General features: G+C 55.1%; 3 protein-coding genes and 1 pseudogene across 13 annotated transcripts in view; 2 read left to right on the top strand and 2 right to left on the bottom strand.

Annotated features, from left to right (window-relative positions):
• Nucleotides 1-1,046: 1,046 nt before the first annotated feature.
• Nucleotides 1,047-30,560, bottom strand: LRCOL1 (leucine rich colipase like 1). 4 transcript variants are annotated; one of them, XM_046025888.1, is made up of 10 exons: nucleotides 30,310-30,560; nucleotides 28,826-28,951; nucleotides 28,599-28,724; nucleotides 28,403-28,525; nucleotides 26,908-27,128; nucleotides 26,270-26,312; nucleotides 24,202-24,430; nucleotides 23,354-23,597; nucleotides 5,379-5,444; nucleotides 1,047-1,698 (listed from the first exon to the last, which is right to left on the bottom strand). In XM_046025888.1, exons 1-5 carry the CDS (start codon nucleotides 30,397-30,399, stop codon nucleotides 27,126-27,128), a joined length of 468 nt encoding a protein of 155 aa, XP_045881844.1. In that variant the 5' UTR covers nucleotides 30,400-30,560; the 3' UTR covers nucleotides 1,047-1,698; nucleotides 5,379-5,444; nucleotides 23,354-23,597; nucleotides 24,202-24,430; nucleotides 26,270-26,312; nucleotides 26,908-27,125. The 4 variants fall into 4 exon arrangements, 3 of the variants coding, with proteins under 3 accessions (XP_045881844.1, XP_045881845.1, XP_045881843.1); XM_046025889.1 differs by lacking the exons at nucleotides 5,379-5,444; nucleotides 26,270-26,312; nucleotides 26,908-27,128; nucleotides 28,403-28,525; XM_046025887.1 differs by lacking the exons at nucleotides 1,047-1,698; nucleotides 5,379-5,444; nucleotides 23,354-23,597; ... (1 more) ...; nucleotides 26,270-26,312; nucleotides 26,908-27,128 and having other exon boundaries at nucleotides 27,893-28,525.
• LOC123954592 lies at nucleotides 18,126-19,353 on the top strand (annotated as a pseudogene).
• An 11,958-nt stretch (nucleotides 30,561-42,518) lies between the features above and the next one.
• Nucleotides 42,519-45,711, top strand: P2RX2 (purinergic receptor P2X 2). Of its 7 annotated transcripts, none has more exons than XM_046025286.1 (12): nucleotides 42,519-42,694; nucleotides 42,802-42,937; nucleotides 43,039-43,110; nucleotides 43,211-43,286; nucleotides 43,357-43,453; nucleotides 43,608-43,688; nucleotides 43,798-43,936; nucleotides 44,327-44,457; nucleotides 44,634-44,724; nucleotides 44,862-44,927; nucleotides 45,017-45,094; nucleotides 45,263-45,711. In XM_046025286.1, the coding sequence occupies exons 1-12, from the start codon at nucleotides 42,519-42,521 to the stop codon at nucleotides 45,365-45,367; spliced, it is 1,248 nt and encodes a 415-aa protein (XP_045881242.1). In that variant the 3' UTR covers nucleotides 45,368-45,711. The 7 variants fall into 7 exon arrangements, with proteins under 7 accessions (XP_045881242.1, XP_045881243.1, XP_045881244.1 ...); XM_046025287.1 differs by having other exon boundaries at nucleotides 45,281-45,711; XM_046025288.1 differs by having other exon boundaries at nucleotides 45,284-45,711.
• Nucleotides 45,712-47,257: 1,546 nt separating this feature from the next.
• Nucleotides 47,258-68,336, bottom strand: part of POLE (DNA polymerase epsilon, catalytic subunit) — a 53,633-nt gene continuing 32,554 nt past the window's right edge. Inside the window, exons 30-49 of one of the 2 annotated variants that reach the window (XM_046025674.1) lie at nucleotides 64,871-65,083; nucleotides 64,372-64,581; nucleotides 64,056-64,199; nucleotides 62,726-62,866; nucleotides 62,386-62,539; nucleotides 62,202-62,308; nucleotides 61,916-62,092; nucleotides 61,612-61,835; nucleotides 61,295-61,515; nucleotides 60,784-60,988; nucleotides 60,177-60,350; nucleotides 59,257-59,382; nucleotides 57,958-58,090; nucleotides 56,474-56,645; nucleotides 56,020-56,148; nucleotides 55,719-55,912; nucleotides 49,914-50,114; nucleotides 49,528-49,653; nucleotides 48,783-48,872; nucleotides 47,258-48,665 (exon numbers count right to left, since the gene is read on the bottom strand). In XM_046025674.1, coding sequence (XP_045881630.1) covers nucleotides 48,552-48,665; nucleotides 48,783-48,872; nucleotides 49,528-49,653; nucleotides 49,914-50,114; nucleotides 55,719-55,912; nucleotides 56,020-56,148; nucleotides 56,474-56,645; nucleotides 57,958-58,090; nucleotides 59,257-59,382; nucleotides 60,177-60,350; nucleotides 60,784-60,988; nucleotides 61,295-61,515; nucleotides 61,612-61,835; nucleotides 61,916-62,092; nucleotides 62,202-62,308; nucleotides 62,386-62,539; nucleotides 62,726-62,866; nucleotides 64,056-64,199; nucleotides 64,372-64,581; nucleotides 64,871-65,083 — 3,255 coding nt within the window. In that variant the 3' untranslated portion in view covers nucleotides 47,258-48,551. The remainder of the gene's footprint in view (nucleotides 48,666-48,782; nucleotides 48,873-49,527; nucleotides 49,654-49,913; nucleotides 50,115-55,718; nucleotides 55,913-56,019; nucleotides 56,149-56,473; nucleotides 56,646-57,957; nucleotides 58,091-59,256; nucleotides 59,383-60,176; nucleotides 60,351-60,783; nucleotides 60,989-61,294; nucleotides 61,516-61,611; nucleotides 61,836-61,915; nucleotides 62,093-62,201; nucleotides 62,309-62,385; nucleotides 62,540-62,725; nucleotides 62,867-64,055; nucleotides 64,200-64,371; nucleotides 64,582-64,870; nucleotides 65,084-68,336) is intronic. The other variant, XM_046025675.1, reaches the window with a different exon arrangement.

Consider the following 68,336-nt stretch of genomic DNA (forward strand, 5'->3'; position numbering starts at 1 on the left):
GTGGGTGAGGGCCAGGGCACCCCAGGGGCTCCGTGCAGAGGGTGTGCTGCTGGAACAGGCGGATGGAAGGTTGCTATGGCCCAGGAGGTCCCCGGACATTCAATGCAGAGGGCACCTGGCGGGACCCCTAGAGCTGAAGCCGTCACGGGCCACACAGGGACCCAAGGTGCTGCCCGGGGCCTCATGATGGGATGGATGGCATGAGCCATGGGGTGTGATCCAGGCATCCTGGGGCACTCACCTAGACGGTGTCCTGGGAAGTCACGTGCAGCTGACGCAGGTGCAGGGCTGGCCGAGCCCAGGGAGCCTCTGCCCATGGCACCCTGGAGAGAGAGCTGGAGCCGTACTGGGTGCCGTTGGGGAGTGTCTGCTGTGTGCCACACTGGGGTGGCCTTGGGGGGATGGCTGGGGTCAGCTATGGGCCTGGGGCTTACTAAGGCAGCGGGCTGGCGAGGGACCCCAGCCACTTCTTCCATCTGCAGCAGCAAGGCGAAGGGGGAACGGAAACCATGGTGCAGGCTGGCACTTCTGACCCTACATGGCCTTCCAGCAGGTCCCCGCCATTGGACAGGCACTCTGGGGTCACTACCCTTCTACTCTAGCTGCTGCTTTTGCTTGTGGCTTGTCTTCTGTGCCCTGGTCGCGTGAATCTGCTTCTGGTCCCTCCACCCTCTCCGTCCCCACGGCCCGTAGCAGGGTTCCTCTCCGTCTGTCCCCAGAGCAGTGCCCAGGCAGCCCTCTGTCCCCCTGCGGGAGGAGCCACTGCATAGCGGGGCGCAGACCCTGTGTTTCAGGGGGGTGATGAGGTCAGGGTCCTCCCCCTCACTGTCTCTGACCCTCCCCTCCGACGGAACTTCTAACAGCCTCTCAAGGCTAAACATTCATCTGCAATGCCTATAGATTCCTGGGGTCCCCAAAATATCCTGGGTTTTTTTTTTTTAAGATTTGTTATTTATTTATCTAACAGAGATCACAAGCAGGCAGAGAGGCAGGCAGAGAGAGAGGGAGAAGCAGCTTCCCTGCCAAGCAGAGAGCCCGATGCGGGATCATGACCTCAGCCAAAGGCAGAAACTTAACCCACTGAGCCACCCAGGTGCCAGTGGGGCTCTTGCTCCTTTGGGGACGTGACCTTCTTGGGTCCCTGATAAGGCTGCTGGGACCCTGTAAGCGAGCATCAGGCTGACACTTCCAAGAGGCTTCACTGGCTCCGTCAAGTCCAGTTCAGGTCCTAGAAGAGGCTGGTCCGTTCTGAGTCTGGGCAGCTCGTTCCAGTCACAGCCTCGTGCCGGCATCCATGCCGCCCTCGGTGTCCGTCAGCAGCAGAACGGACTCCCCGTGGACTTCCGCAGTTACGTGGCCAAGAAGAACGCCAGGGAGAGCGGCTGGAAGCATCGGTGGGGTCAGATGGAAATTTCTCCTCTGCTGACGAAGGTGTCATTCCCAAACTGCCGTAAATCACAGGTAACGAGGAAGATGGTCTCATGTGGCGGTGAGCAGAGTCATAACGTCCGGTCCATCCCAGGTGAGGCTCGGCGGCCGCTCCTGACCTCCGTTACGCTCCCCCGCTGCCGTCGGGTCCTGTGCACGCGGTCAGTGGCTCCCATCAGCGGGGACCTCGTCCTGCAGCCTGGGTCTGTCTGCCCCAGAGTCCCCGGGAGGAGGGAGCATGTGCGAGGGCTTCGGGATGACACTCCCCACCTGTCGATGAGAAAAGGAGGCAGAGGACGTGAACGGTAAAGAAGGATGGTTACAGTTCCTCAGACACCAGACCAGGAATCCTAGAAAACCTTTGCCTTTTAACAGAAAAAGCAAATTTTAATCTAGCATAAGCTTACTTTTGATGTTCAAACTTGTTTTTAAATTAATCTAAGCCAGTTTGACCACACATTTTTATGTATTCTATCATGTTTGTTTTTCCCAATCAGATTTTTTTAGATTTTTTTTTCTACTCATTTATTTGTCAGAGAAAGCACGAGACAGCCCAAGCAGGGGAGCGGCAGGCAGAGGGAGACGCAGGCTCCCCACTGAGCAGGGAGCCCGATGTGGGGCTCCATCCCAGCACAAATCAGATTTTATCCTATGTTTTTCCTCTTAAAATCACCAGCGTCATGTTAGGACAAAATTACCTTATTTCTCCTCAACACAAAAATAGGTTTTCACCAAAAGCACACCTCCTTTTCTTGCACACGGAGACGCTTCCTGGAGTCTCGGCAGCTGAGACAGTCAGAACACGAAGTAGCATACAGAGCCCCTCGGACCCGCATGTCCCGGGGACACTTGGCGGCCTGGGGACCGCGAGGCCAGCGACGCCCGTCGGGACTGTGAGGACCCGCTTCCTAACCCCCACAGCCCCGTGTTTCTCCAGAGCACGGGCTTCCCCGAGGGGTGACTTGGGTCAGCACACACCCCAACGTTGCTTTAGTTTCTCGGCCAGCAGCAGCCCACAGCAGGTGCCAGGCTGTGACCAAGGCCGTGTCATCTCACCTTATTCAGAGAGATCTGCATGGCCCTGGGCTATCCCAGCTCTAGAAATGTCCCCGAGGCCCCATGGGAGTCCAGGCGCGGCTTCCAGGGGGTGATGCCCGCGCCCCAGGGGCCAGGGACCTCGCACAGGGCACAGTGTCCCCCGGCTGCCTCTTGCCACAGGCTGAGGAAGGGGTGACACCTGAGCACGGGGGGGGGGGGGTGCAGGCAGAGAGAGGAGCCTGGGGGCACCAAGCTCGGACCGTGCTTCTGCCTACACCGGTGCTGTTGGCACGTTCGACCCCTGGGCGTGACTGGCGAGGAGACCTGGGGGGAGGCTGGTTCAGTCCCGTCTTCGCCAGCCTCCCGAGCCCTCCGTCCCCTGCAGGAAGGACCGTCCCAGGGCACAGCATTCTGGCTTCCTGGGGGCCCTGCTGTGCGAGGGACGCTGTGGCCCCCGGATGCCGGGGTTGGGGTTTTGGGCTGGGGCCCGAGTTGAGTCCCTGCCCCGTCTCCTGGGTTTCGACGGATTCCACTCCTCACATAACTCAACATCAAGGTTTCAGGTTACTGAAAAATCTGGGGAAATCATTTTTAAAGGTTCCCTACAAATATCTTGTTTCTACCTCTTCAGGTGACATGGTCTCAATAGCCCTGTGTCAACCACCCGTGGAAACCACCCGAGCAGTCTGTCCGCCAAAGCCCGCCGTTCTCGCCAGCTGTGGTGTTGGTGTTGGGAAACTTTGGAACCTAGGTAACATGAAACTTTGGTTTTTATTGGGTTTACTAAAGTCCAATGAGTTTAGTTCTAAGGCTCCTAACTCGAAAGTTTTAAGACTGAAAATGCTTCTAATTAAACCCACAACCGTAAATATGTCTTACCACCCAATATTTTCCCAGATCATGTGAACTTGAAATTCATCTGGAACTAGTTTGTTTGAGACCTTGGACAGCTGCTAAGTGACGGAAATGCTCCACTTCCTTTACGCCCAGGCCACAAGCCCTACAGAGTCTGGCAAGAACCCCTCATCGGTCCCATACACACCTCCGCCTCCCTACGGACCATGGCGGGGCTTCTGTTTAAAAATAGCTAGCTTCTGTTTAAAAATAATCGTTGGAATCAACAGAAATTACGGGCTCTGACGGCTTCTTGGCATTGGTGGACAAGACAGTGAGGCTCGTGTCTGTCCCCAGACACACTTCTGGGAAGGCCGGGTCTGGGCGGGGGGCGGAGAACCTCTCTGCAGGTTTCGATTTCTAAAAAGGCATCTTTCTGCCTTTGATTTCTACTCTCAGGTGGGGGGCTGTATGCACGTCAGAGACACATAAAACTTATGCTCCACGGGACAGAACGCATGTGCGTTTCATGGTTCTGAGCCTGCGGGTGTAACTGCTTTTCAGACTCTCTGTCCCCACCGATAGGCAATGCTGTCCTGTGTCTATACCAGCCGCAGACCCAGAGAGGATCGGCAGAGCCGTCAGGACTGGCACAGGGAGGCGGGCTTTGACTCGCTGCTGGAGGAGTGTTTCTGAGTTTGCAGGGGTTCGGGAGACGGTGGCATCTCCTCCCCCAAGGACCGGTGACCCCCTGGGTGTCACGGCTCGGCCTCCTGTCTGACCTCGCTCGGTCCATTCACGTCGGGACGGACACCGGCCAAGCTGCGAATCAAAACCTCTGCCCCTTTGCGAGATCCGTGTCAAGTGTTTGTAACCAGAGTTTCCTGAGTTTGGACGTAGCCTGGGCTCTGACCAGCACGGGGCCTCGGCCTTCGGCCGGTCAGCTGTAGGAAAGCCTCAGAGGGACACTGGTCCTAGGCTTCCTCCGTGGGGGGCAGTGTGTGTGCCCACGGACCCTCCTCCTCCTCCTCCCTGCCCACGGCGAGGAGGGCTGGCGGCGGGGCAGACGGGCTTCATAACGGAGTCTCAGCTGCTGTTGGTGTGGTGCGGGAGGGCAGCTCTGGGTCCACCTGCAGGGGATGCCGCATGGGTCTGCCTGAGGCCAGCAGAGCTGGAGTACAGAGTCTGGACTGAAGCAGGAAGCGGCTCTGACACGGACACGACTCCTCTGTCGGCCTCGGGCTGGGAGATGAGCCCCGAGCGCTCTCCGTGCCCATGGAGGGAACAGCAGGTCTACAGGGGCTCATGGGGGCCGGATCCCAGGAGGGGAGCCTGGAAGGAGCAGCACTGTCCTCATTCGGATTCTGTTGTCCTATCCCCGGAGTCCCTGTGGCTAACCTCCCACTCAGACCACAGAGAACACTCTCCAGGGAAGCGGTTCGCTCCCACACAGCCCAGTTACAGAGTCCCTCATGGGGCCAGTGACAAGAAGTATATCATCCACCTCAACAGGGACTCACAGGCCCGAGGCAACGTTTCATCTCCCCGTGGACACAGGAAGCTGCCCTGTGACCCGAACATTCAGGCCCGGAACTGTCTGAGCCAGCCAAGGCCTTCATCCTCGGGGCGTGAGGCCAGGGTGCCGAGCGTGGGGTCTCCGGTCTCCCACGGAGTGCGCGGCCTCCCACCCGCATCCTGCTTGCCCGCGACACGGGGCAGGCTCTCCCAGGACGGACCTTTCCTGTGCTAACCCCCAGCCAGGCCAGAGAGGACAGAGAGCACCTGTGAGCTTCGTGCCACCGCCTGTCACAGGACCCTGGTCCGCGTGTTCTGTGCGCCAGACCATCGAGGACCACCCTCAAGGCAGGGAACACTGTCACCACTCACAAAGACATGCATTCGGGTCACAGAAGAACGTGAAAGCAAAAGCCGCCCCGGGTTCCCACACGGGGACCAGCCCAGTGAGACCGCGCCCGTCCAGGCCGGAACCTGCAGCGAGTCCTCTTTAGGACAAACACACGGAGGACAAGAGGGCGGCCGCCTCTGGGAGGACGGGGTGAGTCAGCCAGAGAACCTACCTGCTCCACCGGAGTTGCTCAGGCCACGGAACCGGTTCTGCAGGATTTCCTCCTGCAGATCCGAGTCTGGAAAGTGAGAGAAAAGGGATTCGCACCCTCTTACCCCCATCCGACCCGAGGCCAACATGGAAGGATGCTTGCCCCGGCTGCGTCATGAGTCGGGTTAATTCAAAGTAATCAATACCCAGTGTGGCACGTTTTGGGGGGGCCTGCCCCCCACAGGCACTGGTGTAGCTGAGAGCCTGGAACCATCCGGATTCCTTGGACCCATGATGGCCCTTTCCGGTCCCAGCCTCTCTGGACCCCGGCCCGCGTTGGGTCCCTGACTAAATGAATCAGCGAGGCTCGTGCCACCCCATTGGCAGCCTGGACAGCCCAGCCTGCGGAACCCAGGCCAGTCCCCGCCAACGGCATAGCCTGCACGGAGGGCGGGGGGGGGGGGGCGGGAGATGCCCGGAAAACGACAGCCTCAAGCAGACGTCCATCATTTCCCACGGGGACGGACCGCCTGCGGGGTCCCTGGTTCCCTGGTCTCTCCAGCAGTCACGGTGCCCGGGGGTCTCTGTGGACAGTGGCCTCCAGGACCGTGTCCTCCAGCTCTGCCTCCACGGGGAGCACGGACGTTTGTGCGGTTCGGGCTGGAAATAGGCAAAGGCCTCGTGGGGCCATCAGCCAGCCCCCGTGACCAGGCTCCCAGTGTCGCGGGTCCCCGGCCACCCCGAGGGTCCAAGCAAGCTTCGGCCAACCATGGGCAACTGGGACATGCGTGGCCCCAGGAGAGAGGGAGCACAGCCCCCAAAGCTTTCCAAGGCGTGAGCTCTGAACCGGGAAAAGTCAGCCACCCTTTCAGGTGGCTATTTGACGGGTCCTGGGCATCACACTCATCAGGCTACCGGGTGTCCCTTCAGCCCTCCCAGCCCACTGAGCTTCCGGAAGGGCCATTCACAGTCCATACAGTCCCACAGAACGTGGTCAAGACGGTGCCAGCCGCCCCAGCAGCCTTTCCACATGAATGGGGAACCCGAATTGCACATTTCGGACCCGATACAATGAGGGTATTTCAGGAGAATACTCCTTGAACTGGGGTCTCCCCCACCCCAACTCATCCTCTTCCCAAATGAACGTTTGCCTCGGTCACTCGTCTGCCACTCCTCCCAGCCCCGCTCTCTGGTACCGCATGAGCTGCACAGTGCACGGTAATGGACAGTTTATGAACAAAGTGTAAAAAGAGAAACCCGCAGAAACGCAGTGGCCATTAGATGGATGGACCGGAGGAGGAGCACATCTGGTCTCCAGGAACGGACACGGCGCAGCTCGGGTCCGTGGCTGCTTCAGCTTGGCCAGACCCTCCCAGCACGTGGAGAACATCCTTTTGCCGGACTAGCATCTGTCTGTCTGTCTGTCTGCCTACCCGGCCGCAGCCTGGACGCCCAGAAGGCCCCAAGGCTCACGAGGGCCCCCAGAAGCAGCTCCATGGGCACCAGCAGGGGGCACTAGAACAGCAGGCCCGGCCCTATCCCCTGTCATGAGGACAGACACCCTAGCAGGTCCACGCAGAAGCCACCAACAGTCAGACGGTCATGGCAAAGCCACGCCCCCACGCGCACGGATCAGCATTCCACCCAGGATCCGCAGGTGATGGGACCCCAGAGAGCTGGCTGACGAGCCAAGAGCTGCTGCGGAAAGGCTCCGACGACACTAGCGCAGAAGCCACCACGGGCCGGCACCTGCTGGAAGTGGACCCGATCCCAGCGGAGCCTGGCCCCCCACTGGATGCGGCCGTGCTGCCGCCCGAGCCGTCCAGACCCCCAGCGTGCACACGAAGGTTGACCACGGAATCCGGAGCGGAGCCCCAGAAACTGCTCAGCCTAGCAGAGAAACAGAACCACCCGCCTTCCATACTCCGGGACCTACACAGACCCCACCGAGCCCTTCGCCGAAATGCCGCCCTCTTTGTAGAACACGAGCCCGATGGGCGCCTGGGTGCTCAGTCCTTAAGCATCTGCCTTCTGCTCAGGTCATGATCCTGGGATCCCAGGATCGAGCCCCATATCGGGCTCCCTGCTTGGCAGGAAGCCTGCTTCTCCTCTCCCTTTCCCACTGCTTGTGTTCCCTCTCCCGCTGTGTCCCTGGCAAATAAAATAAAAACTCTAAAAAAAAAAAAAAAAAAAAAAACACACACGATCCCGCGAACAGACACGCCACCAGTCCCCAAGCAGGAGGAAAGCCCACGAGGTCCCCACAGGGATCCACAGTCTCCATCTCCGACCCAAATTGGAGACCATCAGGCTGAGGTCACACAGGTTACATCAATAAAAACCCTTTTGGAAAATAAAAGTACTGCGCAAGCCTGTGTTTTCAGGTACACAGTCCCAGGTGACAGTGACACGCGTGTGTGATTTAGAAAACTAAGTAACTTAGAATTAATTAGTAATTAATTCTTAGTAATTTAGAGAACTAAAAACCTTTAGTAACAACCCCGTCTGGGCTGTTCGGAGGCCAGGCAGGTCCACAGACGGACAGGAGGTAACAGACATGCCCACTGAGCTCACCTAGACTTACAGGAACCTAAACTGATGCTCCCAAAAGTCGAGGTGGTTTTCCTGGAGGCGGCATCATCGTGACACCCACCCCGGCTCAGACCCTCAGTGCACGCTGGCCGCACCACCTGGTGGTTCCCTGCTCGCCCCACGCATGCAGACAGCAGCCACGACCGCATTCGCACGGGAAGGCACAGAGGATCCACTCACCGGAAACCACAGAGACTCCTTAGCGTCCCGGAGCAAGCCCACGGCCTTCTAGCCCGAGATGCCCAGGACTGTCACGGACACACACGCAGCAGCATTCCGTACGCTGATGACACCGTATCTCTGCTGACCACTTGGAGGACAGACTAACGTCCACAGAGAGTTCACGGCATCCCTGCCATTCAGGGGACGGACCCCGACCCACGTAAGGGCCATGCACCGCACACTACAGTCACAGAAGGCCTGACATGCTCTTCTGAAGGCAGGAAACACCACCGGTCTCCCGGACCCCAGAGGAAGAACGTCGGAAACCGGGGGACTGACGCGACACCGCACACACCACACGTGGGATCCCAGGAACATGCGTCTGTGGAACGACCAGGAAGAGTGGGGAAGGGTGGAGCGTAAAGGCGCAGCCCTGACCTGTCGGGAAAACAGCGTCAGAACCTGCCGTCCGTGGGCTCCGGCGACTGCGGGCTCCGAACTCGCACGAAAGTGTCCTCACTCATAAGGGTTTGCAACAGGGTCCACTGGGGACTAAAAACACCGCAGGGCCCACGTTTCGCCTGAGTGGACTTTGGACCGAGACATTCCTGTGTCTGAGAACAGATCTCAGCGGCCCGGAAGGCTCGGGCTGGGTGCTCTGAGGCCCGACAGACAGCGGGGCCATGGGCAGAAAATCAGCTCCAGATCGTGCACTCCAGGGCCCCGTCCGGAGCGAGCAGAGCAGAGCCCTGATAGAGGGGAACGACCTCCCCACAGACGTCCTGCCGGGAAATGGCACATGTCCGAGCAGGACACAGAGATGGGGGGTCAGCCCTCTGCATCTGCGGGGGGAGTCCCTGCTGTGCCGAGAGTGGGGTGTGGAAAATCGCCCACAGGGGCATGTCCATGCTCAAGCATCCGTCACGGGTACTGCCTGCTGGGGGACCACCCATCGCTGGAGACACGGGCCATGTAGGGGTGCATCGGGGACACCTCCCTGTGACCCCCCCACCAGGACCAAGGAAGCCCTGGAACGGTGCTCTCGTCCACACGGGCCTGCGGGAGAAGACTAGCCTGAGCCACAAACAGGCACGTGGGATTCGGACCAGTACACACGCCGAGACAAGCAGGTACTGACCCCTGTACCTCTCCTCAAGCTTATTCAGCCAAGTTCAGTGCGGCCGTGGGCACAGGGCAGAGCCTGCAAGCAGCCCTGGCTTCATCCCTGACCGCACCGTGCCTTAGCATTTTGTCATGGACAGCAGCTGCCGAATCCACTAACGGACACTCAGACATTTCAACAGAAATGGGAAAATCATCAGTTATTACACTCCAGCTTGCCATATTTAAACCAACAATCACCAATTACAACCCTCGTAATAGATCCATGGACACAAAGTCCGACTTAAAAGAACAGGGACACCTTGTCAGGTGCAGAGAGGACACATGGAAACGTAGCCTACAGCACCCATCACCACTCCTGTCGGGGTGCCTCAGGCTTCAGTCTCACACCCCAGATTTCTACCCCAAGAACAAGGGATCCTATGTTAATAAAGCCCCATAGACATACTGGAACCTACAACACAGGCCGTGCCTCGGAGTTTAACACACAGAATTTCAGCCCTGATCTAGGTCCCCAGGTGGTGGTCAGTGTGACCATCTTTCTCTGTGCCTAACTTAAGACCTGTATCAAAAATGGGTCTGGAGGGGCACTTGGGTCATTCAGGCAGTGAAGCGTCTGCCCAGGGTCCTGGATTCCAGCCCCGCATCGGGCTCCCTGCTCAATGGGGAACAGGCTTCTCCCCCTCCCTCTCCCTGCCACTCCCCCTGCTTGTGCTCTCTCTCTGTCAAATAAATAAATACATCTTTAAAAAAAAATCCCGGGGAGCCTGGGTGGCTCAGTGGGTTAAGCCTCTGCATTTGGCTCAGGTCATGGTCTCAGGGTCCTGGGATTGAGTCCCATGTCAGGCTCTCTGCTCGGCGGGGAGCCTGCTTCCTTTCCTCTCTCTCTGCCTGCCTCTCTGCCTACTTGTGATCTCTGTCTGTCAAATAAATAAATAAAATCTTTTTTTAAAAATCCTTATGAAAATACCAATAGTATTTTTCACAGAACTAGAACCAGTAATAATCCTAAAACGTGTGTGGAACCACGGAGACCCCCCAGAGCCAAAGCGATCTGGAGAAGGAAGAACGAAGCCGGAGGCATCGCTAACCCAGATCTCAACACACACCACAAAGCTGTCGTGATCATCGCAGCATGGGGCTGGCACGGAAGCAGACCCAGATCAGTGGACCAGGACAGACAATCCCAGAAATACACCCGTGCCTTTATGTCAGTTTATCTACGACAAAGGAGGCAAGAATACGCAGTGGGGCACTGCGTGTCTTTAATACATGGTGCTGGGAGATGTGCACAGTCATGTGCAAAAGACTGAAAGTGCAAAACTGTCTTACGACGTCTGCCGGAATAGGTCTTCAGTCCACTGGAGTCTGAGTGTGAGCCTGACACCATCCAACTCTCAGAGAAAACATGGGCAGTAATTTCCCAGCACTATTTCTCAGAGACATATCTTCAAACAAGGAAAACTAACTTATCGGGACCCCACCAGGTAACAAGCTTCTGCCGAGGAAAGGAAACCGTCGACAAAATGAAAGGAGAACCTGAGAAGGTATTTGCAAATGACAGATCCAATAGAGGGCCAGTATCCAAAATACATATGGAACTTATGAAACTCAACACCCAAAAACCAAATAGTCCAATTTAAAAATGGGCAGACGCCAGGAACAGACCTTTCCAGAGAAGACACCCAGACGGCCAACAACACGTGAGAAGACGCTCAGCATCACTCAGCATCAGGAAATGCAGATCCAAACCGCAGTGAGGGTCCCCGCACACCTGTCAGAGGGGCTGGTATCAGAAAGACAAGAAACAACCAACGCTGGAGAGGATGTGGAGAGAGGGGAAGCCTCGTGCCCTGTTAGCAGGAACGTAAACCAGTGCACCCACCGTGGAGACAGTATGGAGGTTCCTCCAAAACACAAAACACAATTCCTGTGCAATCCAGTAGCTGCGCTGCCAGTACTTCCCGAAGAAAATGAAAACAGGAATTTGAGGAGATCCAAACCCGTTGTGTTTATTACATTATCTATAATAGACCAGTCATTGAAGCAGCCCACGTGTCCCCTGACAGAGCTGAAGAAGATGTGGGGCGTGTACACACACACACACACACACACATACATGTGTGCACACATACACACATGCACACAATGGAGTATTACACAGTCATAATGATGAATGAAAGCTTTTCATTTGTAACAAGGTTGGAACTGGAAGGTGTCAACTGAAGTCAGTCAGAGAGGGAAAGACAAATGTCACATAATTTCACCTATTCTGGAATCAAACAAAAAACTAGAAACAAACTCATGAATACAGACAGGAAACTTGTGGCAGCCAAAGGAGGGGGAATTGGAGGGAAGGGAAAACTAGGGGGAAAGGATAAGAGGTACAAACGACCAGTCACAAACAAGTCACAAGGATGAAAAGGACAGCAGAGGGAATGTAGCTAATGATACTGTAGCGTCACTTTTGGAGGCAGATGAGAACTACAGACTACAGCTGTCATGGTGGGCACCAAGGAAGGTACAGAACTTCGAGTTGCTACATTGTACACCTAAATGTAAGATAACATTGTAGGTCAACTACAACAAATAATTTTTAAAAGTTAAAACTTATTTTAATTTAAAAATTTAAAAAGAGACTAGGGAAAGTTCTGGCAAAGCAAATTCAACAGTCTATACGATCAATCACTTCTCTTGCTGTGCTGACATAAATAATGAAGCAAAGTTTACTGAAACTTGATCCAATTTGCAAACAAATTAGTCTGACTGTGGTTCATAGAAATGGGGGTAGTTGTTGAGAGAAAAGTTACATTTCCACTGTAACCGTAATACAGAATTTTGGGTGTCAGATTCTAGTTCCATTCATTGTTTTGAGGTTGATGCTATCTGTGAGCGGCTCTGGATCCTGAATCTTTCCAGGTTCCTCCAACATCAGACTCCAACTCTCCAAACTAACGTTTCCCGTTTTCTTCCATCTTTTAGACTTGAAATCATAGAACACTGAACTGCAAGGTCCTGAAGTCTCGCCAACTGGATACGAACGGCTCGATGGAAACTTCAGAAAACCCACTTCATAGCTCACACGCGGACCATCTCCGAGCCTGTTGCCGTGTGGGCCGCTCGCAGGGATCACCGGAGACGTTCCAGCTGCAAACCCAGAAAACCCTCCAACTGCCGCCGCCTGCCTCCCCTCCACCTGCAGACGCTCCGACCCCTACGGCTAGAAATCCTCTCCACCGCTGTCCTCAGAGCTCAGAAGCTAGTGTATCATTTCCTCATCTCATTCACCACTGTTTTTCTTTGTTTCCATAGAAATACCTCATATTTAATGCCTGGTCACATGATGAATTGTGCTGCAAATTCCTCACAGATTTATGCTTGTCTAATATGTACAGGACACAATAAGCTGGGACACCTGGGTGGCTCAGTGGGTTAAAGCCTCTGCCTTCCGCTCAGGTCATGATCCCAGGGTCCTGGGATCGAGTCCCACATCGACCTCCTTGCTCAGCAGGGACCCTTCTTCTCTCTCTTCCTGCCTCTCTGCCTGCTTGTGTGTGCTCTCTCTGACACCGCCTGCCTCCCCTCCACCTGCAGACGCTCCGACCCGGACGGCCAGAAATCCTCTCCACGGCTGTGCTCAGAACTCAGAAGCGGGTGTATCATTTACTTCACTGTTTTTCCTTGTTTCCATAGAAATACCTCATATTTAATGCCTGGTCACACGAAGAATTGTGCTGCGAATTCCTCACAGATTTATGCCTGTCTAAAATGTACGAAAGCTGGGACACCTGGGTGGCTCAGTGGGTTAAAGCCTCTGCCTTTGGCTCAGGTCATGATCCCAGGGTCCTGGGATGGAGCCCCACATTGGGCTCCTTGCTCAGTGGGGAGCCTGCTTCTCTCTCTGCCTGCCTCTCTGCCTGCTTGTGTGTGCTCTCTCACTCTCTCTCTGGCAAATAAATAAATAAAATCTTAAAACAAATTTTTTAAATGAACAAAAGCTGCCTGCCTTGGTCATTCTTTGTGTCTCAATTTCATCACTGGATCTCTGTGCACATGCAATAAAACTCTGGGTTTTTTCTCCTGTGAATCCTGTCAAGTTAACTCTTCAACCAGCCAGAAGACCCTCGAAAGACAGAGAAAAGGTTTTCCTCCCCTGAACCAGTAGTCAAGGCTCCTAGGCGTCGCCTGACGAAGAGCACCCCCGCACGACCGCAGATCCCGCCAGCTGTGCCTCCAGGAGGAACACGCACGTTTGTGACACTGAGGGCTCACATTTAATGGATGCCATGGACCCCAAAAGCCCAATGAGACACCTGGACTCTAGACACATGCCCTGTCCGAGGTGCCCAGCTTCCCAGCATGCACACACACAGTGCACAGCCTTTCAGCTGGTCTGGAGCATCTGGGACACCCAGGCCTGGAGAACGCCGGCCAGTCCCCAGCCGCTCTGAACCACCCCCCCCGGGAAGAACGGAGCCCACTCACAGTGTCTCACTGAGACAACAGCTTTAAAGTAGTGACATTAGGGGTGCCAGAGTGGCTCAGTCCGTGAAGCATCTGCCTTTGCCTCAGGTCATGATCCTGGGGTCCTGGGATCGAGCCCTGCATTGGGCTCCCTGATCAGTGGGAAATCTGCTTCTCCCTCTCCTTCTGCTCCTGCCCCCACTCATGCTCTCTCTCACTCTCTCAAATAAATTATTTTTTTAAGATTTTATTTATTTACTTGAGACACAGAATGAGAGAGAGAGAGAGAGAGCATGTGAGGGAGGAGGGTCAGAGGGAGAAACAGACTCCCCAGGGCAGACAAGGGTAAGGGGACAGCAGATCGGACACACAGAGAGGTCACCTTGGTGGCTGGATGGGGTGGCCTAGAGCCACAGAGGTAGACGGCCTGGGTACAAGCACAGTGACTGGTCTGGGGCAGTATCACCATGTCCTGTGTGTTCTCAACAGGCCCCAAGGCCAGTGCCAAGGGAATCCGGGCCCCTCCATGAGGTCCCCACCCCTCCCTCTGGGTCACGGCTCTAAGTGTGCCTTGGTTTGCGTGGACCCTACAGCTAGCCCAACCCAAGCGATCCCTGTCACCGTGCAAGCCAGGCAGCCACCGCTAGGGCAGCTGAGGACCACGGATGGGGACCCCCTTCACACACCGTGATCAGGGGTGCACACCCCAAAGATCATCCTGGGCGAGGGTGGGGAGGGACGTGGGTGCGATCAGCATCCAGCTCGCCTAGACCCACCGCAGCAGGGCTGCCGTGGTAGACAATAACAGTGGACACAAGGCAGCAGACCCGATCACGAGCAGGTCCAACCACCTTGGCTGGTTGACCGCAGTTCTGTCCAGGCTTGGATGCATCTGAAAGCTCAGCCCGTGGGGCCCGGGGCTCATAAGCCAGACAGGACCCCCCATAGGCTCCTGGGTCTGTAGTCTACGGAAGTTGCAGGACACAGTTGATGCCCTGACTCCCACCGAGGGTTACCGTGCTCTGCTGCTGAGGACAGCGAGCCCCAGCACACCTGGGACAGGAGAGAGGGACTGGAATTGGTACTGGGGCATCCCACCGGGATACATGAATCATGTCCCAGCCCCAGGTGACGGGAAACTACACAGTCTGCGCTGGGATCCCACCATCCCGCGGCCCTCACACCAGTGAAACACACCACACCTGCACGGAACACACACCGTGGAAAGAGGGGAGCAGGTGAGGGTCCCGACCCACCATCTCCCACCATGGTCCCCTCCTCATGCCTGACAGGGCTGCCTCCCAGGCCAACATGGTTGGTGTGCACAGTGCGGTCAGATTCCTAAAGATGTGGCCACATTTCCATCTAGAGTTCGGGTCTCAAGGGTCATTCCCATAGGAGGGGACGACCTCCCCATGCAAGTTCCTCCTCCTGTCTGTCTGCCTGACCTGAGCCTCTGCCAATCCTGTGGTGTCCAGTCACAGCACGGGCACCCGGAGGTCATACCTTCCCACTAGGGCAGCATCCCGTGCCCGGCGAGGAAACCAGTCTTACTGCTGGGTATGTGGGCAGCTGCCCTCTAGCCGCTCAGGACGGTGATGGAGGGTCTCGCCCCCCAGGGGGAAGGGGGAAGGCATTCAGTGAGGACAGCTCCCTGTTCATCTGATAGGACCAACAGCCTGTCCCTAACACCGGCCATGGGTATTGTTTTTCTGTCAAACACAGTATAAAGGCAGCCCCTCAAATCACTCACTGGAATGTTCTAGAAAGAACGCCATCAGAGTCATGGTGGCTATGCTCAGCATTGGAACGGTTTATGAGGCTTACTCTGGGTTAAGGACATTTGCACACCCAGTCACCCCTATGCTGGGAACAGAAAGGTCACTCTAAACAAAACCAGCCCTGTTAAACCAGCAACCTGGGACGGACACCATGGGGACCATAGCTGTCCTGTCACATGCAGGGAGAGTCACTGGTTGGCAGGGACTGGTCCTTCCACCCGGGTTTTTAGTGGGCAGCCCCCATGGATCTCCATGGTTTTGTGGCACAAACCTTTGGTCATGGCTCCCACCTGGGTGGTTGGGCCGCTGTGCCCTGGGGTTCCCCTGGGCCCCAGGAGAGAACCTGCCCTATGGGAAGGGCAACCGACCAGCTCCCTCTCCTGAAGGCCAAGCAGACACGCTCGGCTGTGACGGCGCGGTCGTCTGGCTGCGGACTCTGCTCCCCCCATCGGTTTGCAGACCTCGCAGCCCTGACTGGACTCACCCCGTGAGCCTTGAGCGATGGCCCAACGGTCTGTCCTACTGAACACCCGTGTGTCTTCAGTGAGAACAGCTGTCCCCCAGACCACGGTGGCCTTGGACACCTGCTCCCTTGCAAGGAGGCGCCTGTGTCATGATCTAGGCAGAGTGTGGTGTGTTCGTCCCTGACGCGCCCGCTGCTGCGTCACGTTTCTCGGGTCTCACGTGGACGCGGAGAGCGCCCTGAGCGATCCGACCCCGGCCTCGGGGACTTCAGAAATCAGTGGTTGGGATCATGGGCCTCCTGGTGGGGAACGTTGCTGCTCATTTGGGGAACGGTTGTCTTAATCTGTGCTTTGTCTCGTCTGCACCTGTGTCGTTGCCGTGGCCTCTGCCTCCAGCACAGCGGGACAGCTGCCACAGGGCCACCTCCGGGCTCGGGAAACCCCTTCCTGACCCCTCAGGACACAGGCAGAACAGAGGTTCACAGGAGGTTGTAAGAGCCGGCACGAGGGGTGGGTGCCGGGAAAGGTCAAGGAGAGGCCGTGACCCGGACCCAGGCAGAGGCTCCCCACCGCTGCCCTGTCCTTGGAATGTGGGTTTCCCCTGCCATCCCCACTCCCAGAGGCTGCTCCCAGGATGTGGCCATGAGACAGCGATGTGGCGTTGAGACTGTCTGGAGAGTCTCGCGAGTGAGCCCAGGTATGACCTTGGTACAAGCCTCTAGGAGGGGGCTGGCGGGTGTGGGGATCTTCTCCTCTCGCTGCCGCCCAGGACAAGCCACGGATGGGAGTTCCTCTGCTTCTCAAACTGCCACCCACCGATGTGCCGTGGCCTGTCCCTTTCCTTGGTCTCTCCCTGTCCTCAGAGCAGCAGCCAGGTTTGCATCCCCTCTGGGAGGTTCGCATCACCTCTGGGAGGCTCCCAAGGAGCTTGCCGCCAACAGCCACTGATTAGATCATTAACCATCGATCATGGACACTATGTCCAGACTTTGACAAAACAGGACACCTTAGACTCCACTAAAATGTAACTAGAACTGACACAGGAGTTCAGAGAAGCTGCAGGATACAATATCAATATGGAGAAACCTGTTGCTTTCCTATAGACCAATAATAAAGGAGCAGAAAATGAAATTAAGAAACAACACCACTTGGGGCACCTGGGTGGCTTAGTGGGTTAAGCTTCTGACTTAGCCTCGGGTCATGATCTCACGGTCCTGGGATCAAGCCCCAAGTTGGGCTCTCTGCTCAAGCAGGGAGCTTGCTTCCCCCTCTCTCTCTGCCTGTCTCTCTGCCTACTTGTGATCTCTATCAAATAATAAATTTCAAAAATCTTAAAAAAAAAAAACCACCACTTTCAATCACACAAAAAACTATATAAAACATCCAAGAATAAGTTAAACCAAAGAGATGAAAGACCTGTACCGTGAAAACCATAAAACACTGATGAAAGAAACTGAAGGCAGCACAATCAAGTAGAAAGACCTTCCATGCTCTTGAGCTGGAATATCAAGAAAGGTTGAAACGTCTCTACTACCCAAGGCTGTCTACACTTTCCTGCAATTCCTATCCAAATACCAGCATGTTCCACAGAGCTAGAACCATCAATCCTAGTATTTGCATGGAACTACAAAAGACCTTGAGTGGGTAAAGCAATCTTGGAAAAAAAAATAAAATAAAATAAAACACAGCTGGTGGCATCAGAATTGCAGACTTCAAGCTCGGTTACAACGCTGTCACCGTCACGACAACATGGTACTGGCCCAGAAACACAGAGATCGATGGAACAGAACAGAGAGCCTAGAGATGGGCCCTCCACTCTACCATCGATCTCCAACAAGGCAGGGATGACTATCCAATGGGAAAAGTCTCCTCAACAAATGGCACGGGTGGGGGGAGCTGGACAGCCACATGCAAAAGAATGAAATTGACCCACTTCCTTCCACCACGTACAAAAATAAATTCACGTTGGATGAAAAACCAAAATGTAAGACAGGAAACCGTGACAACCCCAGGGGAGAACACAGGCAGTCGCCTCTCTCTTACTGGCCGCAGCAACTTCTTTCTAGGCACGTCTCCTGAGGGGAGGGAACAAAACCAAAAATGAACTAGTGGGATTCCATGAGAATAAAAAGCTTCTAGACAGGAAAAGAAGTAATCACCAAAACTGGAAGGCAGCCCTCTCCTCTCCCCGCGATGGCATGTGCTCGCCCATTGATATCTGTGTACTCTGAAAAGGGGGAATCATCTGGCAAAAGTGTTACTCTGCCTGCTGTGTTCAAGGCTCCCATTCGACCGGATATTGTGAACTTTGTTCACATCAACTTGCGCAAGAACAACAGACAGCCATATGCTGTCAGTGAATCAGCAGGTCATCAAATCAGGGCTGAGTCTTGGGTTGCTGGCAGAGCTTTGGCTCAAATTCCCAGAGTTCGAGGCGGTGGGACTCACCGTTCTGGCCAGGGTGCTTTTGGAAACAGGTGTCGTGGGGGCCGCATGTTTGCACCCACCAAAACCTGGCACCGCCGGCATCGCAGAGTGAACACGACACAGAAGCGATACGCCATCGGCTCTGCCCTGGCTGCCTCGGCCTGCTAGTGCTGGTCATGTCTAAAGGTCTTCGTATTGAGGAAGTTCCTGAACTTCCTTTGGTGGCTGAAGATAAAGTTGAAGGCTACAAGAAGACCAGGGAGGCTGTCTCACTTCTTAAAAAACTTAAAGCCTGGAATGATATCAAAAAGGTCTATGCCTCTCCGCGAATGAGCTGGCAAGGGCAAAATGAGAAACTGTCGTCGTATCCAGCGCAGGGGACCTGCATCATCTACTGTGAAGACAGCAAAATCTCAAGGCCTTCAGAAACATCCCTGCAATTATTTTACTTAATGTAAGCAAACTGAACATTTTTTTGAACGAAGTTTTGAAACTTGCTCCTGGTGGGCATGTGGGACATTTCTGCATTTGGACCGAAAGTGCTTTCCGCAGGTTAGACGATCTGTATGGCACTTGGTGTAAGGCTGCCTCCCTCAAGAGTCACTACAACCTTCCTGTGCATGAGATGCTTAATCCAGACCTTAGCAGAATCTTGAAAAGTCCAGAGATCCAAAGAGCCCTCTGAGCACCACACAAGAAGAGTCATCGCCGTGTCCTGAAGAAGAACCCAGGGGAGAACCGGAGAATCAGGTTGAAGCTGAACCCCTATGCGAAGACCATGTGCCAGAACACCATTCTTCGCCAGGCCAAGAATCGCAAACTCCGGATGGATGAGGCGGCAGCAGCCTTAGAAGCCAAATCAGATGAGAAGCGAGTTCCAGGCCAGAAGCCTGTGGTGGGGAGAAAGGCTGCAGTTGCCAAGAAACCAGCTGCTGACAAGAAGCCTGCAGAAAAGAAACCCTCTGCAGAGAAGCCAGCTGCCTAAGTACTTAACGTTTGCTCATAAAAGTCAAATAATTTTGGACACCTAATTTTGAATAAAGACGTGATCAAAGCCAAAAACAACAACTAGAAGGCAGCCCACAGAACAGGAGGAGACATCTGCACGTGACGTATGCAGTGAACAGAAGAGCTACTAACCAAAACAGATGAAGAACTTATAAAATTCAACACCCCAAAGTAGGAATAATCCTATTAAAAGTGGGCAGAAGACATGAACAGACACGTCTCCACAGAAAACCTACAGATGGCCAGCGGACACACGGAAAGATGCTCAAAATCACTCATCATCCAGGAAGTACCGATCAAAACCAGCCCGAGACACCAGCGCACACCGGTCAGAATGGCTGAAATCAATGAGTCAGGAAACAGTGAAGGTTGTGGGGATGTGGAGAAAGGGGAACTCTCGCGCACTGTGGGTGGGAAGACAAACTGGTGCAGCCAGTCGGGACAACAGCATGGAGGGTCAGCAGTTAGGAATGGAGCTACCCCACAACCCAGCAACTGCACTCCTGGTGGTTTACCCCACAAACACAAAACTACTAATTCACAGGGACACGTGCACCCCCGTGTTTAGAACAGCAGTGTCCACAATGGCCCGATCGTGGAAAGAGCCCAGATGTCCATCGGCTGACAGATGGAGAAGGACGGTGATGGAATATTACTTGGCCATAAAAAGGAATACAATCTTGCCAGTTGCGATCAGAAACTGAAGAAGAGGGTATTATGCCAAGTGACGTCAGTCAGTTAGAGAAACACAAACACCATATGATTTCACTCGTATGTGGAATTTACTAAACAAGACAAATGAACAAAGGGGGAAAAGAGACAAACCAAGAAACAGACTCTGAACTGTAGGGAGCACTGGCGGTGACTGGAAACTGATGCTACCAGAGGGGGAGGGATGGGGACGGGGAAACAGGTGATGGGGGTTGCTGAGTGCACTTGCACCATGATGAAAAAATTAAATGAACAGTTAACATCCAGTCCTAATGAGGCTGTGGGGAAACAGATGTTCAGAGATTTGCTAGTAGGAGCAAAAATTGTTTCTGCCTTTTGCATAGTAATTGGACAGTAGATCCTATTAAAATGAAAAAAAATTCTTTAACACATATTCCGTTTTGGGGAATCTCTCCCCAAGCCACTACTTGTAGTGGCTAAAACCGGAAAACCTCTTTTGAGAGATGGCTTAGCCACACTGTGAAGTTGATGCACTGGCTACGGTTTTGTTGACTTCAGGGATGGCCACGTGTGAACGAAAAAGAAACCCGATGCACCTCGTACACACAAGCAACTACGCTATTTTCCCCCAAAGCGCCGGGAGAGGTAGGTGGTGGGGGAGGGGGACATTATCACTTCATTACATCCGGATATTCATCTACTTATAACTTATAGCAGCTGGGCGATAAACTCAAGTGAGAAAAAAATCTAAGAAAGATAAAGCAAGGGGCCCCTTATACTGCGTACAGAGCACACATAGGATCTTGGTATGTAACACACGTCCTCCTCGGTGGCCCATGTCGACCTTCAGTCTCCCAGCCCAGATTCCCACCCCAGCAATAAGGGATTCACTCCTGATACACCCTCCCTCGACTGTACTGGGAGCGACGATCACAGCCTCTGTCTCGAAACTTAATAGGCAGGACTTTCTAGACAGGTGCCCATCCCCAAACGGGCTGAATCATTTATGCCCACCTTACGCCCTATGCCAGAAGCCAAGTGACAGATGGGAGACCCTTACAGGTCCTTGTGGGACCGGTAGAATGTTCCATGGGAGGAACAATGGCAGCCAATTCTGAAACCGTCAAATCACGCTGGGTTTTCAATATGGAAAGACCAAGCAGTCTTGATCCAACACACACGCCCTGGCGGCTTGGTCATCGTTGGACACAATGGACAAAACTAGCCATGTGGCACAGAACAGAAATGAATTTCCAACAGAAGCAAACAGGGCAATGGAAATTCGACACGAAGCCATTGGAGAAATGACCAGAAATAACAATAGACTGGACAAAAACAACACGGACATTATTCCTCTGACTGTAGACTGACACCTGCTGCGGGAAGACGGGCCGGTTTGGAGAACACTCCTAGAGCAGCTATGATCTCGGGGAAGTCCTGGTTCTGGGAGCCCAGACAGCCTAGCCGGAAGTGAAGGAGACGCCACACACCCTCATGTCGTGATTCCTTGGGAAACTGAAATTAGACAATGGGCGCTTCCATCAGGAAAAAGGACACTGGTCGTCACATTTGTGCGGTTCCCTGATGTCCCCTGATGTGCCAGAGAGAGCCTCCTTATGGCACAAGGGAAACACGTTCCGAAGGAGAAGTTGCTGGAATGGAACCAGAACCCCTACAGCTGTGCTGCAGGAGGAGGGCCCGTGAACACGGCCTCGATGCCACCTCCGCCAACTCCGCACACACAGAAACTGTACTACGCACTGAGCCAAGGCTCAGCCTGACCCACTGGAATCCGGACAGAAAAAAAGACCCAACCTCATGAGCTGCGTACTTCCAGAACATGAAGTGTGTGACATGAGAAATGCTATTTCTTGAGGTCAGAGAGGACGAAGGAACTGTTAAAATAGCCAGACTATTCACACTGGGCTTGCAGAAACTCATCGCATAAACGTCAGTCGTGCACAGACACATAAAGACAGTGGGAACCCCCGGATGTGGAGACCTTGCAGGTCCTGAACGGGGAACAAACACACGCCTTCTCTAACACCGAGAGAGCCCGGATGCTGGCGTCACGGCAGGGGAAGGCGGGCCCGAAGGTGCTGTGCAGGCTAGGGCCCCCGGAGCCTCCTGCCCATGACCTTCCCGAGGAAACACGGCGTCAAGGAAGCCACGAGGGATTTAAGAGGTTGATCTGCGGACTGTTCTGCGACTGGATATGGTACCACGTTAAGGTTTCGTGCTGTGCTCGTTCTGATCACAGCCAGGACCTAGTCCCCTACACTGTCATGAAAGAGTGGTTCAGAGAACGCGCCTCACAGGGAAACCGCTCACAAAGTAAGATTGTTTGTGCTCAAGGCTCCAGGTGACGCGGACTTGCAGGGTAGACAGACACTTCCAAGAACTTCAGTTTGTGCAGGGCCCTAGGTCCCAGTATGCATTCGTGGGTGCGGGCTATGGAACCACAGGCTGGTTGGCTGTGTGTTGCTGGGACAGGATCCTGCATCCACTCCTTGCTGCAAGGAGAAGACTGCTTCCAACAGCAACGTTGTTCTGACACGAGAATGCAGCCCGTGGTGCAGGCGGCTTCCTCCTGTCTGTTCTCTCCCCAAGGAGCTCCCCAGCTCAGCGGCTGCAGGCCCTGCTCAGGGGTCATCAGTGCAGACGTAGGAAGAAGGAATAGGACAAGGGGACACCGGGAACCAGGACTGCCTGGAGCTGGGAGGCTGTGCGACAGTGCTCGGTGCGGGCGAGACTACAGCTTGCTGATCCGGATTCCCCTGCTGGTGGGGCCCCTCACAGGCAGAGGTGAAAACCCTGCAAAGGCCCCTCAGGGAAGGACAACCGGCCTCGCCTGGACACCAGCTTCCCCGGACACCACTCCACGTCACCAAAATCTGACTCTGGCCACTGGAGGTCAGATCTCGGCCGGCGGAGGTCGCTGATTCCGATAAAAGCACCCCTCCCCGACATTTGAGCTTTTTCCTTTCGTCTCCCCACACCCGGACAATAATCTAGCACGAGACTGGGTGTGTTATTTAATGATAAACTAAAAACCATTGTTGGTGGGAAATACCTGCTCAGTGCATCATTAACACTAAAGCCAGGATGACACAAGCCATCGTCGGAGCACTCCTGCCCCGAAACACCACAGACCTCAGGGGGACACCTGTGCGTCTGTGCGGGTTTGGGCTTGGACAGACGCCGAGGCACACAGGTCTGCTCCTTGTCCCGACCTCCCCCGACTGCCCCTGTTCCAGGCCCCGGGCTCCCCTGACCTGGGAGGCTCACGCCTGCCCGGTGCTCACCTCATCACTGTCCCAGGAGTCTGGGCCCATCTCCAGCCCCTCTGCCTTGGGTCCACCGTGGAGGGAGCCCAGCCCTGAAATTTCCCTGGAGGCAGCCCCGGCTACGGGCGAGTCTGGCCACAGGAGCACTCACTGTGCGCAAAGTCCGGGCTTGGGCCAACGAGGCTCCAGGTGCCTCTCATGCAGCCGCCGAGGTTGCCGCCGGAGTCCGGCCTCGCGAGGCTTCCAGATCCGTCCACTCTGCCTGCAGCGGGAGCACACGCGTTTGTGTGCACTCGCGCTGGGGAACAGGCCCATGCCACGGACCCCTCCCCCCAGGCCACTCCCACGAGGCAGCCCCCGGCCCCCTCCAGCACCAGATCCTGGGCTCCAGGCACCCCTGCGGCCGGAGCTCACCCAGGGAGCCCCGCGCCAGCCAGCGGAGGGCCTGGGAGCCTGTGGGGATTCGGGGTCGCCGGGCTCACGCCAGCGGCCTCCGGAATAAAACAGGCTCCCAGCCCTTGGTTAGGGGACAGCTCGCGACGGCGCAGTCCGCGCCCCTGCAACCGGCTGCCTGCCCGGAGGGCTCCAGGGCGACCAGGCGTCCAGGCTCCCAGGTGTCCGCTGCTGGGAAACACCCCGCCAGCCTCCCCCCGACCCCGCACCAGCGACCAAGGCAGACCCCGCTCCTCCAGACTTACCTCCAGGGGACAAGCAGGCACAGGAGTGTCGCCTGGGGCTGGGAATCAGGCGGAGGACAGACCGGCGGCTGCTCGCCTCTCCCAGCCGCCCTGCGCGCTCGCCCTCCTCGGAGTCCAGGGCTTCCCGCACCTGCGCGGCTCACGCATGCGCGCTAGGCACGCGCTCACCTGTGGGGGGAAGCGTGCGTGTGTCCGCGCGTGGACCTAGGCCCTTCCAGACGCAGCCGCAGAGCCTCCCGGGCCCGAGACTGTCCGAGCTGACGGCGGGCAGGCGGTGGCGCCCGTCTCGGCTCGGCCTGTCTGCACGACGGCTCCCCGGGGTCGTTCACGGCGAGGTCACTGGCCCGCCAGCCGCCACCCATCGCTGGAAAGTCAGTGCAGTTGTGTCCAGATGGGCCTTCAGGGGGCACAGATGCCTCTGTGTCATCAGACTTGGATGGGGCCGATTCCAGAATCGCAGACAGCCTCCGCCTGTGATCCGGCCTCTTCCCACAGCTGCGCTGCTCCTCGTCCCCCCGCTGCTCCCCCTGCGTGGCCTGCACTGCTCCCTCTGCACAGCCAGATCCTCGCCAGCCCACCTAGCGACCCCGTGGAGCTCCAGGTCCGCCCCGAAGCACCTGACCGGCCTCAGAGTGGAAGACTCCCACCCTGGGAGGGTCCTTGAGGCGGTACGTTGAACCCCCCCAGCCCCGTGGACGGCCTGCCACCAGGGTCCTGGGCCTCTCCAGCAAAGGAGGCTCCCAGGTGTCCCCCTGGAGGACAGCCCATCCGTCCCCGTGGACCCTCGTTGCCCAGCAGTGCGGATTGTCCAGCCCGGGCTTCAGGGGCCGCATGCGGCTTGGATCTGCTGACGCCAAGCGTCTCTGAGCGCCAGCTCCCAGGCCCCGGTTCCGCACCGGCTGCTCCTTTAGGTCCCGGCCGTCCCCGCCTGAGGCGCCCTGTGCACGCGCACTAGGCCCACAATCTGTGGGTCTCCAACTGTACCTGCGCCAAGATGGCTGCATGGCCACCTTGCCTGTGTTCCCCGGGGTGGAGGGTGTTGGCAGCAGGCCTGCTCCCCTAGAAGCCTGCTCAGAGGCCTGGGCTCTACCTAAGGGCTCCTGTTTCAGGTCCAGGCCTTCCCCTTAGGCCTGAGCTGCCGGCTCCTTCTGAGCTGCAACAGAAATCTTGGGGCACCTGGGTGGCTCAGTCGGTGAAGCATCTGCCTTTGGCTCAGGTCATGATCCTGGGGTCTTGGGATCAAGTCCCACGTGGGGAATCCCTGCTCAGTGGGGAGTCTGCTTCCCCCCCCCTCTGCTCATGCTCTCTCAAATGAAATCTTAAAAAAAAAAAAAAAGGTATTTCCTTTAATTAAAAAAAAAATAGAAATCTCTTCCAAATCTTAAACAGGAACTTGTCTTTTGAATGATACAATTTACGAACTATGTTTAGCTGCTAGAAATACAGGTGTGGGTGTGACTTGGGTCAGGGATGTGAGTGTCCCGTGAATCTGGTGTAAGCAGTGGGGACAGGAGTGTCCCCGCCACTCCACCGTCTGCTCTGACAGCCAACACGTCACATGCTTCTCTGCCATCTCTTGGTCTCCTTGGTGAACCAAGCCTTTCGTCTACTTTCTAACTGGGTTGTTTAGTAACTGTTAAGTTCCAAGAGTTTTTATATATTCTGGATACAAGTCCTTCGTTAGATGTGTTCATTCTCTTAGCAGTGTCTACCCTAGGGGCACCTGGCCGGCTTGGTGGGTAGAGCATGTGATGCTTGACCTTTGGGTTGTGAGTTCGAGTCCCACCTTGGGTGTAGAGATTACATAACAATTAAAAAATAAAATCTTTTTTTAAAAAAGTATCTGTCATAGAACAAAAGTTCTTATGTTAGTGGTTTATCTACTTTTTCTCTTATGAGGGACATGTGGCCACATCAAAGAACTCTGTTGAATCCAAGGTCAAGAAAACAGCTTTTTTTTTTTTTAAGATTTATTTGTTTTAGAGAGAGGAGGAGGGGCAGAAGGAGAGAAAGAATCTCTAGCAGATTCTCTACTGAGTGCAAAGCAACAGAAATCTTGGGGGCTCCTCCCACAATCACGAGATCATGACCTGAGCAGAAACTAAGAGTCAGACACTCAACGGACTGTGCCACCCACGTACCCCTACCCTATTTTTCTTCTAAATGCTTTACATCTTATGTTTTACATTCAGATCGCTCCTTTTGTTTTGTTTTTTAACTATGATTTGTGGCTTACCTGAGCTGTTCTTACTGGGATAGAAGCAAAGCTTTTCCTTTCTCTGCAAGGATCGTCTTAGCTCAAGATAAGGAGGAGAAGGAGGAGGAAGGAGAAAGGGAGAGGAAGAGGAGGGAAGAGGGAGGGGAGGATGAGGAGGAGGAGGAGAGGAAGGAGGAGATTATTTTTAATGAAGCCCAGAAAAGAAGCCTGGTGTCAGCAGGTGTGGGTAATGGAAACCCCGGAAGATCGTCATCGGGGTGACTAAGGTGCTGAGCTCTGGGGACGGCAAGAAGCCGCTGGTGCGGACAGGCTCTAATTAGCTGGGGCATCTGTTCCGAGATGCTACCGGACCTGGGGCCAGAGCAGGAAGGACGGAAGGACAAGTGACCCAAGGAAGCGGGAGCCCCTCCAGGGCATCCTCAGCTCCCACCTGCTCTTGGTGGCCCCTTTTCAGTTTGGAACAACTGACAGATCGTCTCTACTTGCAAGGACAAGAGGGGCTTGTGCATGGGGAAGGGCTCCGCCTCTTAAATGCTCCAGCTCTGGCTTTCCCTTCCTGGTGAGACTTGATCTCTGACTAGACTCGCATCCTCAGGAAGGCAACCTTGTCCTTGACAAGCAGGTGCCACTATACCACTCCTCCACATTGTTTTTACCTTTGTTGTCTGAAAACAAAAATGGATGCGACAAAACACATTGGGTGAGTCAGCAGATGTTTATTGATGGGAAGGTTCTGGGAGCCGCAGTTTGTCCGTGGACCTGCGCATCATCAGCCTCGGGAGCTCACCAGTGGGAGAAGGGACAGACACGTCTGACGCCTCCAGGTTCTCACAGCCTGGAGAGAGCAGCGTGGACCCGCGAGCCAAGCTCCCTGTCACTGAAGGACCAAGTGAGAGAAAGTGCCACATGCACGGGGGAGACAGGTGCCTCACAGCTCTCCGCCCCCCTCGGATGGAGTCAGCTCGCCTTCGGCCAGGGCAGCCGTGGGAGCCCAGCAGGGCACACGTTTCTGTGAGCACCTGCTGGGCCCAGGGCTCCTCAAGGAGCCGATGGCACCGCACCTAGCGAGATGGGGTTGTGTGCTCAAGAATGTGGTCCTTAGGGGCGCCCAGGTGGCTCAGGGGGTTAAGCCTCTGCCTTCGGCTCAGGTCATGATCTCAGGGTCCTGGAATCGAGCCCCACATCGAGCCCTGCATCGGGCTCTCTGCTCAGCAGGGAGCCTGCTTCCCCCTCTCTCTCTGCCTGGCTCTCTACCTACTTGTGATCTCTTTCTGTCAAATAAATAAATAAAATATTAAAAAAAAAAAAAAAGAATGTGGTCCTTACCTGGGGGACAGAGACCGCTTTGTGATCAGAAAGAAGTTACCGATCCCAGCCTCAAGCCAGGTGCCTGAACACCCACACAACACGGCAGCCTCGTGTTCTCTCCACGACCCCCGAGCCTGTCCCCAGTTGCCGTGGCCCCCACCCTTCTCTAAGCTCCCACTCCCTTGTCTCTGGTACCCGCCCTTCATGCCTTCACTGCCTCTGACACCCCCGTCTCCATGCCCCCATGTCTGTCCCCCATCTCTGCCCACATCACCGTCTCCCATCTCCATCCCCATCTCCGTCCCCCCATCTTCATTTCCACGACCACCGCTATGTCTGCCACTCCCACCCTGGTCTCCATCTGCCCAGGTCCCCACATGTGCACCCCCACCACGATCCATCTGCAGGGCACGGGCGCAGGTCTTGTGCTAGGAGGCTGACCTCTGTCCTTCTGGTTTTAGGGTTACTGTTCCGCTATCACAAGGGTGCAAAAGGAGCGGAGGAAAGGAGAGCGCGGCTCTGGAGTCCTCCTCCCTTGGGCGGCCCTTCCTCAGTCCCAGGGTTGCGAATCCTGATGCTGCCCCTGCTCGGGGCTCACCGCGCAGCCCCGCATCTAACGGCCCTTCACCAGGCGCGCGGCACCTGCTTCCCACTGGGACCCTGGCCGCTGGGCCCGTTCTCCCCAGGGCCTCTTTCCTTTCCGGTTAAGGAAAACAGACCCGGAGGCCGCCGGCGTCAGCCCCTCCCGGAAGGGGGCGCCCCGCGGGTGTGGAGACCAGGCCCCGCTCGCGGGCCGCCGGCCTCGGGCGCCGCGGGAAGCCCCTCCCGGGGGCGGGCGCTCACCAAGGGCAGGCACTGCGCCAGGAGACCGCTCCGGCGGACGCAGCGGGGACGGCTGACCTCGCTGAGCGCGATGCAGCACTGGCTCCGGCACTCCCGGTGGTGGCCGCAGCGGGCGCCGTCGGGCTGCGGACGCAGAGGGGGCTCGGCTCCGGCCCCTGCCGCGCCCCGCCCCGCCGCGCCCCGCCGCGCCCCTCACCCTGCGCCAAGGCGTGCACTGCCGGAAGATGTCCCTGGGCCTGCAGAACTTCTCCGAGCTGGCGCTGTTGGTGACGCAGCAGCGGCTGCGGCACTCGGCGTGGTCGGAGCAAGCGTCCCAGTTGGGCTGCGGGGACACCGAGCGCCGCGGCTCCCCACCGGCCCCTCCCCCACCGCGGGCGGCCCTGCCCGCCCCGCCCCCCGCCCCGCCCCCTTGCCCGCTAGCACCTTCCGCCAGGGCAGGCACTTGAGGAAGATAGTCTTGGACACGCAGAAGGCTTGCGGGTTCAGGCTGCTGGGGACGCAGCAGCGGCTCTGGCACTCGGAGTGGTCGTCGCACGCTTCTCCCGTCCTCTGCAAAGCCGGGCACCGTCTTGCGGCTGCCCGCCAGGGCTTCCCCGTCTCCGAACACCCACCCCTTCTTTCTGCGTCCCTTCAGGTTTCCTGGAATATTCCAGACCTGGCGGGTTCGGTGGCCGGTGGGGTGAGAGGGAGCCAGAGGACAGGGAGAGAAAGGGAACTGACGTCGTCTGTACCTGTCGTGAGCCACGTGGACAGGAGGGTAAACTGAGGCACAGGCTCAGAGATGGCAGGTGCCTCCCGAGGGGTCACAGAGTCAACCCAGAGCTGTGGCCGGGATCCCATCCCACCCCCTGAAGGCCACCTGCTCCCCAGGCCTTTGATCCAAGTTTTCAAACTTCAGGTCTCAAAATTCCTCTGCAAACTCAAAAACTTACTAAGGCGCCCAAAGCTGGCATCAGTGTGAGTTCTTGCTAACGACTTTAGAAGTTTTACATGTTTATGCCAAAACCTATTTAAAAATAGGCTCCCTGTCCCATGTTAACATAAATAGCAACTTTTTAATGAAAAATAGGTATATTTTCCAAACTAAAGGAAACACGCTGACTCCCACCTGGCTTCCCGAGGCTGGGGGCTGTTGGGGGTGAGGTTCCCCCCTCAACCCTTGTCTCCGTGGTAGACCCCAGCCTCACCCCCTAGGGAAGGGAGGGGCAGGGCAGAGCCTCACACACAGCTAGTCTGGCGGACCCGGGTCCGGAGCACAGGGCGGCTGATGCCTCCACACTGGAGACTCACTCGCAGGCATTCACACACCGAGAACTTCTGTTTGGTTTGGTTTTGAAGATCTTAATAAAACTGAAGCTGGGAAGGCACTTGGGGACCAGGGCCTGGAGCCCAGCAAGGCGGCTTTTCAGGTGAGAAGCGGCCAGACTGGGAAGCTCACTCCTGGCCTGAGGCACCGAGGACGCTTCTGGGCCATGGCCCAGCACCAGGCTCCCCAACCCCAGCTCCCCTGCCTCACATGGGGCCCCGAGGCCCCGGCCTCCAGCGGGCTGCCCGCTGTGCAGTGGGTGCTGTGGACGTGGAGGGACTGGTGCCTTAGGGGGGTGAAGAGGCAGTGCAGGCACTCTCACGCTGCCCACACCCCTCCCAGCAGAGACGCTTTCTCGACCCCCAACCCACCCCCACTGTGCTGCCATCTGGCCTGGATTTGGTGTTGGGGTCCCCAGCACCAGAATCAGCCATCCTGGGGGCTCCAGGGCCTGGGGAGGAGGATGTGCTCCCAGGCACCCTCCTTTCCAGCCCCCAGACCAGACTCATGGGGGCGGACACTGCAGGGAAGGAGCTGGGAGCCCCAGAGAACCCGTGTGAGGCCGCATCCGCGGGAGCTGTGCCACGGGGTGTACGCTGACCTTATGGAACAGGAACAAGCTCTTGGGTTTCCAGGCCTTGCACATGGGCAGCAGCGAGAGCAGCAGCAGCAGACGCCGGGCACACGCCATTGGGCTCTTTGTTTGTTGACGCCCCAGACGTCCATCCCTGCCCCCACGGCACCCGCGTGGGCACCCGCTTCCTGGCCTCCGTCCCAATCTTGCCTTTGCAGAATAGAGTTTTTTTAATTAATAACTAATAATTATTTTCTAGAGCAGTTTTAGGTTTCCAGAAAAATCATGCATCAAGTACAGAGAGTTCCGGTACAGCCGCGCTTCCCCCGCCTGTCTTCTCTTATTAACTAGTGTGGGCGGGGTTGCCAGGGAGGGGCAGCTGATAGTGATACATTGTTAACAACCACACGCACAGCTTCCCCAAGGCTCACTGCTTATGCGGGAAATTCTGTGGGTTGGACATATGCCACCAGATTAGCACACAGTGTTTCCACTGCCATAAAACTCCTGGGCTCCTCACATTCCTCCTTGCCCAGGAAACCCTGGCAGATGCAGATCTTTGGCAGAATCTTTTTTGGGCCTGTCCTCGTGCCTTTCCCCCAATGTCCTGAGTTGGAACCCTACAAATGCAGCCCTTCCAGACCCCCTTCCTTCACTCCCTAAGACTCATTTAAGGATCCTCCAAGTGCCTTCTATGGCTTGGTAGCAAATCTCTGTTTATCACTGAGAGGAAAATGAATTCTCAACACCCCTTTCTTTGGGGAACACTTGTGCCTCTCTGAGTTAAACAGGAGCCTCTCTGCTCTTAGAGAGCTCCCGTGGGCCCCTCATTGCTCAGCCCCCTGCTCAGTCCAGCTCCTGTCTCCCCGGGGCAGGCAGGACACCCGGGGCCTAGCCATCCCTGTCCCTACGCTGGGGTGGAGCGCCTGCAGCAGCCGCCGGGCACACGTGACTCTCCCAGCCTGGATCCAGGAGGGACGGCCAGGAGGTCCAGGTCAGCCTTGGATCTAGTCTGAGCTGCCGCCACCCTAACGGGGTTATTTGGCTCGCTATTCATAAACCTGACAGCTTGGCCTCCAATTTTGCCCCTTTTCTCTTGGGGTGCCTCGGTGGCTCAATTTGTTGGGCATCTGCCTTGGGGTCAGGTCATGATCTCAGTGTTCTGGGATGGAGTCCCGTGTTGGGTTCCTGGCTCAGCAGGGAGTCTGCTTCTCCCTCTGCCTCTGCCTGCCGCTGCCCCGCTTGTGTTCTCTTGCTCTCTCTCAAATAAATACATATATTCTTTTTAAAAAATTAAATCATAAAGTATACAATTCAGTGGTCCTTAGTGCACTTTTTTAAAAGATTTATCTTAAAATTTTTATTTATTTGACAAGATCAGAAGTAGGCAGAGAGACAGGCCCCTGAGATCATGCCCAGGACCCTGAGTTCATGACCTGAGACAAATGCAGAGACTTAACCCACTGAGCCACCCAGGCACTCCTAAAATATTTATTTTAGAGCGAGCGAGCACAGGAGCCCACGTGGGAGAAGGAGCAGAAAGAGAGAAACTCTTCAGCAGACTGTCCACTGAGCTGGGCTCCATCTCATGACCCTGAGTCCATGACCGGAGCCGAAACTAAGAGTCAGGTGCTCAACTGACTGAGCCTCCCAGGCACCCTGATCTAGTGCATCCTTAATGTTGTGCGACCACATCCTCTATCCAGTTCCAGAACATTCCATCATCCCATAGCACCACCCGGAATCCATCAGTTCTTTCTGGTGTCTTCCAGAGGTCAGAGCCTCTGGGGAGCATTCTGACACCGAGGCCTCAAATCCCAACACATTGGGTCCCAAAGCCACATGGGCACAGGAGCCTCACAGGCGAAGGAGTAGGTGCCCCCTCAACCCCGAACCTCTGGCCTCAGGCCTGTTTCCTGCTCACTCTCCCCACCCCCCACCCCGTCCATGTTCCAGAACCTCTTCTCGAATTTGTCTTCCTGCGCCCTTGACAGTGCTCCCGTCAGGACCAGCCCCCAATCCAGGGCCCACAAACCTCAAACTCAGACCTGCCTTGAGTTCCCGTCCCAGGTTCCCTCTATTTGCTTCAGGGCCTTGGGGGGATGCTGAGCCTTTCTGGGACCTTGTTTCCCTGTGTGTGAGGTGTGGGTGGGCTCCCACCGTCCCATCTGTGTCCCCTGAGCCTCTGGTTTCCAGAGGATTTAGGGAAGCCATGCTCATCTCGCCTTTTGTTCCTTCCTGGGGTCACTTGTGCTGCAAAGCACATGGAATCCTGTTTGCTAAGCTTCCCAGACTGTTCGGGTCCCGAGACTGGGAGCATTCCAGACTGTGAAACAAGTCCTCCCTGGGGTCTGGTCCGGCCCGGCACCAGGAATTCAGAAGCACGGAATCCCCCCAGGGATATAGGCAGCCGCACAGTGGCCTGTGTGCCTGGAGGAGGGGACACAGATGGAGGAGGAGGTCACGGTAGCCGGTAGCCGAGCAGGATGGGGGAGGACAGTGGGGCAGCATGGGGCTGCCTGGGGACTCCTGGTTGGGGGCAGGCAGCTGGTCAGGAAGGTCATGAGGAGACGCTGGGGCCAGAGCCAGGCAGGGGTGCGGGGGCAGGGAAGGGGCCTCAATGGCTCTTCCCTGCCACTCAACAGGAGCGCCCGATGCTCTGACGTCGGATGCTGGCATTTCCCCAGAGCACTGACAGCACATGTCCTCTCAGCACCCATTCAGCTTCACAGAAACATCCAGAAATGACCTGCTGCTCATGTGAAATGCAAGTCCCGGTGAGGACGAACTCAGCAACAGGAGACATCTCAGAAAGGCAAAGGGAGGTTTGCAGGGCTCACCATTTGCATCACAAAACTGCCAGTGGCCAAGACGCAGCGTCTTCGTCTTCATTTTAGCTTTCTTTCCTTTTGTACTGAGTTTTTCTGTGGGGACGGAGCTCGCACACAGCGGCATGGCTGGACCCATCTCACTCACAAGCTTTGCTAACTGGTTTCAGAAGAGACACATATACACGGGGAGCTTATCTGATCTGCAGTCACTGGACCCTGCCAGCCTGGGAGGCAGAGCACAGAAAAGCCACACACGCCTCGCTCTTCCACTTTTTGCCCCTAAAAAAGCACTTCACGGTCTATTTCGGTGCGTGGTACTGGTGGTGGTTACATATCTTCCCTCCAGAGATGCAATGGCGACGTCTGCACGGGGGTCTCACCTGCTGGCGGACGGCGAGGTGTGAGGGTGAGGGTCCCCCGTGTTCCCAGCACAGAGCATGGCGGCCTTGAGCATGGCCATCCAGGGCATCTTCCGCCCCGCTGCTCTCAGGCCACTGAAGCCGCCCACCCCGCGGCTCCTGCCACCACTTCGCAGACCCCCAGGTGCCCGAGGTCAGACCATACAGAAATAGCCCTTACGAGGTAGCCAATTGTCTCCACGGTTCAAGGCCAGACCCACCTTTTTGGGCCAGACTGTCCATGAAAGAGGAACCCGGACCCCAGACTGCAGTTGGCCAACTCTAGTCTGTCAGCTGGCCCTGGATGACCAGCCCTGGGCTGGCGATGAGGCTTCCCCAACTCAGGACCAGCCTGAAGCGCCAACTATGCCCCCTAACCACTCATGTGAGATGTCTACACCAGTCGCTAGCGCTTCGCAACACATACAACACGGTGGGTGGACTGACCATGGATGTTGGTCCCTCGCTGTCCTGGAGGCTGGATGTCCAGACCCAGGTATGGGCAGGGCCATCCCCTCCGAGGCTCCTCTCCTGGGGCACAGACACATGGACTCCCTGAGCTGAGCTGAATCCTACTCTGCTGACCAGGGCCCCAGTGTTTTCTGGGGGCTCCAGGCATGGTGGGAGGGGTGCAGGAACCCATTCCGTCCCCTCCCTACAAGTCAAAGCTCTCAGATGCCCTGAAGCACACGTCCTGGAGAAATAACACCAATGATGGGGTGGGATAAACATTTTTGAATATAAACATTAAATCCATAGCCATTATATGAATTTTGAAAGTCCTGCTTCCATATCTTATCAATCCTATTGGTATAAGTATTCTAACTACATAAAAGCTAAATTTGAATCACACTTGAACATTTTATTTCATTTTTTTAAAGACTTCTATTTATTTATTTGCCAGACAGAGACATAACGAAAGAAGGAACACAAGCAGAGGCAGTGGGAGAGGGAGAGGCAAACTCCCTGCCGAACAGAGACCCCGATGTGGGGCTTGAACCCAGGACCCTGGATCATGACCTGAGCTGAAGGCAGATGCTTAATGACGGAGCCACCCAGGTACCCCACAACTTGAACATTTTAGAATATCAAACTTGCTGTGTTCTTTTTGCTGCTTAAACAGGAGTAAAAACCTTATGGTCTCAGACCTTCTTGTGGGGCCTTGAGAAGATCAGTGCCTTGCTTAGAAAATTGGGCCTGATATGCCCAATCCATCCAACGGTCCACACCCCACGGACACACTGTCCACACAGAGCAGCTCCACCCCACCGTTGTCAACAGAAGCCAAGAGATGGAAGCAGCCCCAGGGTCCAGGATGAAGGGTAAACAAAATGTGGTCCATCCATACGAAATAGAATCCACCTGCAAAAGGAAGGGACTTCCGGCACCGGCCACCCATGGAAGGACGCAGAGGACACGGTACCGAGGGAAAGAGGCCAGAACCAGAAGGACAAACATGGGAGGAGGATCCCGGTTACCCGAGGCCCCAGAGCCATTGGGCTCCTAGAGACGAAGCGGATGGTGGGCGCCAGGGGCTGGCTGGGGTCCGTGTTTAGTGGGGACAGAGTGTCAGTTTGGGAAGACGAGAGAGTCCCGGATCCGGATCTGGTGGCCGCTGACAACGGTGTGACTGTGCTTAATATCCGCGAACTGCACCATTACAAAGACTACGATGGTAAAATGTTTACATGAAGTGAATCTTACCACAGGAATCAAAGGCCAACAGGCCCCCACCTCACTGGCCCTGGAGGCAGAGTAGTTCCTGAACTTGAAGGACTGGCATTCTTTTTTCTTTTTTTCCAAAGATTCTTATTTATGTGACAGAGAGAGATCACAAGTAGGCAGAGAGGCAGGCAGAGGGGGAAGGGGAAGCAGGATCCCCGCCGAGCAGGGAGCCCGATGCATGCACAGCTCCATCCCAGGACCCCGGGATCATGACCCGAGCCGAAGGAAGACGCCTAACAACTGAGCCACCCAGGCGCCCCTATATATTTTTTTATAGGAGTCTCTTTTCTTGGATGTTTGCTTATGAATGTCTCAGACCAGACATCTGTCTACAGGCTTTCCTTCCAACCCCAACATCAGGTATGACTCCATAGTATCTCAGTCTGGCAAGTAAAACTTGAAGCAAACCTCACCAAAGATTACGGATTCCATTATATTATTCCTCAATCCATGACTGCCATAAACCCCTTACGCTGGGGCCTTACCCTCCCTGTGACTTTTGCTGTCTCTGAGCAAAGGTGGCGTGCCCCGGACCAGGACCACTCTGCACTCCTTCGCACAGGAGCAGGCCACAGGGGGAAATGCGCCAGATGGCACAGTCCTTGAAGAAAATCTCTCCCAAGAAGTTGATAACTGCCCAAGTGTTCCATGGTCCTGCCTTTTTATCCTAGGCCCCGACGGCTCCTCTGTGGAGAAGTGAGACCAGCCAAGCCATGATTCCAGAAAAGACTCCAACTGGCGAGGGAGATTCAGGAGGATGGAGGCCAAGAGAGCCCAGGGCAAAGTCAGGGGATCTCCTCTCCTACTGTACCTGTCCCACCTTCCACCCACAGGGAGACTTTCACCACTCTGCAGGAGGGACTGCATGTAAGCGGGCATGGCGGGGCACACGGGAGTGGGAGCCAGCCAGGGATGCTGACTGCAGCCACCGCAGCAAGCCCAGCTCCCCCCCCAACCTCCCCCCCCCCCACTTCCAATTCAGGACCAGCCAAATCATGTCCCCCAACCAATCAGGTGGGATGCCCCCATCTCCTGTCGGGGCACCTCCACCACCTTCTCCACCTCCAGCATCCTCCCCTGTGGGTTTGTGGGTCCCACCTGGGGGCTGACTCCCAAGCCTGGGTAAAGGGCCTGTGTGTCCTCACTGGCTGGGGGGGAGGGGTGTCTTCATCTATTTCTGCAGACACCGTTCATTCCATAAACGTTTGCGGACATACTCATTGTTGACTAGCCGCCAGGAGAGGGCTGCGCGCCCCCTCTCCACCCCCCACCCCCCACCTGAGCGCTTGATCTAGTTTGCCCAATGGTTGTGTCAACTCACAGGTGGCGCAGAACGAGGAAGATCGCTGCAGGGCGAGCTGGGGGTGCCGGAGCCAGGACCGGGCCAGCCGGGCTAGCCGGCGAGCTGAGGAGGCCGGGTGGGAGGCTCAGGCCTGGAAAGCGGGCACCACAGCGGCTCTGGAGGGGGACTCTGGGCAGGGTCAGGGCTGGAGCAGGGACGCACGGGGACTGGCGTGCTTACCGCCCTCTCTCAGGCCCTGTGGGTGGGCGGCGCGCAGGGGGCGGTTCTCTCTCCATCGAGTCCCGGCAGGGTCGGGCAGCCTGGAGACGCAGGAGTGCACGGGGTCCGGGGGTCCAGGAACTCCAGCCGCAGTGGCGGGGGTGGGGGGGGTGGAGGGGAAGGGGTGCTGTGATGCGCATGGGGCTTCTATTAGGGGCAGCCGGCTTTCTAAACTCCGACTGTGATGTTTGCACAACCCTGTGAAGATAAAGAAACAGTGAGTGCCACACTCCAAATCGGTAAATCGTTTGGCATGTAAATTTGATCTCCATAAAGCTGTTTAGAAAAGGAAATCTATTCTTGCTTTTATTCTGAACTTTTAACTTGGTTGTTTTTACATTGTTATATTTTTTATTCTATTCTTGCCTTGGAGTAGTATTTCCTGCTAACCAAAGGTTTTAGAATTCAATTGAATAACAATTTTTTCACTTGTAAAATTTCACTTGTAAACTTTTTCACTTGAAAAACTATTATGAGACTCAGTCCTCCTAAGACTAATTTCTTTAACTTATTTAAAAGTATTATGTGGGCACCTCAGTGGCTCAGTCCTTAAGTGTCTGCCTTTGGCTCAGGTCATGATCCCAGGGTCCTGGGATGGGGCCACGCATGGGGCTCCGCCATCCCCCCCTCACATGCATGCTCTCTCTCAAATAAATAAATAAATGTAAAGTATTATGCAAATAATAAATGTTAATGGACACTGTGGCTGTCCTTACAAGTTCCGTGACTAGGGTCCACAGGGTTTTCTCCCAGCCTGGGGAGTTTGCATTAAGTGTTTTCATTTTATTTTTTTCAGTAAACAGGTGGTTGTTTTTTTTTTCTTTCGTCCCTTCTTCTTCTTCTTTGCCCAACGTGGGGCTTGAACTCACGAGCTCAGGATCGAGTCACATGTTCTACCAACCAAGCCTGCCAGCGGCTCCCATTTGATTTCTTCATTTTCTTTCCAGCAGATTTCTGGACACCCCGCATAAACTTCCCGGTAAGTACTCGGAGTCTCCCAGACCCAATCAAACAGACTCCACACTGAATGCGTTCTAGTAACTGGAATCTTCCCAGGGGCCCTGGTGCTCTCCTTTCGGCTCGCCGTGCAGCCCTAATGACACAGGGCAGGCGACTCATCTCTAGAACAGAAATCAATACATCCTGGGACCAATGCGAGATTGTGTAACACCTTTTTCTTCCGAGAAAAGACGAGGAAGACCCGCCGCATGCAGAAGACGAAATGCCTGAGCTTCTCCAGCAGCTGTTTCTCTGCAGCAGTGAGCTGCAGAGCCGAGATGCTCTTTCTGTCAGTCTGTCCTCATCACTGGAATTCAGCGGTCTCCCCCAGACTGTTCAGGCACCTTTCCCAAAAGTCATCGTGCCTGGGACCCCACAAACCACACACACCTGCAGACGCAAGCCTTTGCTCAAATCAGATCATTTTCTTCAGTGTCATCACTTCGTGTCTTTCTGGAGCCCCGTGCCCCAGGCTCCTGACGGTCCTCTTGCTCTGGAGCACCCCTCCAGGTGCTCCGCTGGGAGTCGGTGGTGCTCCCTCCACTTGGCCTCCTAGACGAGCTGTTCTCTTTCCACTCACCTGCCTGAACCACGATGGGATGGAGAAGAGTTTGTAATCCTCTCAGCACACCGCTTTGCTCTGGTTGAAGCGGCTGGTGGTGGGGTCGGTGTGCCAGATGTTGAGTGAGGACGTGTGCTCCTCCTGCTTGGTGGGATTAGGCAGGTCACTGCACCAGACACATGCAGTGACCAGCCCCCCGGCCAGCAGTAAAGCCATGTCCCCTATGCTCCTATAACCCATGACCAGCTCCTCCCCTCCAAGGCATGGAGACCCTCTCTGCCAACTCCAGCAGCTGCGGGACTGGGGACAGGGCAACACCCCAGGGCAAGGTCTCTGTCATCCCCAGGCCACAGGCAACGGGGAGAAGTGGTCCATCCCACCCAGGACCCAGGCAGCACCATGAACCACCCCCTGCACCCAGCCCCCGGCATCACTCATCTGCTTTCCTCTCTGTGGACTGTCCCGTTTGGGAGACTGTATATAAATGGACTCATCCAACAGGTGTCTTCATGGACAAGCTCCTTTCCCTTAGCGTAATGTTTTCTAGGCTTACCTACGCTGTAACGTACGAAACATAGAAGGTGCTTGTTCCATTTCTTGTAGAATTCTATTCCATTGTATGGATAATACCACATTTTATTCATTCATTCATCAGTTGCTAGACGTTTGGGCTGCTTCCAATCTTAGCCATCATGTACCATGCTATGAACATTGTGTACATGTTTCTGTGTGGAAACAGGTTTTCATTTCCCCCGGGTATTCCATCTAGAGGTGGAATTGTGGACCCTGTGGTAAGTCTAAGTTCAAACCCTTTGCTGCACAGCCCACATGGTTTTCCAAATTGGCTGCTCCATTTTGACAGTCCCACAAGCTGTAAGGAAGATGTGATTTTCCCACGTTCTTGCCAACATTTCTCCTGTCTTTCCTGGTGGGATGAAGTGACAGCTTCCCTTTGACAAATGATACTGAGTTTCTCCATGTACTTACTGGCTGTTTGTGTCTCTTCTTTGGAAAAATCTCTATTTGGATACTTTGCCCATTTTTAAAATCGTTATTTGTCATCTTGGTATAAATTGCAATAGTTTTTTTTTTAAGATAAAAATCCTTATCATATTTGTGATTTGTGAATATTTTCTCACATTCTTTTCACTTTCTCGATGGCGTCCTTTGGAGCACAGAAGTTTTTAATTTTGGTGAAGTCCAGTTATCTTTTTCTTTTTTTGCTTATAACTTAGTTGTAATTTATAAGAATCCATTGCCAAGTATAAGGCCACAAATGTTTAGCCCCATGTTTTCTTCTAAGAATTTTAAGGTTTTGGTTTTTTTTTTTTTAAGATTTTATTTATTTATTTGTCAGAGAGAGAGAAAGCGGCATGCTCAAGCAGGGGAAGTGGCAGGCAGAGCAGGCAGGGGAGCAGCAGGCTCCCAGCTGAGCAAGGAGCCCGATCCCAGGATCCTGAGATCATGACCTGAGCTGAAGGCAGGCACCTGCGGACTGAGCCACCCAGACCTCCCAAGGTTTTGGTTTTTACATTTAGGTCCTTGATGCATTTTGAGTTAGTTTCCATGTATGATGTGAGGTATGGGGTCTAACTTCATTCTTTTGCGTGTGGATGCCCAGTTTCCCAGGACCAGTTATTGAAAGACTACTCCTTCCCATTAAATTATTTTGGTACTTGTCAAAAATCAAATATTTTTTCTACTTTACATATTTATGTTTTACTTCCTGATTCTCAGTTCAATTCCATAAATCTGCATTTATAGCCTTACATCAGGAAGGAAGAATGGCATTGCTGGGTCCTACAGTAACTTGTCTTCATTACTATAGCTTTGTGGTAAGGTTTGACCTTGGAGAGTACAAGTCCTCCAATCTGCTCTTCTCCTTTTTTTTTTATGTTGGAGTTTTATTTTTATTTTTTATTAACATATAATGTATTATTAGCCCCATGGGTACAAGGTCTGTGAATCGCCAGGCTTACACCCTTCACAGCACTCACCGTGGTACATACCCTCCCCAATGCCCATTACCCAATCACCCTACTCTTCTTTATCAAGATTATTTCAGCAGCTCTGGGTCCCTTGCATTGCCATAAGAATTTTAGGATCAGGTCATCCTCTTCGGCACCTGGGACTCCAGTAGAGATTGTGGTGAAGCTGTAGATATATTTGGATTTAGTAGTAGACAATGGATTCTTAGAAATGACACCAGAGGAACAAGCAACAAAAGAAAAAAATAGACAAACTGATTTCATTGAAATTAAAGACTTCTGTGCATCAGAGAACATTACCAAGACAGTGAAAAGATCACCTGCAATGGGGGAAAAACCTGCAAATTGTGTATCTGACAAGGGCCTGGTATTCAGAATATATAGAGAATTGTTACAAACCAGCAACAAAAAGGCAAACTAATTCTAAAGTTGGCACAAAATTAAACAGACATTTACCTGAACAAGTTATACCATTTCCCCACTAGAATGACAATGAGTAAATGAGCTGAAACTAGCAAATGTTGATGAGGATGTGCAGAGACCGGAACCCTCATACATGCTGACTCCCACAAAGGTGGTGCAGCTACTCGGAAGATGGTACAGGGATTCCTCAAAAAGTAAAACACAGAAGTACCATGTGACCTAGAAACCCTATACACCCAAAGAATTTAAAATAGCTGTTCAAACTCATACTTGGACACAAATGTTCATAACAGCACAAGTTATAAGAGCCAACCAGTGGAAATACCCAAACGTCTGTGAAAGGATGAGCAGATAAATTGTGGGACGATCACTCGCTGGAATATTATTCTCCCATAAAGAGAAATTAAGCACTGGTACGTGCTACCACCTGGATGGACCTTGGAGACGTGCCCTGGGAAAGAAAGCAGACACAATGTGGACAATATTGTATGATTCTACTATACGAAATCTCCTAAAGAGACAAATCCACAGAAAGGAGACTGGTGGGAAGAGGAAAACAGGGAGTTTAGTTGGGGATGGTAAGAATGTTTCCGCGGTAGGTAACAGTGGTTGCACAGTTCATTGAAATGGTTAATTAGGGGATGCCTGGGTGGCTCAGTGGGTCGAAGCCTCTACCTTCCACTCAGGTCATGATCTCAGGGTCCTGGGATGGAGCCGGGTATCAGGCTCTCTGCTCAGCAGGGAACCTACTTCCTCCTCTCTCTCTCTGCCTGCTTCTCTGCCTACTTGTGATCTCTGTCTGTCAAATAAATAAATAAATTCTTAAAAAAAAAGAAAATCTGTAAAAAAAATCTTTTTTTTTTAATGGTTAATTAGATGCCAAGTGAACTTCACTTAAATAAAGTGTAAAAAATTTATCATTTTGTGACTATGATGTCTGGGATTTGCTCCAAAATAATGAAATGGGGTGAAGATATAAAACATTCAAGAAAAAGACAACTTTGGTTTGCAAAGATAACAGAAATGAATTGGAAGTGGATAAAAGCAGAGCTGGCAGCCAAAGCGCACACTCGAGGGTTGGGCGCTGGAACCCAGGAGGGGGCTGGAGCTGAATGTCTCCGAGCGCGTCCTAGATCCCGCAAAGGGGCTGTTTGGCAAAGCAAGGGCCCAGCCCGGCCGCCGGGCCAGGAGGGTGTTCTTGCTGAGCAGCGGGGACCTGTGGGCGGGGCAGGAATCCAGGACTGCTTTCAGAAATCACCTCCTCCTACACCTTGAACTCACACCCTGCACACCGAGGTGTCAGTCACCTGCATCTCGAGGAAGCTGGGGAAACTGTATCAAACATGGACCGCCCTTCAGGTTGGACACGCCGCCGTGACACACGGCTGGAGACGCGAGGAGCCCGGCGGGGCCTGGCCGCCTCCTCCGCCCGCATCTCCACCGAGTCCCCCGAGGGCTCTGTGTCCTCCCCAGGGACGCGCGGGCCCCGGTACATCCTCTGGCCCTCGCGGAGCGCGGTGGGGCGCAGGCTGCTGGCTCGGCTCTGCCTGCTCAGGGCCCACCTGGCGGCACCTGCCAGGTGCGCCCCCGCCCGCTCCAAGCCTGGGCCCCGGAGGGGTGGGGCGGGGTGGGGCGGGGTGGGGCGGGGCGGGCGCCACGGGCCACGCCCCGGGGCGGTGCCGCAGGGCTCCCCTGCCCGCACCCCTAGCCCGCAGGGTGCGCGCCGCGCCCCTGGCGGAGCTCCGGGCCATGTTGGCCGAGGAGCCCAAGCCCCCTGCGGGGGCGGATGCGGCCCGGCGCCTGGCCCGAGGCTGCTGGTCGGCGTTCTGGGACTACGAGACGCCCAAGGTGATCGTGGTGAAGAACCGGCGCCTGGGCGTCGTGTACCGCGCGGTGCAGCTGCTCATCCTGCTCTACTTCGTGTGGTGGGTGCGCCTGGGCCGGGGGCGTGGGGGCGCTGGGGCCCGGAGCCGCGGGGAGCGGCGGGGGAGGGTCCCCGGACGACTCCAGTGCGGCGGTGCCCGTCCCGCAGGTACGTGTTCATCGTGCAGAAGAGCTACCAGGACAGCGAGACGGGCCCCGAGAGTTCCGTCATCACCAAGGTCAAGGGCATCACCTTCTCCGAACACAAAGTGTGGGACGTGGAGGAGTACGTGAAGCCCCCCGAGGTGCGCCTGCCCGCCCCGCACGCCCCCCCCCCCCCCCGGGAAGGAGCGAGGGGTGCCTGCATCGCCCGCCTCGGCCGACCATCCCCTCTTTCTGAGCCCAGGGAGGCAGGGTGTTCAGCATCATCACCAGGATTGAGGTCACACCCTCCCAGACCCTCGGAACCTGCCCAGAGGTGAGGCCAGGTGGAGGGCAGAGCTGGGGCTGAGGGAGGGGAGCCAGCTGTGCCTGCCCCAGAAGGTGTGGGGATCCTCACCAAGCCGTCTCCTCCCTAGAGTATGAGGGTCAGCAACGCCACCTGTGACTCGGACATGGACTGCGTGGTTGGGCAGCTGGACATGCTGGGAAACGGTCAGTGCACGCCGGACGGGGGTGGGATGGGTTGGCGCCCCTTGTACCCTGAGCACATATCTGCCCGCAGGCCTGCGGACTGGGCGCTGCGTACCCTACTACCAAGGCTCAGCCAAGACCTGCGAGGTATCCGGCTGGTGCCCGGTGGAAGATGGGGCCTCTGTCAGGTGTGCACCCGGTGACCCCTCCTGCCTGAGCCCCAACTGACAGCCCAGCACTACTCTGTTCCACTCCTTTCTCTCCTCACTGAGCAGAGCCGTGGTGTGCTGGGTGGGGGACTGGGGTGGGAAGACTAAACACAACCAGTCTGTGCCTCCTCAGCCAATTTCTCGGCAAGATGGCCCCAAATTTCACCATCCTCATCAAGAACAGCATCCACTACCCTAAATTCCAGTTCTCCAAGTAAGAGCCATGAGGGTATGGTGACAATGGGCTAAGGACGGGCGCTGGCTCCCGGGAGCACGGGGTTTGGGGGTACAGGGCACCTCCCGTTGCTGGGCCCTATCTGCAGGGGCAACATAGAGCACAGGAAGGACGGCTACCTGAAGCACTGCACATTCGACGAGGTTTCTGATCTCTACTGTCCCATCTTCAAGCTGGGCTTCATTGTGGAACAGGCAGGGGAGAACTTCACAGAGCTGGCTCATACGGTGAGGGGGGCAGCCGAGGGACAGTGGGGGGGCCAGCTCTCCTCTCAGATGCTGACTCCTATTGCAGACGAAGGGTCTGCCAACCCCCTTTGCAGTCTTGGCCAGCCCTGGCCCTGTTCAGGCAGATGAAGGGGAAACATGATCAGACAACCCATCTGGGCATGCATGGCTCCTGTTAAATTATTGATTCCTGGTCACATAGCTGGCCACTGCTGTCCCCTCATGCTTCAGCCGTGGGGCCCACCCAAGCACCCCAGCTCTCAGCCCTGAACTGCCCCAGGTGCCCCAAGATGAGCACCCCATATGCAGTCTCAGGGCAGGACCCTATGGCCCTCAAGGGTCCTCTGTGTACCCTCCCTGACACTCATCTCTGTGCCCACTTCTGGGCAGGGTGGTGTCATTGGGGTCATCATCAACTGGGACTGTGACCTGGACCTGTCAGCATCAAAGTGCAACCCCAAGTACTCCTTCCGGAGGCTTGACCCCAAGCACGTCCCAGCCTCAGCTGGCTACAACTTCAGGTACCTTGGTCTTGGGATGCCTGGTTCCTCGTCTGCTCTGGCTGTGGTGGCTCCAAGATGACAGGGCAGGTGCTTGAAGATTCAGGGCCTCAGGGGTTGGTGGAGTCTTGGAGGGTCCTGTGTTGGGTGATGGGTGAGCACCCACCACCGTGCTCCTCAGGGTCATTCTTTCCCAGGTTTGCCAAATATTACAAGGTAAACGGCAGTGCCACCCGCACGCTCATCAAGGCCTATGGGATCCGCATTGACGTCATCGTGCATGGACAGGTGAACCAGCCCACTCTGCCTACCAGGGACTCGGGCAGGCCCAGGACTGAGCTGGCACAGCCCCATCTCCCCCACCCTCCCTTGATCCCCACTTGCCCCAGACCCCACAACCATCTAAGGCAGCCTCCCCTCCCAAGGCAGGGAAGTTCAGCCTGATTCCCACCATCATTAATCTGGCCACAGCACTGACCTCCATCGGGGTGGTAAGTAAATGCATGCTGGGTATGGGGGGCTTGGTGGTGGGGTGGAGGGGTGTCTCTTGGCCTCTCACATGTGGGTCTTGTTGGCCCAGGGCTCCTTCCTGTGTGATTGGATCTTGCTGACGTTTATGAACAAGAACAAGGTGTACAGCCATAAGAAATTCGACAAGGTGTGCACACCGAGACGCTCCCCTGGTAGCTGGCCTGCGACTCTGGCGCTTGTGTTGGGCCAGGCCCCTACCCCACCCCACCCCTGCTCTGCAGACCCTGGCCAGGCCGGCCAAGCTCTGGCAGCCCCGTCCCCATGGCTTTGTCCCACCTCCACCCCATCCGAGCAGATGGTGGACCTTCCCCAGCAGACGGCGGGACCAGAGCTGTGCACCTCCGAACCTTCCCAGCAGGACTCCACACTCTCAGACCCCCGAGGTCTGGCCCAGCTCTGAGTCCACCACATACCTTCCATGATGCTGTGTCGAAGGCTCTGCCTGGCAGGGCTCTGAAGTCTGTGGTCCCAAGAGACCCAGGCCCTGCTCCCCCGGCAGCCCACGGAGACCTGCACGCAGGGCCTAGGGGCCCTGCCTTCATACCTCGACACTGTGAGACTGGGAACCACAAGACCCCTGTGCAGTGGGGCAGTGGGCCAACACCACATGCCTGGCCCCCCGACTTCCCCGGGGCCGGCGTGAGGTGGGCCAAACTGCCTCTTCGTCCCCAGCTGACCTCCCTCCCAGGCTTCTCAGCCCAGACCCTTTGCTTGCTTCATAGCCAAGAAGCCACACATCCAGAATCCAATAAACCTGTGACTAGACCCTTGGGCCTTGTTTTCCAGAAAAAGTGTCTTGAGGCCCTGAAGAGAAACACTTAGGAGAGGGTCCTTGCATGTGGGAGCTATGGGCGCCCTTGGTCCTGAACTCCCCTCTAACCAGCCTGGGTGCAGAGTGCACGGGTGCATCTACCCCACATCCAGCCAGGTCACGGTGACATCCGACCGTGGGGGGGTGGCGTGGGCAGGGGGAAGTCAACTGTACCCAGTACCCACTCTGCACTTAGCTTGCCTACCAGCGTTCTGAGGGTGGGTGTGTCACCCCAGACCAGACCTCAAAATATGGGACAGGATGGGGACTCTGGACGAGGAGGGGAACCAGGGAGTAGGTGATGAGAGTCCCACTAAGGAAAACACTGGTTCTTGCTCCAAATACCTGTGCAAGCGCCGCAGGCCCCACTTACAACAGGGCCACTGGAAGGGCAGGAATTAATGCTGTGAGGGGGACGGACAAGGCAGGGCCAGGTTGAGGAGCCGCACAGGCCAGCAGCAGCGGGTCTGGCCTGCAGATAATTGGTTAGCACACCCGGAGATGCCACAGCGGTCATTACATTCAGCGACTCTGCCTGGTGCCTGTCTGGCCAGCACCCCCCCCCCCCCTTGCGGGACTGCCAGAACTTGGCTGGACAGCTGTTTCCCTAGCAACAGGAATGGCAAACAGGTCTGAGGCAGCACGCATGCTTTGCACAGATCACCTCGGCTGGGATCCCATCGCTCCCAAGTTCCAGTGAGCGCTCAGACCCCGCCCAGGCCCCCAGTCCAAGTGACACTGGCAGGTGGCCAGAGCCAGCCCTCCCACCTGCCCACACCCACCTGGGCCAGCAGTTACACACACCTGAGAAGCCCCCACCTAGCCCCCTGTCTGGAACCCTTCTAATCCTCAGGGTAGGAGCCTAGTCACCCAGTGCCTACAGCATTCTAGGTCTGGCTTGCTGACATCCAGCTCTAGTTTTAGAGAAACTGGCTTTTCAAGTTGGGGCTGGACTGCAGCTCAAGGACCATGGCCAGGGGTTCAGGTTTCTCATTCTCAAGCAGGAGAGTCACCCTGGGGACCTCAGCTGCCCCAAATGCCCCAGGCCCCAAGCTGGCCTCTGTGGGAGCCGCCCTGCTGCAGGGAAGCAAGGGCGGGCAGTGTGCAGGCCCTCCACCCCACCCCCACCCGGCGCTGGGGCTTCTCTGGCTCCGCTTCCAGGAAGGCTAGTTAGCCCCCTCCTCCCCCACCCAGCCCTAATTTGATTTGATCTCCATCTGGGGGCTGATGCAGGCTCTGTCCACCTTCCAGCCAGTGTCAGGTTTCTTGTGACCGTGGGGCCTAGACACACCCAAAGCGCAGTACCCAGGGACCAACATACTCGGCTGGACCGATGTCCGCTGCTCCTCCTCCCACCCCTGTACAGACCGAGACACCTTGCATGTGTACCCATAAAAATTTCAAGAAATGTAAAACTCAAAGAATAAAATGAAGTTCACAGTGTAATACTGAGAAGTTTGGCAAAAAGGATGAATTTAAACCAGGCTCCAGAGCCCACAGTGGCCCAGGGCTCCCCTAAGTCTGCCCATTTGGGGTCTGCGCATGGGATTCAGTGAGCCTGCCTGTAGCCTCCCCGACTCGGCTGTTCCTTTTCTGCTCCAAGTCTCATTTAGTCAGAAGCCAAGTGTGGGGTCAGTCCTCTGGGGCCACCAACAGAAGAGCAGAAGCAGTGGCCCAGCGGTCTTCCCGAGGTCACTGGAAGGCAGGCCCCGTGGCCTGGGCCTCTCCCTTGCCCACCCCCACCTGCATGGAGCGCCGAGCTTTGGGCCCCACGTCTGCAGCCTCACTCAGCTCCGAACATGCCGGCGGCAAGTGTCCAGCATTAAGGAGGCCACAGCCCTGACCAAACCGCTCTGCCACAGGCAGGTGAGGGCAGCAGGCCCAGGGCTGGCACGCCCCGCTTGGCCTGAGGAGGTCAGGCAGGCATCAGGGTGACGGGGGAGCAGGACCACGCAACCCCAACAACGCTGCTGCTGCTTTCTCCAACTCTCCCAAGACGCAGACCCCTCAGAGCTGAAGGGAAAACCTAAAATCTTGCACGTGAAGAAATGATTTCCCCAAACCCGGGCCCCAAAGCGTGATGTGGAAGTCTGATAGATGGTGTGCACCGTCCCTCCCCGGGGCCCTCAGACCCCTGCCGCTGTGGGGCCCTCCTCACAGCACGGGCGCGTCGGAGGGCAGGGGCGCCACAGCCCGGATTCCAGTCTCGCTGCTGTACATAAGGGGACTGCTGTCGTGTGAGCTCTGCAGACCCTATTGTGACCAGGAAGTCCCCAGACAAGAAGCCCAAGTCCCAGGAACTCGTGTGAAAGATGCCCAGGTCCCCATGGGGTTCGGCACCAGATTCCCGGGAAATGGCCCAAATCCTGCTGGCGTCAAGCTATCGGGCATGATCTTCGCAGTAACAAGTGATCAAAAACCGGGGCCGCAAACTCCCACCAGGCTACCCGCAGGGACTCTGCCCAGACAGGAGACCCCCCTGGGCAGCAGAGGAAGGACAGAACCGCGGGGAGGCTGCTCAGTCAGCAAGACACAGTCCTAAGGCCCCACCCTGCAAACACTGCTCAGGCCCAGAGTGGGCTGCCCTGACCACAGCCGGGGCCCAAGGAATCCAGAGGTGGAGACACTTCCTGCTCCGGCTGGTTCAGTCCTCTCCTGGGCCCTGTGACCTGCTCCCCGAAGCTCCCTGCGACTGGTGTTCCTTGGTGCTCCATCCTGCACATGGTCACAAGCTTGGGAGGTCAGGGCCGGAATGGGGACGCTGCTTGAGTCACTACTGGCCCAGCTGAGGGTTCTTCTGTAGCAACCACTCCAGGGTCTCCATGAGATATGACATGCCATAGTGCTGGGCAATGTTCTGGAAGATTCCAATCTGCTCCATGAAGACCTGCAGAAATGAGCAGTCACAGTGAGACCTGGCCGCGGAGCAGGCCCCGGCGCGTCGGTGAAGCGGGTGTGGGTAGATGGGAAAAGCAGCAGGGTTGGTTGGCTGTGGGAGCCCCACCTTGGTGCGGATGGTGAGGGCAAAGGCGCCCGCACAGCTGCAGTACACGGGCATGTTGGTCTCCTTCACACCCCGGCACTTCAAGCAGATCTGCAATGAGGAGCAGCCCTGGTGAGGAGGTCCCCGGCCCAGGCCAGTCGCCGCCAGCAGTGGCCAGTCGCTCGGCACATTCACTCGACAGGCCCTCCCTGCCCTCCACAGCCCTGGCCTTTAGCTCAACCATGAATAAAATGCGAGACTTTGCGAGAGCATTTATCCAAACGTGCCAGCTGCTTCGTAAACCCCTCAGTGGGAGCACTGCACCCTTGACTCTGTGTCCTGGGGGATCCTCACCCCTGCTCCATCCTCGGGTCTCCGCATTCCAGGACGCCCCCTCAGATTGCTGCTCAGATGTCCCCAGTCGGTGGGAATATCCCTCCACCCAACACTGAAAACTTCCCTGTTTCTTTCTCTTCCCTGTCCATTCTCCTTACACTCACCGTGACTTACACACTCTCATCTGGCTCACTCTCTAGCCCCTCTTGCTACAACCAAAGGTCCATGAGGCCAGCCCTGCCCTTGTAGGAACCCCAGAGACGTGTAAGAAGTCAAAAGGACACTGCCTGAACCACGGGGTGGTCACCTCAGAGGACCAGGTCGTGATTTGAGAAGCGTGCACACCCGTAGCTTCTGCTGGGTGCAAATTGCTGATCCAGAAGGCCTCTGCCCGGTGGAGGGCCGTCCCAGGGTTAGGGCCACTGCTCACCAGGTCCTGCAGAGTGAAGGCCATCAGCTTCTTCTGCAGAGCTTCCACCAGAGCCATCTCGATGATGGAGGTGTCGTAGGCAACCTGACAGTTGGAGCAGAGCCACTGCGGCAGCACGGCCCCGTCCTAGGCAGAGGAGGAGAGGGCCAGGTCAGCTCTCTGTGCAGCCTTCTGCTCAGCCTTCCCCAGGGCCGGGGAGGGATCACGCGGTGCACGCAGGGGCGCTGTGGGCCCAGAGCGCCGCCACCGCCAGGTGTGTTTACAAGGACACTGTTCTGGTACGTGGCAGTGAGGGCCTCTTACATCAGAACTTGCAGGGGTGCTCGTGAAGGGGTGCCGGAGCATCTCCCGTCCTCACTGACGGCAAGGATGCGGCCGCTGCCCACCTGAGAGAAGGAGGACTCCTTGCACAGGTCCAGGTCCCGGCAGAAGTTACAGCTGCGGCAGATGACCTCGGGGAGCACGTAGGAGAGGCAGGGGTCTCGGAACTGGGCCTCCTCCGAGAACTCGCCCACGTCCACGAGACGAAGCAGGTCTCGGTTCAGCTTGTTCACCTGATTTGTGATGTTCGTGTCCAGAGACAGCACCTTCAGAGGATGGAGCCCGAGTCAGGGATGGCCCCCTGGGCCTCCCTGCTGTCAGGACTGGGAAATCGTGTGGGGGACTCCTGGAGCTGCAGCTCCTCAACACCCCCTCGCCCCTTCTTTTTCCTGCGGGGAGCGTCAGAGGAGGGGAGTCGCGGCAGCCACACCATCGGATCCTCAGTGTGGGGCCATGCATGCAGAGGCTCTCCCCCAATCCCAAGGCTCACAGTTTCTGTCAGCTCCAGGGGACTCTGGGGCACACCGACATGCCCTCCTGTCCTCCTTACTGACTCCTTCCTCCTCACCAACCGTCGTTCTAAATCGACGAGACTTCACAGTCTCACTGGCAGAGTGGGGGATTTCAAGCCCCGCTGCCGGGGGGGCTCCCATGCCCGCCTAGAGAAGCCTCTTCAGCCTCCCACTAGAGCCCGTGCAGCTGATGCTAGGAAGCCTGGCTCCCGTGGTGCCTGCAGACCATGGAGGAAGCGTGTAAAGCCTCCCGAAAGGAGAGGAAAGGATAAGACTGACATCTCTGGAGACCTCTCCCACACTACAAAACCAAAAACCGTTTGGAAGACATTTTTGAAAGAAAGAGTTATAGTCAAATTTGAAGCCCACCACCCTATCCAGTGAGACAAGTAGATTATGGCAAGGAGGTAAATTTGCAAGTACGTACAATGAGGATCAACAACCTGTTAGGCTTAAAAAACCTACAGATTACAAAGTTCTGATGAAAAAACTGGATTGAATTAAAGAGAAAAAAAAAAAGAAAAAGAAAAGCGCTTTCACTAGTGAATTCCCAAATGTTTAGGAAAGAATATTCTACATAGTATCTTCTGGGAAACACAAAAGGGAAAACACATTTAAACTCATTTTATGAGGATAACGTCACCCTGAAACCAAAGACAGTAAAGAAAACAGCAGACCAACAGCCTTCATGTGCACTCAAAATCCCCAATAAAACACCAATAAACCAAACCCACTGATACATACAAAGGACAGCTCATCCTGACCAAGTGGGACTTATTGGTCGGGCATGCTCTCTGCGGTAACTCCGGATCTCAGGAACACAAGGCTGGATCAATATTTAAAAATCAGTGCCGTCGGGGTGCCTGGGTGGCTCAGTAGGTTAAAGCCTCCGCCTTCGGCTCAGGTCATGATCTCAGGGTCCTGGGATCAAGCCCCATATTGGGCTCTCTGCTCAGTGGGGAGCCTGCTTCCCCCTCTCTTTCTGCCTGCCTCTCTGCCTACTTGTGATCTCTGTCAAATAAATAAGTAAAATCTTAAAAAAATAAATAAATAAAAATAAAAATCAGTGCCGTATCTAGACGGCCAACAGACACACAAGAAGACACCCAACATCACTCGTGATCAGAGAAATGCAAAGCAAAACCACAACGAGGGACCACTTCACGCCTGTCAGAACGGCTAAAATAAAAAAACACAAGAAACAGCAGGTGTTGGGGAGGAGGTAGAGAAAAGGGAGCCCTCGTGCACTGTTGGTGGGAACGCACGCTGGTGCAGCCGCTATGGAAACAGTGTGGAGGGTCCTCAGTGAGTTAGAAATAGAACTGCCCTAAGATCAGTACACTTCCACTACTGGGTATTTGCTTTAAAAAAAAAAAAAAAAGAGGGGCGCCTGGGTGGCTCAGTGGGTTAAGCCGCTGCCTTCGGCTCAGGTCATGATCTCAGGGTCCTGGGATCGAGTCCCGCATCGGGCTCTCTGCTCAGCGGCGAGCCTGCTTCCCTCTCTCTCTCTCTGCCTGCCTCTCTGTCTACTTGTGATCTCTCTCTGTCAAATAAATAAATAAAATCTTTAAAAAAAAAAAAAAAAAGAAAACACTAAAAAAAGATAAAAGAAAAAGAAAACACTAATTGAAAAAGATCTGTGCACCCCTACATTTACTACGGCATTATCACTACATTACTACGGCATTATTTACAGTCGCCAATTACGGCAGCAGCCCAAGTGTCCCCTGGTAAGTGAATGGATACGAAAGACGTGATATAGGAGACAGGTCTGTATACAAATATTGTGTGTGTGTCTACACAGCAGCACTGAAGAAACAGAAACTGAAGTTTAAGAGTCAGTACCATCACAATAGTACCAAACGACCTGAAAACCCTGGGTGCGAACGTGTGTGGTATTTATATGCCGAAAACCCCAACGCACTGCTGGAGAGACAGACCATGACGCAGAGAAACGGGAAGATACAGGGGTTCACGAGCTAAGTCTCAGCACTCCTAATTAATCCTCCCTAAAATTATCTAGATTAAAATGACTCCAACCAACATTCTAAAAGGACTTTTTTCCTTTGGGTAGGGAACCGATACACTGATGCAAACAATTATATGGAAAGCAAGGGAACTAGATGGACTAGCCAGAGCGATTTTGAAAAAAAAAAAAATAAAGTTGAAGCGTTCACACTGTCTAGTTTTCAAGACTTACTGATAAAGTTACATAAATCAAGACAACATGGGTTAAAAAACAGTGAGCTGGATGGGGATCCAGAAGAAGACTGTACGTGTACACAGCCAGGTAAGCTCTGACACAGACACCAAGACTATCCGATGCAGAGAGGCCAGTCTTCTCAGATCAGTAGTACTGGGATCTTTAGACACACTGACACAGAAATACCAACCTTGGTCCAAAACATGCACACCACATAAAAATTAACTCGAGGGTGCCCAGGTAGCTCAGTCTGTGAAGCCTCCAACCCTTGCTTTTGGCCCAGGTCATGATCTCATGGGTTGGGGGATCCAGCTGCTCCCTCCCACCCGCCCAAATCAGGCTCTGTGCTCTGCTTGAAGACCCTCCCTCTGCCCCTCCTCCCACTCTTATATAGGACAGTAAGAGCTCACCCTATTTTAAAAAGTCAATAAACTAAGGGGTGTCTAGGTGGCTCAGTCAGTTAAACTTCCGACTCTTGAGTTCAGCTCAGGTCATGATCTCAGGGTTGTAAAGCCCAGCCCAGTGTCCGGCTCCAGGCCCTGCTTAAGATTCTCTCTCTCTCCACCTCCCTCTGCCCCACCCCTCTAAGAAAAAAAATTTTCAGAGATTTTATTTATTTATGTAGAGAGTGAGCGAGAGGGAGAGAGAGAAAGCACACAAGCCAGGGCAGGGGCAGAGAAGCAGACTTCCCGCTGAGCAGGAAGCCGATGCAGGACTCGATCCCAGGACTCTGGGATCATGACCTAAGCTGAAGGCAGAGGCTTAACCCACTGAGCCAGCCAGGAGCCCAAGAAAAAAATTTTTTGATGAATTAAAGTTAAGATCCACTCACTGAAAAAATACTGTTAGGAGAATTTTGAAAAAGGAAACCAAAGTTTGGAAAAAAATATATGAAGAACTCTTAAAACTGAAAAATAAGGGGGCAGTTGTGTGGCTCAGTCAGTTAAGCATCTCCTTTGGCTCAGGTCATGGTCCCAAGGTCCTGGGACCAAGTCCTGCATCAGGCTCCCTGCTCAGTGGGGAGTCTGCTTCTCCCTCTCCCCCTCCCCCCTGCTCATATCTACCCCACCCCACTCTCAAATAATCTTTTGTTTACAAAAACCCTCAAAAATAAGAAACATGACCTCAAAAAAAAAAGACCTCATTTTTAATAATGGGCAAAACATTTAGACATTTCACCAAAGATGTATGGACAAAAAACCACCATGTGAAAAAACACTCAGCATCATTAGTACTGGGAAAATACAAATTAAAAACATAGTGAGATACCACCACACACCTATCCGCAAAGTTCAATTTCTGAAGATGTCTGAGCTCTAGGAGGCACCTGGAGTAGCCAGCCTCTGGTCATAGGCCGCCAGCAGGAATGCAAACCGGACCAGCTGCTTTAGAAGTTTGCATGAGGATACGACCCAGCAATCCCCCTCTTCCATCTTTACCCCATAAAATAAAATTTCAATAAAATGAAACGTATGCTCACACAAAAACCTGTATGAGAATGTTTAAAGCAGGGGCGCCTGGGTGGCTCAGTGGGTGAAGCGTCCGCCTTCGGCTCAGGCTGTGGTCCTGGGATCGAGCCCCATGTGGAGCTCCCTGCTCACAAGGAAACTGTTCTTCCCTCTCCTCCCTGCTCGTGCTCTCTCTAGCTAGCTCTCTCTCAAATAAAATCTTTAAAGGAAAAAGAAATGAATGTTTATAGCAACCCCAGTCTTAAAAACCCAATAATAAAAACCCAGATGTACTTCAGCCACCGCAAGACCAACCCCGGCTCTTCCGCACAACGGGACGTCTCTCAGCCGTAGAGCGGGACAGGGAGCACCGGAATGGGCAGCAACGGGGAAGGAGCACGGACCCCTTGCGCCGAGTCAAAGAAGCCAGACAGAAAGGGACATGACTGTGCCGGGCCAGACGGGCGGCTCCAGGTCAGGGCAGGGCAGGTGTGGCTGACCCCCGTGGTGCCTGTTTGAGCCCCGCCGTCAGTGGCTTCAGCACTCTGTGAGCGCTCCCACAACCACACCTCAGAGTGACCTGTGAGTGCCTGTCAGGAAGCACAGGGACACAGGACAGATGGCACAGACAGATCGGCACGTGCCCTGTTCGCAGGATGGTAAAATGTTCTGCATCCCGACTGTGCTAGAGACGTGGCACTGTGAGTCTTTGCCAAAACTCACACACCACATGCGAACAACGGTGAGATCTCACTGTAGGGAAGTTATCCAGATGTTGAAAATTGTGTAGTCCACAACAGTGGCCAGACGGCATACTGAGCTACTCCTTCTGCAGCAGCAGCAGTCACCTGAGCCCAGCCCCAAAAGGCAGTTTGCGGGAAGGTAACCTGACCCGCAGCAAAGCCTCTCTCCGGCAGAGGTGACGCCTGTGCGGGGGCCATCCAGTAATATGATCCCATGGCGAGCTCGGCCCACCTTTCCCAGAGAGGCATGGAGCAGCTAGCAAGCTCTCCCCCACCGCCACGTGCATCACAGTGTGTTCCAGCTCCCACCAGGCACCAGATCACGCACACCTGCCGTTTCACCACTCCACACATGCCATCTCGCCAGCACCCCCAGATCCTCCTACCCCAGGGCCTTTGCATGAACCTTCTCCCTGGGGTGCACCTGGCCAGGCCCTGCAGGTCAATGGGGTCTCACCAGGGTCCCCATCTTCCTCACTGGTCCTGCCCTGCTCCTCCAAGCCCACCTACCCCTCACTGACCTGTCCCCCTCACTGGAGCACAGGCTCCTTGAGGATAGGGGTCTCTCCTGTCTTATCCCCTTCTCAACCCCAATGCCTCCCACAGCAGCTGCACAGAAGGGGCAGCAAGTGATGACGGAGTCACCTGAGTATGTCTTTCGGGCAACTATGCCTCCCCTGCACACAAGCACACGCCCCCCCACCCACCCACGAAGTCGTCCTCCCACCCCTGCCCTGCACACATGGATGATCCCCCACCCCCACCCGGCACATGAGGCCACCCTCCCGCCCCAGCCACCTCCCCAGGACAACCCCGTGTCCCCAGAGCCACCTGTGCATGAGGTTGCCTCCCCACCACCACCCAACGCAGGAAGCTGCCCTCCTGCCCCGTCCCATGGACCCCTTAGGCCCCAGCACACACTAGTGTGGGTACCCTGCCCTGCAGGCGTGGGTCGCAGCCTCACCTTGCACACGTACTTGACGAACTCGAGCGCGGGGTTGTTGAGCAGCAGGTGGGAGCCCGGGAGTAGTGGGAACATGCTGGATAGCTCAGCGGAGTTCCGCGAGCCTGTGACCTTCTTCTGAATCTTCTGAGTGATGCTGAAGAAGCTCTGCGTGAGCTCGTTGGCCACGTAGTCTTGTGAGAAGGTGATCATTCCTGGGAGGGCAGGGAGGTGGCTGTGTCCCCCTGTGCTGTGACAGGGCGTGGAGAGCAGGAGCAGGGGGACCCCAGGGGACCCCGGGACACAGCCAGGGCGTGCTCACCGGGCAGGGCGCCGGCTGCCGGGGCGTCCTGGGACAGCTGGCTAGGCCCCCGGCGTCTGAGGGGCGTGCTTCCCGGGGCGCTGCGCCGCAGCTCCTCCTTCATGCTGTGGTACACCGCCACGATGTACGCTGCGGGGAGAGGGCGGCCTTGAGGTCAGGCCACTGCCCCAGCGGACCTGCGTTTGGCTGGGGAGACCAGAGAACCACCTGGCACACACCCAGAGCCAGACCCCTGCATGCGCACACCTTCTGGATGGCGCCAGCAGCCGTGTCTGTTCCGGAGGGGAAGGGAAGACCTCGGGGCACACACAGATGCACAGCGGGGAGGCCGAGGCCACGGGGCAAGCAAGGCCTCTCTTGGGAGCCCTGCAGCCGGGGCACAGCTGACCATCCGCGCTGCCAGGGCACAGGTCCCCCCGTGCACACCAGGGCCGCAGGCCAGTGGGTGGCTCACCTGACACGATCATGAGGAAGTAGCTCTGGCACGAGGCTGCCTGCGGCAGGAACTGCACGATGTTCCAGTTGTTTTCAAGCTTGTCCTCCACGTCAGGCTCCGGCTCACCTTCCCCCTCCTCCGCCTCCGCCTCCTCCTCCTCCTCCTCTCTGCCCTCTTCTGGGGACCCCTGCTGTGACGCAGCCCCAGCCCCAGCTGTGTCCTGGCTCCAGCAGCAGGAAGCCAGGTCATTCCCCACCTGGCTCTCCTGACCCTTCTGTCCCGTAAGGCTCACCCAGTCCCCCGTGTCCCTGGGCCTGACAGGATTCCCGCAGGATGGCTCTAAGGAGGGGGTCCCTTAGGGCAGAAGCACACCACCCAGGGTGATGGGGACTCTCACTTTGTTCCTCCAGTTAATTCACTTCAAGACTCTTCAATTCCCTCCTCCCAGGGCAGGAAGATCACAAGCGGTGACCTCGGGTCAGGACAAGAGAACAGGCTAGTTCTCTTGTGTGAATCCCAGATCTCCTGGGCTGGTGACCCCAGTCCACACAGCGCAACTGCAGATCTCTCCCATGTGACCAGATCTCCTCTCAAGGGGGCCCTTCACTCCAGCGTGTGCAGGCTGACAGCCCCCGCGTCCTTAGAGCAGCAACCACCATTGCCTTCTGTCAGTCCAGCTACGATGTCTCCGCACACCTCCTGCCCACAGGCCCTGCTTCCCCAGCCACGCTCTGTCCGGAGGGCAGGAGGACCTTGTGCGCACCACACACCCGGCCAAGCACAGCTTCCCTCACCCGCACTTGCTCTCCTCCCCATCCATCTTCTAACAGACACCTGGCTTCACATGCCTGGATGCCGCCTACACCCCCGGGTATCACCTACATCCATCCCACTAGCCTGTTCCCTCCACCTTCAAAACACACCCGAGTCTGTCTCCCTGACTGCATCCTGCCCTTCTACGGTGTTGCCCACAACATAGGGCCCTAGTGGAAGTCAGGCCCTGACACGTCCCCACTCAGAATCGCTCTATCACTAAAAGCCAAATCTCCAACTCGGCCTTTGGTCCCAAGTGGCCTGGTCCTAGCTGCTCTGTGCTGCACCTATGGGCGCTGCCCCAGGCCTGTCCCGGTGTCACGGCCATCTGACACTAGCCCCTGGCCCAGCTCTTCCATCCCGGCTTGCCTGTCCCCTCCTTATAGCCCCCACAACCTTCCAATCTGAACCAGCCCCTGCCCCACGGCTGCTCTCCGCCCTTACTCTGCTTTGTGTTCATCTGAGTCCTTCCCTCGGCTGGGCTATGTGTTCTCCACCTGCCTACCTGCTCCTCCCTTCTCCCCCAGACCCCGCAGAAGCAGTGTGCTCTGCTGTGTGCTGCTGCGAGATGTAGCCTGCAACCACACCAGGCCCTCCGCCCACAATCGCCAAATGTGTGCAAAGGGACAAATACGGACCCAAGTCATTTCAGACCCCAGCCTCAGCGCTCCAAGATGGTGGGGTCTTACCTGTCCACAGTGAATACGAGACGGAACGTTGCCTTTGATTCCACCATAGTTGGAGGGATCCATCCAGAGAAGAAATTCCCAGGACCGAGAGAAAGAAATTGTCAGGGAATGGAAGAGCTCTTTGGAATGGATGCTAAAAAGAAGCAAAACAGAAACTGCTTCAGTGCAATCAATAGTTTCTCTCTTTTTCTCCACTTTCCTTTTTATTTTCATACGTGCTTATACTCCACCTAAAAATGAACTTAAAGTGGATTCAGACCATATGACCCCTCACACTTTCTAGAGAACAGCACAAACACACTGCTGATGAGACTTCTGCAGCAACCAGGAGGGAGTGGCAGGAACTGGTGCTTGAGGGGAGCAGAGACACGAGAGCTGCAGAAGTGCCGGGGCCTCCCTGGGTGTGCCCTAAGCACTCGGAGCAGAGCGTGTAGCACGTGTGTGCAAGACAACACGAAGCTGGGACGAGGACGACCGAGCGCCCACTGCCACCACTGTCTGAGAGCCACGTAAGCCACGTAAGTCACGAAGCGTCGGGGCTGTGCTGGCAACAGTCTTGCCTCAAAAGAGGAGTAACGAGCTCTCGACTAAACACGGCTCTGACCCTGCCTCCAAATCTCAAGAAGTGCTTGGTAGGTTCGGTTTGTTTCCTAGTAACAAAGCTCTGGAATATTCACAGAAGAACGAAACGCAAGAGCACCCAACACACAGGGCGTCCGCACAAATTCGCAGCTGCTGGCATCTAATCGCTGTCAGCAGCTCTGCCAAGGAGCAGAAAAACACGACATGGAATCGGGAGAAAAACCTACCCAGCAAACACAAATCAGAGCTGACATGAGTGGGACCATGGGCAGAACAGGCCACATAAAAGGTTATTAAACCTGAGCTCAATGTAGTCACAAACTAAAACAAACACAGAATGTGCTGCACAGGCCCTAGGAACGTGTAAGACCCCACCGGGCCTCTCGCTACGAGAAGGCCGCAGGATGGGACCAGCGGCAGGCCAAACCCTGAGGGAGATGATGAGCGAGTTTAAAGACACAACAAAGGAAATTACCCAAAAAGAAATAGAGAAATTTTTAAAAACTTTCAAAACAGATGCACCTGTTATTCTACACTAGCACAAATATCTTTCAAAAAAGAAAGTAAATTAAAGGCTTCTTGAGGTTATGCAACGGTAGAAAGCATCCATTACGAACAGATCCGTGCTACGAGCCCCCGACAGGAACGTCCCTCAGCAGAAGTTAAACGGTCTCAGAGAAGAACATGAGGGGAGCAGAACTCTGGTGCTGCGAACACCTGTTGGTGATGTACTCCACGTAGGCCAGGGCGTCCTCAATCCGCCGCTTCTTCGTGCAGAGGATGATGCGGTTGAAGTTGGCGTAGACGACAGATGACCCCAAGCGCTTGAACTCAGCGATGAGCCTGCAGACGAAGGTTAGAACCACGGGTCATAGTGCCGCAGAGAAACCGCAAGTCATCATGAGCAACACGCTGATTCCTGAACTAAAATCTATCCTAAATACGCTTGAAATCCAGAAGCAAAAGTGAATGAAGATTTCTGCAGGGCAAAACCCACCACAAACAAAACCACAGATAATCAAAGACAGGAGAAAACATACAAATTAGATCACACAAAAATGGCTAACTTTTATATAGAAAGAACTCCTAGAAATCAGTGAGGAAAAAAATCAACAGAACTATGGAGAAATGGGAAAAGGACCAGAAAAGAAAGTTCAGAATCATTTATGATGAGGATTGCAGGCGATGAGTAAATCCAGATAGCACTTTCCCGCGTCAGTGGGCTGGGGACACACGTCCTGTCACTGCCAGAGTACAGTCAGCTGTACAACTGTCACTAGCCATCAGATCAGCAGCTTCCTGTCTAGTTATACTGTCTATCAACCTTGCATCAGTTCTGCTTGCTGAAGGTCATTCTGCAGATAACATTCGCATGACCTTGGGTACAAAGCCGTTCTTCCTGGTGATCTCAGCAGCCTGAGCCTGAGTGCCCACTAGGATGACACACACACACGTGGGTCCCCAAGGTCCACTGGTAACGAGAGGTGCAGCACAGCACACACAAGGCATGACGACTTGTGCCAGAAGGAGACAGACTGACACACAGCACAGCTTGGAAGGACGCCTCACAGAGGGCAACAGCACTAAGCTCCCCAGGACCTTTACCACCCTGGCCTATCAGCCCCGGCAGCACTCACTGCAGAAAGAGCTTCTTCATCATGCTGTGGAGTGTGCGGTGCAGAGCCGGGTCGTGGAGCAGCGAGGACGGCGCCCGCAGCCAGCGGTAGAAGTGCATCACCTGGTTGTCAGCGTAGACGTTGCGGTACTGTGTGATCTCCTTCACCCAGCCCACCACCATGCTCTTCAGGATCCTGGAAGAAGGCGCAAATGTCCCCACGGTCACCAGCACCAGCTTCCCCCATTCTGTCCCCTTCGCCTCCTCCCTCCTCACTGTCCAAACTCACTGCCGGGCCCTCCTCTGCACCCTCAGGCCTCCCTCTGCACTCAGCATTTACCGCAAGCCTCCGGGCATGGGAGGGAGGCCGGAGCACAGTGCCCCGAGGGCAAGAAAGCCCAGCAAATGGAGGAGAGAGCCGGGATCCATGTGGGGTTCTGGCTCTGCCTCCCACGGTGGAAAGAAGCCCCAGTGACAGTGTGTTAGCTCTTAGGTTTCCAAAACAAGGGCATAAAATACAAAAGCCTCTCATGTTCCTTCTGGATTCCAGACTCAGCTCTTCTGCCTAGGGAGAGGACGGGACAAAACCGGTCAAGGCAAGGCTCTCAGGGCCACAGACTCCCGGGTACCTGAAGGTGCTGGAGCAGAGTGCGGTCTCGTCGTAGCTGGCCAGGGTGCTGGCGGCCTGATTGCCAGTGATCATGTCCTCCAGCGAGGCCTGCTGCATCACATCGAAGCTGATACCCACGCTGTCGGCCCCTTCCATGTCGTTGATGTGGTGGGACTGCAGGATGGTGTTGACAGCCAGGTTCTGCAGGTCCAGCTCCACGCACACTGCATGCAGAGAAATCGCCCCCTGTGCAACCTCACTCTAGAGTCTGCAGCCTGGCAGCAGCAAGCGCTGGCTCAGACAACACACTGCTCCCTGCAGCAGCCAGGGCCGGCCGGCAAGATGGCCACCGAGCAGACGGCGGAGCCCACCCTCACTCGTCCCACAGCCACGGAGGCTCCCGCAGGCTCCATTCCCACGCCGCACAGCCAAGCGTGAAGCACCCACCGTTTGGCGTTCCCGCCACCACGGAATGGCAAGAAATGGCAGAAGCACCAGCAAGCGGGGACCCCATGGGCCTCAGCACCCACCCGTGGAGTAGCAGCCTGGGCAGTTGATCTCCACACTGGCCTGGTCATCGAACTCCATGACGAGGCGATTGTCATCGGCCTCCTTGCCGCCCAGGTCAGGGCGTGACGTAGGGGACAGCCAGAGCAGGTGGCTGTGGCGCTGGAGGTGGCGGGCAAAGAAGAGGTCGGAGCCGAAGGTGGAGATGTCCTCGGGCAGATTACCAATGGGGATGTGGAAGTACCTGCACAGGGGCATGGGGTCAGCCCCAGGAAGTGGACAAGCAAACGAGGAAGAGGCCAGAGCACAGGAGCAGAGAAAGCGCCTGTGCTCTGCTCACCTGCTCATCTCGAAGGCCTGCGACAGACAGGTGTCCAGATTGAGGTAGTGGCGGATCATGCGCCGGGCCCCAAGGCGCTGCCAGTCCAGGACGCCATAGCTGATCCTATCGGCCACGTGGACAGGCACCAGCGGGAACTCCTCTAGGACGGGAATCTCGCCAGCCAGCCTCTTCAGCTCCCAGTTGGACTGAACGGCGATGAGTGTGGGCCCACGGCGTTCCTCCTGGACATTGGGGAAGAAAGCGGCTAGGGGGTTCCCAGGCTGGGGGAGGGGCGCGCACACACAGGCCCCACCGCACTCACCTTGTAGGCCAACAGGAAGCGCTGGATGGCCCTGCAGATGGTCTTCATGTCGGTTTCAGCCCGAACTTCGAAAGTGTGTTTGGGGGGAGGCAGGAGCTCGGGACCCACTTTCTCCACCATGAGGCTGTGCTCGGCTGAGTACAGAGCGCCGAGGCTGGGCATCTGGTTGCTTCGCACCTAGACCGACAGAGGCCACGTGATGCCTCTCTGCAGGTACGGGTGGCAGGGCCCCCTCCGCCACAGGCATGGGCGGCAAAGGCTTGACCTCCCCTTGCCAGGAACTTACGGTGTCCAACACAAACACAGATGCTTTGCGCTGGGAGGGCACGAACAAGCCAAAGAGGGCTTTGTGGCCCTGTGTGTGGTGGTACAGGTAGAGGTGGCGGATGCTGCCTGTAGGGAGGACACGGCTGTCAGCCCGAGGCGTGCTGGAGGCCAGGCCAGGCCGGGGCAGCGGGCACATGTCATACCTGGCTCCAGGTAGCTGAACTGGGCCAGAGAGCGCATCTCCAGGTGCTCAAGAGCAAAGGTTTCGGCCTCCCAGCCCGACAGGTGCCTCACCAGCTGTTTATTGACCACACACACACAGCCTAGCTGCACCAGGGCGCGGAACAGTAACGGGACCTAGACAGGGTAGGGACAGGCAGCATGAGGGCCACCGTGTGTCTTCAGCAGACATGCTGCTGAAGTTCACGGTCTCGGAGGGGAGCCCATGGTTATGCTTGCTAGCCTGTGCATCCCACACAGAGTCTGCCCTCCTCCACCCCACCCAGCTGGATCCTTGCTCAGCTGAGCCGGGAGGATAGTTACCTGAGTCTCATACACGCCCTCAATGTCTGGGGCCGACAGCTCGGTGTTGATCTCGTTGATGTGCTCCTGGTACATGTCCTCAGGCACCGAGTACTCATAGAGGTTGTAGACCACATTGGAGCGCGGGAGAGCACGGCTGACCTGGTGACAACAGGGCGATGAGCTCATCACGCAGCTAAGTGGTGATGTCCATTCAACACAACACGCATCACTGGAATAGTCCCACAGCCACTGAGTGAACCCGCCAGAGCCCATCTCTCCTCGTGAGGAAAACTGAAAGCTCGGCTGTGACTTCGAGCAGCAGCCTGGGGCTCCTGAGCAGCAGAGGAGCTCTCCGACGGCAAGAGTGGCAGGTGTGCCTGGTTTACCGTCCTGCTGTCTTCTGGGTTTAACCTGAGAGGAACAACCTCCTCCTGGTCAGAGCACTGGTCTGGGGGAGACACAGAGTGTGGGGGAACCCTGCAGAGGGGAGTAGGAGACGGCACCGAACAGAAAATGATCCCCAGAAGATGTTCTCCTTTGAGGCGACCATGCCCACTGCATCCAAGAAAGTGACAGGAATTCCGGATCACCTGCTGTCTGCTGCCCTCTCTGGGTCCACACCCTGCTGAATCCTCTCATCAGAGCTGAGCCTCACCTCCTCCAGGAAGCCTCTGCAATCTAGTTCCCAGTCACACACACACACATCTCTTCTCCTCAACTATACATCAGCTTGTGGGCGCCCAACCGAGAGATGAGCACGGACAGCCTCCGTAAAGGAGCTCTGGGTGGAACGAAGTCATGCGGCTGCCGTTTACAGGAATCTTCCGAAACAGCTGGCTCAGGGGCAGAACGGCCACCAGCAGTTACCGAGGGCTGAGGGAGGGGGGATGCGGCTACAGGTCTGGGTGTCTTCTGAGGGTTATAAAAACGTTTAAGGCAGACTGTAGCAGAGGCTGCGTGACCAATACACACGAAAGCCACTGAAATGTACATTTTAAATGAGTGAATCATGTGGCACGTGAAGTTTATCCCAGCAAAGCTATTTCCATCAGAAGAGCCCTGGACCGGTGTCCACCTAGTCCCTCCCCTGCACCATGGACGTGAGACACAAGAGGAGGGTGCCCCAGGACAGCACGGCAGCTCCGCTCACGGAGCAGTCCACAGACACCATTCCGATTCTTACAGCACCCCAAGAGGGCTCTCGGGAGACAGCACACCTCACTGAAGGTCACCTGGCTCATTAGGCTTTATATCTGGGAGCCCCTTCTTTATGGGGCCCCTCCATCGGGGTGGAGACCACGTGAGAGGTCGAGCGGGCAGCAGACCACCAACACCTGCAGCCCCGTACCTTGCGATAGGAAGGCCCCTCCTCGGCTTTAGCCACCCGCTGGTTGACGTAGAACACGCGGGGGATGTTCAGCCTGATGCAGTACAAATCACTGCCGATGACCGCCCACAGCCTGAACAGGCCCGCCTGGCTGGTTTCACTGATCTGAAAGGCAGGAAGCGTAGAGCAGCGTGTGTTGCCTTGTCATGGAAAGCGCTCGCCAGCAAAGGCCCATCCTTTCCCTCCATGCCAGACCATCGGAGGGTCCCCAGGACCTTCCCACTGGCTGCGTTGCTGCCCTTGGAGGCATCTCACTCCCACCAATCGTAGTCCACACCTGCACGATCTGCCATGGAAGGTCCAAGATGCTGCGGGCAGTCCTGCGCAAGAAGCTCCCCAAGCCAGTGGCAGGCCTGTCCCGGATGGCCCCGGGCACAGGTTCGCCCTCTGCCACCTCCAGACGCCGCCTCTTCTTGCGAGCCAGGCGCTGCCGGGCCTGTAGCTGCCACTTCTTCTTGTGGAAGCGGAGCCAGACCAGCCACTCTTCCTAGGACAGACGGTGTGACAGGTCAGGAAGAGGACAGAAGAAACACAACCAGGGAGCATGCGGTAAAACAGAAACGTCCTCCTCGGCGACTATGGCACATGGCTTCCAAGCCTGGGTATCTCTTCTAAGGACTGGACATCTCCTCCTGACCCCCTCAGAGATCAAGACCCATCCTGGGGTCCCCAAGCTGCTTAGCAGACTCCACAGGACACAGTGAGCCACAGCGCAGGCCTACCTGCTGTCCTTGCCCGCTCCTCCCCCAGCCGCTCCGGGCTCCGAAGCTTCCTACCTGGGTGGTTCCGAGGGCTGGGGGCTGCCCCAAGATTTCCTGCCAGGGCACCGTCAGCTCCAGGTCCTGTGACTCCTCCTGGCTCTCCCAGAGGACACGCTTCCTCTTAGTGGCAACAGGAACTGCCGAGTGTGGTGGCTTCACCAGACCAAAATCCTCCATGTCGGGAGCATCAAGGCTCTGCGTGCCTTCTGGAGCCTGTGCTGTGCCCACCTGCAAAGACCCAAAGGAGACTTAAAATGCCACGATCTCTCAGATAATTCCACCTTGAGAATTATACCGTATGTCAACTGAACGGGATAAAACACTTGTACACCAGAGTGTGCACTGAAAAATCTACTTTCAATTTCAAAGAGTGAAGATAGAACAAAACATCACTCAAGCATGACTATGAAGCGAACACTTACATCTTTCCACATTTGCTCCACGGCTCTCCCCTTTATGTAAGAAATAAAATATTGCGAAGCACAGGTCCCTTCTGTCTCCCTCCGGCCCCCAGTTCCCAGCACAGCGACTGTCACTCCCTGTACACTATGTGCGTCTGCTGCATGCCCTCAAACGTGCACATTCCCGTAAGCTGCGGTGCTGGAGTCCCACGGCACACATCCCATGGCAACCTGCTCTTCCCACGCATTAAAATCTTAAAAATAAAGTAAATAAAAATAAAGCTAGAAGATTCATCTAAATTGACAAAGATTTGTCTATTTCCCAAGTCTTTTCAAAGACTAAGGTTTGGGACTTACTGTTTATTTCCCTCATTCCTGCTCTTGCCTTCATAACTTGTCTTTCTCCCTCCGCAGCTCAGTATGCTGCTACAACTCTTCAGTTGAAAGCTTATTCGATCTCCTACTTGTTTTTCTTTGCTAACATCTTTGCAAACAGATACCGTGCATGTAAGTGTTCTTACGCATACCACAAATTTTGATAGGATCAGTACTTTCTTCTCTTTTTTTTTTTTTTTAAGATTTTATTTATTTATTTGACAGACAAAGATCACAAGTAGGAACAGAGGCAGGCAGAGAGAGAGAAAGGGAAGCAGGCTCCCTGCTTGAGCAGAGAGCCTGATGTGGGGCTCGATCCCAGGACCCTGGGATCATGACCTGAGCCAAAGGCAGAGGCTTTAACCCACTGAGCCACCCAGGCACCCCAAGGATCACAGTACTCATTAAATATTTCTAATTCCCGGGTCACCTGGGTGGCTCAGCCTTTAAGCATCTGCCTTCAGCTCGGGTCATGATCTCAGGGTCCTGGGATCGAGTTCTGAAATGGGCTCCCACCATCCCCTGCTTGTGCTCCCTCTCTCACGGTCTCTCTGTTAGGGCCAATTTAACGTTAAAGCTTGTTAAACCCCTAGGGCCTGTCTGGGCCTACTTAGCCATAGTGACTCCATGTTGCCTAGGTAGGCATTTTGTTGTTTAATGCCTCAGCATTTGTTGTAAATGCCTCAGCAGTTACTGATACCGGTTCTGGGTAACCGTTACTAAAGCACATACCTAAAACAAGGCCATCTTGTTGTTTAATAAACACCTCAGCAGTTACTAGTATCGGTTCCGGGTAACTGTTACTAAAACACACAGGTAGGAGACATCCAATCAGCCAAAGGCACATACGGAGTAGTCTGCGGTTATGCCCTATAAAACTAGCCTATAAGACCAAGGGGTGGTCGCTCTCTTCGGAGGCCGCCCTGGCCTGTCAGTCTGACTTCTAATGCTTAGCATAGAACAAAGCTTTACATAACTTTCACTTTGTCTCAGCCTCATTCCCCTGGCTCGTCAGTCTAACTTCTAATGCTTAGCATAAAATAAGGCTTTGCCTAACTTTCACTTTGTCTCAGTCTTGTTCCTTTCATAATGGACCCAACATTTGGGGGCTTGTCCGAGATCAAACGACGAGAACTGAGCCAGCATCAGAATTTCTGGGAAAAGCCTCTGGAGGTAAGATCTCCAGATTTTATTCTGTGAGATCCAGTCTGTCTGTCTGTCTAGTTGCAGAGCTCCAGGGTATGGCCCACTGGGGAGAAGCTGGATGCAGCATTGCTCTCCAGGGCTGGAGTGGATGCGGGGTCACCCCATCCCTCTTCTGGTAAATCGCCAAGGGGTTCGAGTCCCCCTAGGCAGTCAAGGGACCAAGAAAATCCCCACCAGTGGCAGGTTCTGGGTAAGAGCCCCTGGGTCTGTGGTTGTCTTTGTCTTGTCTTTTTGTTGTCTGTTGTGTTGCTCCTTTGTAGGGGACCAAGAAAATCCCCACCAGCGAATGTTTGTAGGGGACCGAGAAAATCCCTACCAGCGGCAGGTTCTGGGTAAGGGCCGCTGGGTCTGTGCTTGTCTGAGTTGTCTTTTTGTTGTCTGTTGTGGTGTTTGTTGTGTTTGGAGGAATGGGGCAAGCAGAGAGTAAGGGGACTCTGACTTTCATCTCTCCATTTCTCCTAATAGATGTGGGACTTCTCCCTTGCTCATTTCTTGTGTTAATGGCTATAACTGGAGCCAACTGTGGTTAGTCTAACTCGAGACAGAGACTTTAAGGAATATTCCCAAGCAGCTGCCAAAACTCTCTTTGTTTCGGGGAAATTCCTTACCTTCTCTGGCCTGACCTGGACTGCCTAGCTGGCGGGAAAGAATGGTGTCTGCTCCTCTCTTGGAGCTGATGAGCTCTAAAACTTGGACTCCTTTCTCTGCCTTCTGGCAGCACTTTGTTCTTCTGTCTCCCCCTTCTGTTTCTGCACTAGCTTGGGTGCGGCCTGCATAACTGTCCTCTAGACCATCCTCGGTGCTTCCTGCACCATGGCTCCTTCCCTCTTCACTGTCAAGGAACAAAAAGAGCACCCCCTGGACCTAACACCCCCCCCACTCCAGATCTTCCCACCCGTGTCTCAGGTAAACATTAAAAATGGAATGGGTCCAGGTGAAACGTAAATCAGTATTTAAACTAAATTAAGTTTGTTGGTTTAATTAAGATAGACATGTCTTTAAAGTTACAGCAGTAAATGTGAAACTTCAAAGTTTACTGAAGGTCAAATAAGCTCATGTTATTTGTTAGAATCTGTTAGCAAAGAAATAACTGAACTGATGATTAATTGTCTGTCTCAAAGTTTTAATGGGTAATTGTTAAAGTAGCTTTCAAAGTCTTTGGTAACCTGAAACTTTAAAGGTTTGCTTGGATGACAAATGGAATTAAATTTGTTGGACATCTAGGTCCAAATAGGATAAAATACTAAAGCATTAATTACTGGAACCAGGTTTGTGCTTTTGACTTCTTACTGCACAAAAATATTTAAATCTGTTGGTAAACATGTTTTGTGCTTAACTGATTCATAAATTTGCCATCTATAGAATTCTGTTGTAACTGTTCACAACAGTTCTAGCCATCACTAGAGACTAAAGTGTTCCTAAAAATAAAAAAATTCTGCTAACTGTAACTAAGACTGATGGAAGTAAGGAAAACAACCCTATATGTAAAAAAGTAGGAG

Source organism: Meles meles, chromosome 12, assembly GCF_922984935.1.
Source record: "Meles meles chromosome 12, mMelMel3.1 paternal haplotype, whole genome shotgun sequence".
NCBI classification, from domain to species: domain Eukaryota; kingdom Metazoa; phylum Chordata; class Mammalia; order Carnivora; family Mustelidae; genus Meles; species Meles meles.

Coding starts and splice junctions, on each gene's coding strand:
- LRCOL1 (XM_046025887.1), bottom strand. CDS start 30,399: ATGGCGTGTGCCCGGCGTCTGCTGCTGCTGCTCTCGCTGCTGCCCATG. Junction 28,952..30,309: donor GCTTGTTCCTGTTCCATAAG/GTCAGCGTACAC, acceptor CCGGCTTTGCAG/AGGACGGGAGAAGCGTGCGA. Junction 28,725..28,825: donor AGTGCCTGCCCTGGCGGAAG/GTGCTAGCGGGC, acceptor GTGTCCCCGCAG/CCCAACTGGGACGCTTGCTC.
- P2RX2 (XM_046025284.1), top strand. CDS start 42,519: ATGTTGGCCGAGGAGCCCAAGCCCCCTGCGGGGGCGGATGCGGCCCGG. Junction 44,458..44,633: donor TCAGCTGGCTACAACTTCAG/GTACCTTGGTCT, acceptor ATTCTTTCCCAG/GTTTGCCAAATATTACAAGG. Junction 44,725..44,861: donor ACGTCATCGTGCATGGACAG/GTGAACCAGCCC, acceptor TCCCCTCCCAAG/GCAGGGAAGTTCAGCCTGAT.